Here is a 51,675-nt window from a genome sequence, read left to right as displayed (position 1 = left end):
TTGTGTGAGGGTTATTTTCTATGGCTACGTTGACTGTTCTTTAGATAAAAATAAAAGCAGTTTAAATCGTACTACAAATGCTACAGTGTGATATTTTAGGTATCCTTTGAATAAATGCTATTTTATATAATTTTACAAAATGCACAAACTTACTAAAAATTGAAACAAAGTAGATTAAAATAATTATGAAACAAATATGTTAATTAAAATTAAAATAATTTAAACTAAAATTGATTAACCAACTACACATGATGAGGTTCAAAAATGAAGACATATAAGTTTGAGTTTCATTATATGTGTAATTGTCAATTTGTCATTTGTGGGTTTCTCCATGCACATTTTATCATAGGTGAATTTTGTCTAGTTATATTTTAGTTTTCTATCCGTTTGTTTTTATATATTGATATGAGATCTATTTGATAGTTGCTTGGATATGTTTTTTTTTTTGGTACTTTTCACATTCGTTTTATGATTTATATTCGAAATTTGTGGTTGGTCCTTTTAACATTATTATCTTTAAAGTTTAAACTCCATTCTATTTTTAAGATTACACCCAACACTTATTAATCTATATATGTATTTATAATTATATTATAATTGTAATTATGATGGTAAAGAAAATTGTGAGGTGAGAGTGGCTTCAAGATATTAATTATTCTAAGGTAGATTATAAAAGCGGAAACTTGAAAAACAATAGAAAGAAGACAGGCGCTGAAAAGGCATACATGGAAACCATGCTCTTTTCATAACAAACCATGCATCAATCTGCATCAATCAATTATATAATTTATTACTGGGTTACATATTTATTATTCATGTTAAATAAATTATATAATGGTATGCCAACTCTTTTGTTTTGGAATAGCTCCCTTAGTTGCATTTCTCATGTTATTGCTTTAGACGTTTATTAAACCAAGATTGAGATGTACAGAATAAGTTTATTGGTTTAGGGTTTCATATCTAATTTTTGTTTAGTTTGCTTTATTGATTATTGGTTATAATATTTGTTTTTATCTTAAAAAACATGTGGTAAATTTAAAAGAGGAATAATTAATACCATATTAAAAATTGCAAAAATAACCTATGTTTGAATGTTGAATATTTAATATTAATTTCAAATTCGATGCTTACTCTTATCTATCATAAAAATACTTCTATAATATAAAAATAGTATTGTAGGAAAAAAAACACTAGGGGAAAATGAATAGAAATAGTATATTTAGATTTTTTTAATGGACAAAAAAGAAAAATGGAAAATGAAGGACAATAAAGAAGGTAGAAGTGAGTCATGAATGCTACTTTTGCATTGGATTCAAACTCATTTATTTCTTCCACTTGCCAATGCCCACCCATATGCTTCTCATCCACCTGTATATTTATTTATTATCTGAATTTCTATTTCTCACACTGGCCCATGCTTGTGGTATGAGTCTCCATTCACAGGAACTGCATTAATGGTTAGTTGTTTGGTGATCGTTGTTGAAACCCTAACACAATAACATCTCCCAAAGTGCGTTGAATGTTGATGGCTATATTTTCATTCTTTTCTTCTCTTCTCTTGTCTTCTCTCCTTTGTTTTCCCACTTTCTGATGCTATGGAGATAGAGGTAGCAAGCTGCAGTAAGAAAGGTGCCGGTGGCGCTTCTCATGAGGATGAGCTCAGGGGTGTTTACTTGGTTTGGCAGGACCTCACGGTGGTGTTGCCAAACTTTGGTAATAAACCAACCAAAAGATTGCTTCAAGGACTTAGTGGACATGCTGAGCCTGGCAGAATCATGGCCATTATGGGTCCTTCTGGTTCCGGAAAATCTACTCTGCTCGACTCTCTTGCAGGTTTTTCTTCTTTACTTTGCCCCTTCTTCTTTTATTTATGTGAAAATCATATGCAGTAATGTTGTGTAAAGTTTCGGTTTTGAATATGGTGCATAGAGAAAAAAACATACTAAAAGAGTTTTTTTCCTTCAATCTCCGACATAACACCAGATTACTGAATCACATAAGTAGTTTCAGAAAGAAAAAACACATAGGGTTACAAATTAAAACATTTCATTTACTAAACCTCTTATATACACGAATATATAATAAAAATATAAGGTACATATGATTTTCTTTCCGTTGTTAGAAAAATTATGCTTTTTTTTTCTTATAAAATCTATTTTAAGTAATATTTTGTGATCATAAAAATTATATTATTCAAGACTCTTTGATGTTATTTATCATTATAGATTAAATATTTAGATGAATTCATAATATTTACTTAATGGATAATGAGAAACGATTGGGGTGAAAGAATTTATGTTGTACCTACTCTAAGTAACTGGTTGCTCTCTATCTTTTTTTGGTTTAGGACAGCCTCTCTCTGTGAAAACTCCATTTTGACTTTACCCATTGCTCGTCTAATTGCTAAAATTTGGTTTTTAAGTAAATAAATTTTACCAAAATCAAAAGAGGAAAAAAAAAGGACAAATAATTTTAGAACGATAATTTTTGTCAGTATTTTCCCAGGCCGTAGACCGTACCCAGAAAATTGAAGCGGTCTTCTGTCTACTGCCTTTAATAGCCCGACACCAAAAGAGTTAATCCTTCCAATCATATTTAATGCAACATTATTTCTCACTTTAAATTAAATGAGAAAAAAAAAAGTTAAACATACTCTTTTAAATTAAACCATTGAATCTAATGAATATTAATTTTATTTTTATTCATATATTTATTTTAATTTGATTTTTTTTTATAATTAAGGTAAGAGGATGAGATTGATTAAGATTGAATTTAAATTTTTATGTTTAAATAAATCTATTAAATTCTTGTCGCTAATTAAGAGTATCAAATTTTTATTTTTAAAAAAAACTATAATTGTATATAACATATATTTTTTATTTAAGGTTTGTGTATATATTATATTTTCTTTCTCGGGTTTTTTACTAAAATCAAGTATATATACTTAGAAGAAATAAAAATTTGGTCGGGTGAATTGATTGTTTCAATTAAATTAATAATTGATGGTAGTTCAAATTGTGGCATGAAAGCGGAAGATAAACATCAATTGATTGATTTCATCTTTTATCCAATATTTAAATATTAAAATTTATTAATAATAAATTTATAAAAATATTTAAAATATTCAAAAAAATATAAATGAAAATGCATTCTGAATACATTATTGTAATTAAGTAATAAATGCAGCATTGATGATATGGTATGACAGGGCTCCTTGGAATTATGTAATCGCATTTTGACAACAATAGCTAACTACGAACTGCCATCCTCCACCTTCCCCCTTCAATTGCCCTAACTCCTTTCTTTAATAAAGCGGACCCCTCCTATTTTCTCGTGAACTTTTTGCTTACATTTTATTTCGGAATTTTCCTCCCTGAGAATGGGATAACCTTGAATTTGGCAATTTCCTAGTTTAGGTTTAACATGATTAATACTGAAAAGAAAAAAACAGCAAGGAAATATAAATTTTTAACACAATTATTTGATACAAGAAGGAATAGTAATCCCAAACTTTAATATAATATCTCAAAAGATAGCAAAGCATATGCTCTAAATTTATATAAAAGAAATGATCATTTTAGTATATAAATTTATTGTGAGTAAGGAATTTCAATTTTGCTTTTCATTATTTATGAAACCTCTGATCCAAAGCTTTTCATATTAACTTATTAGTATTTTGCTTTAAAGAAAAAAAATAGCAAGCAGAGAAAAGTTTTATAAACATAATAATTTTGTAGTTAGGTGGTAGGTGGTATTAAATTGGTGCCCTTTCAGCAAGAACCCTACGTTTGATGCCGACGATTAAAGAAAATAAAAGGTCGTCGCCCAGTAAAATGATTGTACCGAAAAAATACTTTCATTAATTCCTACTCTCTCTCTCTTTCTCTCGCTTATACCTACTTTTAATCTTTTATTTATTGATACTTCAAGGAATTTTTAAAATTAAAACAGGTAAAGTTGATTAAACTAATTGATACGATATCGTTTCACGTATATAAAGCCCATTTTATTAATTTATACCAGCATTGTTAAGTATTTCTTTGTTAAAAGCTATTTTTCCTAGCTAGTAAATATTATTAAAAGTGGACTGCCTGATATTATTCACAATTGATATTAACATAATTTATGAAATAGCACCTTGATGGATGTTCTTGGTGCAGGTAGACTTGCCAGAAATGTGGTGATGACTGGAAATATCCTTTTAAATGGAAAGAAGAAGAGACTAGAGTATGGTGCTGTTGTAAGTTTTTTTTTTTTTTTTTAAATTTTACAATTTATGAAATTATCACGTCTCAGTTTTTAATTATGTATGCGAAAGGGTATGTGTCAATATACTAATTCTGGTAGTGGAGTCTAACATTGAGTATTTGATAATTTCTCATTAAAGAAGGTATTGGAGAGCAAATAATTTTCAGGCTTGTTTACGCTAACACATAAAGAATTGATTGACATTGTCAGGCTTATGTAACTCAGGAGGATGTGATGTTGGGAACTCTGACAGTAAGAGAAACTTTGACATACTCAGCTCATTTAAGGCTTCCGACCTCGTTGAGCAAAGAAGTGAAAGACATTGTGGAGGGAACAATCATGGAAATGGGTCTTCAAGACTGTGGTGACACAGTGATTGGGAATTGGCATCGAAGAGGAATAAGTGGTGGGGAGAAGAAGAGACTTAGCATTGCACTTGAGATCCTCACGATGCCCAAAATGTTGTTCCTGGATGAACCTACTAGCGGCCTTGACAGTGCCTCTGCTTTCTTTGTCGTTCAGTCTCTCCGGAACATAGCTCGCGATGGGAGGACCGTTGTCTCTTCCATTCACCAGCCCAGTAGTGAAGTTTTTGCACTGTTTGATGACCTTTTCTTGTTATCTGGTGGTGAAACTGTTTATTTTGGGGAGGCAAAAATGGCTGTCCAGGTATAGCAAACTTGGAACAAACAAGCATCGTATGAGTTTGATGTGCTTGTAATCTAATTTCATAGCTTTGATCTTCACAGTTCTTTGCTGAAGCTGGTTTTCCATGCCCAAGTAGAAGAAACCCTTCGGATCACTTCCTCCGATGTATAAATTCGGACTTTGACGCCATTACTGCCACATTGAAGGGTTCTCAAAGACTACGCGTAAGCATTGCTCCACACTGTTCTGCTTTGTTAGGAATTATGATTACAATTAATGTCCAAACAGTTAAAAGTTAATCTTTCGTATCATTTATTTAGGATAAGCCAACATCCTCGGATCCTTTCATGGAGATGGCAACAGCACAGATCAAGGCTGCCCTTGTCGAAAAGTACCGGGACTCAAAGAACGCGAAAATGGCTCGAGCTAGGAGTCAAGAAATATCTAAAATTGTAAGCAATCAAAACCATAGCTTTAATTCAATGTCTAAAAGCTTGAAATATAAAGCAATGACTGGAACAGTTTTTATGTAATTTCAGGAAGGACTTGAGGTAGAAACAAATAGTGGAAGTCAAGCAACATGGTGGAAGCAACTTACAACATTGACAAAACGATCATTTGTCAACATGTGTAGAGATGTAGGATATTACTGGGCAAGGATTGTGATATACATACTTGTATCTATTTGTGTGGGAACCGTCTTCTATGATGTCGGATATGGCAATACTGCAATCCTTGCCCGAGTAGCCTGCGGTGCATTTATCACAGGTTTCATGACCTTCATGTCCATTGGAGGTTTTCCTTCTTTCATCGAAGAATTGAAGGTAAAACGGAAAAATCCCTGTGTTTAGTTCAGTTGAGTTAAAGAAGACAAACATTGGCATTGTCATGTAATATTTTCCGTTGTTTTTTTTTAACAGGTTTTCAATAAAGAAAGGCTTAATGGATATTATGGAGTGGCGGCTTATACACTTTCCAATTTCTTGTCTGCATTTCCGTTCCTAGTTACGATTTCACTTATCACAGGAACCATAACATTTTACCTGGTGAAATTTCGATCCGGATTTTCGCATTATGCCTTCTTCTGTCTCAATATCTTCTTCAGCATCGCTGTGATTGAGAGCCTCATGATGGTGGTAGCTTCGATGGTTCCTAATTACCTTATGGGAATCGTAACCGGTGCAGGAATTATCGTAAGTGAAATCCCAAGTTACTTGATTATCATCTCTCTTTATCTGTTTAAGTTTCTAACTCCCAAGGTTTTTCATTTTCAGGGGATTCTAATGATGACATCAGGCTTCTTCAGGTTGCTGCCTGATCTTCCTAAGATATTCTGGCGTTACCCCATTTCGTATATCAGTTTTAGCTCATGGGCACTTCAGGTATGCTGCAATTCCTTCCTTAATGAAGCTAGTTACTTAACAATCACTAATATTGCATGGAACTGATGTAGGGGGCGTACAAGAATGATTTCATAGGCCTGGAATTCGACCCATTACTACCAGGGGATCGGAAACTAACCGGGGATGAAATCATTACCAAGTACTTTGGGGTGACGGTAGACCGGTCCAAGTGGTGGGATTTAACAGCAGTGGTGGTCATCCTTATATGTTACCGCCTTATCTTCTTCATCATTCTGAAGATGAAGGAAAAGGCTTCACCATTTTTGCAAGAAATTTATGCAAAAAAGACACTAGAGCATCTTGATAAAAGGCCTTCCTTCAGGAAGGTACCATCTCTGGCTTCTTCCAAGCGCCACCAGCCTCTACACTCTCTTTCATCTCAAGAGGGTCTTAACTCTCCATTACACTAAATTCTTTTTTATAATCATAAGGCATCGGAAATATGCCATTGCTATACATATGAATACATGATTATTAATTATTGTGTTGAATGCTGATGTTTGTGTAGCTTACCAAATGCATGCTTATACAAGGGGAAAATATAGAGTGTATGTGTTGAATTTTTATATGATATATTTGAGTACATTACAATGAAATAAGGTGATTTTCAGTTAAACTTGCGGATCGATTTTAAAACAGGCCAACATAATTTGTTGAAATAGCTCATTTTACTGATTAAAAATATATTAGAAATTAGTCTAATATTATAGTTTGGAATGGGTTGGGTTGGGCCAAAGATAAGAAAACCTTGCCCAAACTCACCTATGGAAGGCCGGGCCTACTGGGTCTATTGGACCATTCTACTTTCAATGAGATTTTGCTAAATTAGAAATTCTGACGGACGAGTCTACTTCATATTCAGTTGTGCCTTTGAGTGGTCATACTGGGAGCAATAACTTTTCACTAGAATATTTTGCTCCAATTAAAATAATCTTTTAAATTATGTTTATAATAAATAACAGAATATAGTTATTAGATTGTTATACTAAAATTAAATAATAAAATCTACAACATATTTACTTTGTATAATTTTTTAAAGAAAAACTTGCCTTTATTCAAAGATCAAGTATCCAAGCAAAAAAAAAAAAAAATACCATTAAGAGAAATAGACGATGCACAAGCTTATGAGCCTCAATGTTGTCATTCCTACTTATTTTTATAAAAAATGGTTGCTTATGAAGTTGCTAGGTTTGGTAAGAATAGCCTTGTTGATTTGGTCTAGATCTGGTCTAGATCGAGGAGTATTCCCAATATATCAATTAAATTTTTATAATGGATGGTATCATTTATTCTCAAATATCATAATTAAATTGAATTAATGCAAATGCTGCCCAAATTTTATGGAATGACTAATTAGTGGGGAATAAGGATTTGTATATATATATAGAAGTGGGGAATAAGATTGTTTAATTACTTTGATAAATTGAAAAAATATAAATTATAAAGAGAATTCCGTCAATTAAGCTACTTTTCCAACGAAGCTTATTCTCAGTTTCACCTTGACTCCACCAAACACTTGCACATTCTGATTTCATTTCCCACATGTTTTAGAAAATTGAAACAACACAAATAAAGGTGCCACTTTCCCACTCACTTTATCATTACTAATACTTTTTCCCAGGTCCTCTATGGGAGAACCTCTGCTTCTTCCAATTCTTCACCTTTCCCACCTTTTCCACCAAACATATAATCCCGTATGAAGTCAATTTTTAAGCATTTGAGAAATAGGTTCAACCATTTTTTTTCCCATTAATTTACTTTATAAAATTCACATAAATTATTTAATCTATTAATAATAAGAATAATAAAATTATCTCATTTACTGTTTGTGAACTTTTAAGTGTTAAAATGATCTCACATATTATTTATAGAGTTTCGCCAAACTCTAAATACGCTTATGAAATTAAAAAAAAAAAAACTTCAAAAGATACTTTTATGATATAAAATAAAATTTATCACCTCCACATATTTTGATTTTTAAGTTTAATGACGTCCATAATAGTAATAATAATTATAAATCTTATCACATGAGTATATGTGTGGAAACCATAAATTTAAAAGCATAAATATATGTTAAAAATAATAGACAACAAAAAATAAATTATTTAAAATTAATTAATAATAACACGTGCGCTATTAAAAAGAAAAAATTATAATAAATTATTTATCATGGTGTTGTTATTAATTTTAGTATCAAGTTAATTTGTAAACATTGACTCAATTAACTACATTTTAATACATACAATTATGAAAGTAATAAAATATACAAAATAAAATTACATATATGAAAAACAAAATAAAACATTAACTAGATGGTTAATTAAATGTTTTATTAATGTAAATATTATTTATATATTTTATTAGTTTCTAAGTGAAAAAATTAAAATATTTTCGAATGATATTATTTATTTTAATTATAGAATAATTTTCTTATCATTTTCCTAATCAAGTTATAAACTCAATTGAGAGTCAATAATTTAAATAATTGTATAGATAATAATAATAAATTAATCAGTGAAAATGTCTATTTCTTCAACAACCCACTAAAGTTGAAATCTTCTTGGTTAGCGTTTTTGTGCGGTCAAAGAAAGAAGAAATTTGCTTGGCAACGTTGAATATTATCCAAGTAATCAGGAAAAATACCTAAATAAAAAATCATAATTTTAGCGGATCTCGGACAAATTGCATTAATAATAATTGATATTTGAGTGTTTTATTAAGTTAGTGTGATCCTTATTTGAGTATCAACTAAATTATTTGATTACGGAATTATTTTTTATAATTAAAATTAAATATGTTATTTGAGAGTATTTTAATTTTTAATTTAAAAAATTATAATAATATTTAAATTTAAATCAATTGCATTAGTAAATTATTTAGTTTACTACTCAGCTAAAACCTTTAATTTAATATTGTTTCTATGATATATTATGTGTTCAAATTTTGTTTTACTATAATTTATTATTTTAATATCGTACATATTTCTTGTGTTATTATGATTACTTAATTTCAAACTATACATTTTATTATTTATTGTATGTTAAGAACACGTTTGTGCTCTAAATCCATGGTTACACACGCATATGCATGTGATAGGCTTTTTAGTATTAATTTATGTGTTTATTTTAAAATTTTATCAAATAATATATTTTTAAATTTTTAATAATAAAATGAAAATTAATCTAATTTATAACAATAGACTATTAATTAAAAATTGAAAGCATAAAATAATATTTAAGTAATTAGATAAAAATAACGAGAATATGATAAATGCTTTAGCCACCGCTCAATTTAAGTCAAGATTGCAAAATATTAGTTTTAATTGGTTTATAACTATAATATTAATAATGTGATAAATAATCTAAAATAACTATTACATTGATAATGAAATTATTATTAATTATAATTATTTCATATTAATAATTTATTACAAACATTATTTTATATTCAAAATTTAAGAGAAATATTATTAATAAAAATAAATTGATCTCTTTTGATAATACCTTAATAAACAACTGAAATGCATCTAATATACTTAAATGATTTATTTGCCCATTTAAGTTTTCTTTTAAGTTAAATTATTTTTATTTCAATTTCATACATTTTGCATATGTGTTGTTATTATTAATTTCAAACCTTACATTTCATTATTTATTATATGTTATTTTAAATACACATCTATGTTCTAAGTCTATGATTTTCACACATATACAAATGTGATAGGATTTCTAATATTAATAATTTATATAATGGTTATTTTTCATGTTATGCATTAAGTTTATATCTTTATAATTAATTACCTCACATTTTGAATTTAGAGATAAAATTATTAGAAGTGACAATATGAACCTTGAACATGAATTGTAAAAAAAAAAATCAAATGTTTAAAATTGATAGTTATAAGATAAGGTGTGGTGATTGCTCGCCTCGTCTCTTAATCATGAGGTCAGAGATTCAATCTTCATTTATATATATAAAATTCATTTCATGACCGTTTACCTCTTTAGACGCACTCACGATTAACACTTTAATTTTAACTCAAAAACATATGTTTGACTTTATAATTCATAATTAGCATAGTATGAAACAGTTTGAGTGTTGTTTAACTAAAATTGTGTTTGAAAGTACTACGAAACGACTTTAAATTCGTAGCATAGTTTTTTATTTTGTCCAACAACTCCAAATTAGACGCAGCAGCCATGCGCTTGTTTGTTATTTATTTATTTTTATAAAAATTGAATTATTTGTAAATATTTTTTGAAGATTGTAAAATTGTATTTTAACTCAAGTACTAATATGTAAGGTAATGATACATATTAATTACCCCTCATTACCAATAGAGTCTTGAAAATGTAATTTAAGGATTAAGATATCCCACTTACCGATCTAGGTCTAATTATAAATTTCAACTCTTTATTTGATAAAATTTAAGAAGTTAGTCCTCTACTCTACTCTATTTTATTAAAATTTGTTGAAATAATTAAGAAGCTAATCTCACATTGTTAAATCATTGGTTTTGAAATTAACTTTTAATTTTCAAAAAAAATAAAATATGAAGAACAATTTTTAATAAATTAAGGTGGAGTAATTAACTTTTTAATTTTTGTGAAGTAGAAAGAGAAAATATTAAACTAAACCTACCAACTTATGTTATATTAGAATTAAATGACCTAAATCATTATTTAAATAAAATACAGTAGTAAAATAAAAGCAGTAAAATCCATATAGAATTACAATTCTTTTATTTTAGAATAAGGTTTTTAAACTTTATTAAACTCCATCTATTTTATATTGATTAGAATAGTCTATTCCTCTGCTAATTAAATTCGAATTCGACATAGTAAATTTTCTTCTCCTCTGCTTGTAGTTTTTTTCTAAAAGGGTTTTCACGTATAATCTGTATTCTTTATTTTATTTTATTTTTCACAAGTTATTTATTTACTTTCCTTTATATGAAGGTAGCATTACAATTCTGAGACTAAAACTATTTATAGCCCATTTTTAACGCTTAAATAGAAAAATAATGCGCTTCAACACATTTGAACTCACGTTATCATGTATTAACAACAATACCGATGTCAATTAAACTAAAATTCAATCAACAACTTATGTATTTTTTAATATACCATAGAAGCTTTAATGTGCTTTTAAGTATATTTAAATTCATGTTTTGTAAATTACCGCAACAGTAATACTGTAAGATTGAGTTCATGTTAAAATGTAATTAAATTTTAAATGTTGATATATTAATTTGGTTGTTTTGCATTTTTTTCATTAACCAACCAATTTCAAAAGCTGATATTCACATTAAAATTTTTATATTTTGGTGATATTTTAATTTATTTTAGAAAATAAAATATAACAAATTTCAAGAAAAACATCCTTTACACATTTATAGTTTAATAATTAGCGCATTAGAATAGAAATTTGAAGAAACCGTTGAGTGTCGAATAAATCGGTAAAAATAAGATTACTTTTTATTTTTCAACATTTTTAAATTTATGAAATTTAAACTTTTGATTTGCTAAATTTATATAAAATTGCACTATTTTTGAAAGTAAATCAATATTTAATATTTATTGGATTATTAAATCAAGTACACATATGCTTATTAACCATGAATCATATTTAATACTTATTTAAGGTTACTTTAGAAAGTGTGTAATTTTTTTAAATGTTTAAAATATATATTTATGAAAAAAAACAAAAAACAAAAACTCCAATCATCTTGATTCTTGAATTCTTTGATATGACATATGATCCCCCACGCGGAGAATGAAGATGCGGAAGGGACCCACCATATGCTTATTCGTGATTATTTATTTTTTTAATATTAAAAAATAAGCAGTTCAAGTTTGACTTTGAAGAGAGACAAAAAGGGAATGAAAACCTCTCAACAATCCTATGGAGGGGGGCTTGCTAAATCATAACACATTTTATCTCTCCTTTGTTCTAAACAAGGTAATCTCATTAGTGAAACCAAGCTTTGTATTGTAATTTAAAATATTATATTTTGATATTGATGTCAATAAATAAAATGAGTAATAATTTCTGAATTTATTAAAATAATTACAAATAAATCCCTTAAATTTTAACATTAATGATTAATGATAATATGAAACGTATAATTTTTTTTTATATATATTACTCAAATCGGAAGTAAATTATCTTTTTACCATTTAAATATATATTTTCACCGTATTTATTTACTTCCCCCTAATGTCATGGCACACGTAGAAGATGTGTGATTGACGACAATAGCTGCACTTCTCTCAACTCCTATAAGAAACCTCCTCTGTTCTCCTATTTATCCTTGCTTTCTCATTCTCTCAACTCTCAACTCTCAACTGCCATTGTCTCCCTTCCCTTTCCTCACAACCATGTCTCCCAGCAATCATGATTCCACTGTAATTAATTTTCTCGCTCTCTCTTTCCTTTGTCTTTCTGCTCATTTTCTTTTTTTATAATAATATGCATATGATACATGGCTTCTTTACATGTCTTTGCTGCTTAATTCTTACTTTTTCTTGCTGGGTTATTTGCTTTGTTATCATTATGGCTTCTTTATTAGTCTTTCTGCTATTGGGTTGCTTAGTTGGCTGCTGAATTATATATTCTTTTGATTTTTCTGTATTGGGTGTTTTTTTTTTTTTTTTACCTTCAGAATTCTCAGTTTTTATGTTTTTGGTTGTTGATAGTGTGTTGTAGTTATGAAACTGATAAAACAGTAAAATTTCGTAGCTTTAATTTGATAAAAAATGGAAGGCTTGGTGAAAATCTTGAATTGGGCGTGGCGTAGGACTCCTACGATTTTTGGATATGAGAGTTCTGTGTATTCATGCACGTGTGCTGCATTGTACGATTCAATTACTGGTATAACATTTGTCTCTAATTGTTTATCCAAACCATTTTGGCTTTGGTTGACCTGAACTATGTATCTTCCTGTTAATAAAGACAATAGGATGTTTATATTTTCCCTCTTTTGTTGTCTTTGGTTGACTTGAACTTTCTACGTTCGTATTGGGGATCATCATACTTTTGGAAGAATTAACCTAAGTTTACTTCTGTAACTATTCTAATTTCCATTTAAGAAGCCATGTTGGAGAGGTACCAATGATCTTTGCGCTTCATTTGGTTAAATATGTTAATGGCGGTATTCTTCCCTTAAAAAGGATTTTTGGACATTTATGAGGCAGTCTGTTTTGCATTCCTATATCAAAATCTTTAGGAGCTACTAACTTTATAATGTGTTGCATACGAAACATTATGAAAAGAAAAAAGTGAAAGACGAGGCCAGTGAAACAAAAATAGTTTTCAATCTCTAAAATGCGTTACTTATTCGAGGCTTTGTTTGGTTGTTGCTTTTATACTAGCTTTTTTGCTTCTCTATGTTTCGCTTTAACTAAAAATGAACAAATGGCTAGACTGTAATATGCATTCAAACAGCACGCTTTGCTTTGAATTTAGTAATACATTGTATTAAATGCAAAACCTTGAATAGCATTTTAAGAACCTTTAAATAGTGCCTATAGGCACTGTTAACTGGACTCATCTTAAAAAGGCACATCTTGTTTTCTTGTTGGAATCAATTTCATATATATAAACTCTGAACAGGCTTCCTTTGGACATGGGGATACAAGTGTTTCATGCTTGAAGCCAGAGAACGGTTTCGTTGATTCACTTTCTCTTGTCCATTCTGAGAAGGCAGTGGAAGAACTTCTTCAACAAACTCCTGTTGAAGGAATGGATGAGCATCTTATAGAATTCTCAGAAGCTTTGAGAAGTATGTTCTGTGTCAATTTTTAATGCATTTATGCCTTCCTATTGAACTATCTCTTTTTATTTCATTCTTGGTGCTTATTATTATGAACACGTTATTAGCTGTTGCAAAGGCATTAAGACGAGCTGCTGAAGGAAAGGCTTCTGCTCAAGCTGAAGCTGCTGAATGGAAACGTAGATATGAGCTGGAGAAAACCAGGAATATACAGATGGAGCGTAAAGGTTTTTAAGATTAAACTTCATATCTGTTCTGTTATGTGTTTCATATTTTCGGTATTTCATATATTTTGAAGAACTACTCTAAAAGAGGAAATAAAGAATGCTTGAACTCACTTTTTCTAGTTGTTTGATTTACACCTACAACCTAATCTATTCTGGTAAAAAGAAATTGCTGACATTGTAAAGTGCTTAACTGATGGGCACATTCAACTTCATTTGCCTTGTTTGAATCTTTAATTTGTTTTCCTCTACTACTACAAGGTTGTTTATGGAAAACTTGTTTCTTGATGGCACAGTATTTGATATTTAGCCTTGTAACCTTGTAGTCATTAAGGAGGAGTAAAATAACATTTGAATGTTCTTTGTCACATGAAAATTCATTTCTTATGTATTTATATGTACCGTTTCTGTTTGAAGCTTTCCCTGCGGGTAGATAAATGAGTCACTTTTAAATGCTTTATGCTATTGTTCATGATTTCTATGCTATAAAACTAAATGATATTTATTTTTACTGATATTCTTAGTGTGTAAATTTTGAATACATTAAATGATATTTCCACAAATTCAAGTCTAACAGTAACTGAGCCCATCTTCTAATACCTTATTAGTACTTATTTTCATGCATAATTTGATGTTTGCTAACTTGGTCGCAGAAGTCTCTGTGTTATTTTAGAGAAATTACTTTTTAAGTTGATCTTTTATCAGCAGAAAAGTTCCCCCCTCTTTTATTTTGATGCTAATTCATTTCTATTTTAAACAAACTGAAGAAAGAGTCATGTTGTAGTTTTGGAAGTCCCACAGCATGGAGTTAAACAAAAATTCCATTAATGCTCCTTACCTATTTAGTATCTTGAGGATTCTGCTATGGTACTAGATAGTTGATAGGCTGCGGATGTTCTCCAATTTACGTCTATGCAATTAGATGTTACTAATAATTTAGCTTTGGTAAGCAAGTTAATATTACCAATAACTAGTTCATTGCAAAGTGGAAATCCTTTGACCCAGCCATCAGGAGCAGGCTTCCTATCATGAAAAAGTCAGATTTGGCTGCCAACTGAACACCTTTCTAACATATAGCCTTAATTCATCTTAGATAGCCCGACCTAATACTTTAAGTTGGAGAATGTGGCATTCCGTTTCGATCTTGTGATTTGTAGTATACCTCAAAAGCCTCCAAGCAAATCATCTTTGCCCACATTCCCCCTCGCCCCATCAAAGGTAAGGTCTAGTTCTGCAGCGATTAGTTGCATGTCAGCCCTTAGCAGGCTGCTAATAAGTAACAGTAGTCTTAGGAATGTTGTAGTTGCTAACTGATTTTGTGGCAGTGAAATTCTGAAGTTTTTTTCCACAATAAAGAATGGGTGGTAGGCTGGTTACCTTATAAGAAATAGTTTTTGAAGTTATTATCACTCATCTTTTGAAGCCCTAGCAAGAGAGGAAACATCATATGTTGAAGCCTGTTTGCCTTTGGTCATTTAACCTCACCACCATGTACTGTGTCGGGCTATATGGTTATTCCAAATATTTGCTTGAAGCTTTGTTGTCCAGAATCTTCTTTTTTCCTTGAAGTATTGGAAACATGGATATGGAGATATGACTTCCAAGGATCCTCCAAATACATGAAAAAACTTAGAATTGACCCTTCTATGTGTCAGACCTTTTCTTAAGCGGGTCTTTCTGATGTACTTTATTTCGTTCGATGTTTGACATTTAATTTATATTTCTGGTTTGTCTAACTTCATGAGCATCTTCTCTCACTCCATGATGTTGGGTTTTGGAAAATAGCTCTTAGGTATTTAAAACTTGAAAAATGAGATTTTGGTGACCAGAAGCTGAAACTCCAACTTTAGAAGCTTGTACAAAAATTTAGTACAGTGTTCCTTATAGACAATTTGTTTTAGTTATTGCAATTGATTTAATACATCAGTCAAGAAGTTAATTTCTACAGTTCTTTTTGATGCAACTCCAGCCAAACAGGCTGTTCTTTCAAATATTTTTCATCCTTTAATGCCTAATCTATGATACTGGTTCGAACATGCTTAATCAGCTTTGTTGATTTCTCAAATTTCAATCTATCCTGGTTGTGAACTTATGAATGCATCTTTCAAGTTTCCTTGTTAAATTTAGCAGAGCATGAAGTCTAAATGATATTTTTGATTGATAAAAAGTACATTTTAGAACTTCTTTTGGACCATTGAATTTACTGTATCAAATGGATATTCGAATAGCCTTAATTCTGCAAATCATTATAGAAAGTTTTTTACTGCTTTGCATTTTTGCACATTGTCTTCCTTTCTTACGCTTTCTGCTTTTTAGTGAATAATTTGGCTTTGTTCTTTTTTTTTTTCCTCCTCTCTTTAAACATCTGCTCTTTTCTTGTGTGATTTTCCTTCCTGCTACATAAAAATGTTACTTATCATAGAGGGGGATAAAGTTGGACTTGCTTCATTACATGGGACTACTTTCAGAGCATCGAGTTTTCTTGTTGCACAAGTACTGGAAATTAGACATTATGTTAGCTTTGGAACTTGCTGATCAAATTTGGACTCATTATTATCAGATTCTGGCTATTCCAGTATCAGGCCAAATGCTATGAAGTTGGAGGACTTGCCCTTCTGTAGATAATTCAATGGAAATTGTAAGAATTATGCTTCCATGTCTTGTCTTCTGAGAATTTTGGAAAGTACGAAATAAGAGAGTATCAGAAGGTACTTGCTTAAACTCTTGCGGTACTATCAGTCATTTTGTTGCTTCCATTTAGTATCGTCACAGCCTATCTACAAGAATTTGATTCATTTCATTTGTTGGGATTAGTTATCATGAAAACTTGACAGCATCCTTGGAAACTGCGAAAGAAACAAACCTTGTTAAAGTTAATTAGCTTGCAAGAGCTTGGGATTGTATGGCTAAAGGTTCTATATGATGCATATGCTAGGTTTTTAGTACAATTAACTCCATTAGAGGTATATAAATGGTTAAAAAGCAAATAAGATGGTGAAGAAATCTTTTCTTCGAAATGGAAGCTAAATAAAACGATGATTGATGTACCTTTTACCTATTTGTGGATGGTGATGGGATCTGGAGATACTTGTCAAGTGAACCAATTATTTTAAACTGTGCTCTTAATCCATAAAGTTTTACTCGTATGTTAGTTTGGATACCTTTATACACATGCTGAGTTTTAGTTGTGCATTTTAATTATATTATTCAGTTGGATAGACGTTGTCATCATCCATTTTTTATCTCAAGATTGGTCTATTACACTTTTGCATGAGTTGGCTGCCGTAGTTACTTGAACACACTTAGATGGACTTGTGAGCTCTAGAAGATTTTCTATTGCATGAAGTTCTCTGTCTCTAATGTCCTTATAAATGATGTTATGGAAACATAACAGTGGATGAGGATGGTTATTTATAGACTGACTCAGGGAAAAATGATAAAAAAGGGAGTTCTCCCTATTGTTATATGTATGTATTGCTGATGTAGCAAATTTGTTCAGGGCAGTGCCTATGGGATGTAGGAGATATGTTAAATGAAACGAAGGCAATGTCCTCAATATTCAGAATGATGAAATTAGGACATTGCCCAAAATTCTTACAGGAGAACACCCTTTTTTTTTTAATCATTTTCCAAATATTTGGACATTGTTTCCTTTAGTTTTCCTTTCTGTTTTTTAGTGAATAATTTTTCTTTCTTCTAAATATTTGGACATCTTCTTTTGAATAAAAAGGCAATGTCCAAATATGCCAATGATCAGTTTCTTTAGGTGGTTCTTCTTAAATAGAGTTGGTTTCATTTATCAGAAATCTTCTACAGTTTAGGCAGGAGGAATAAATGTTGGACTTCTCAAAAGAGTTAAAATATGGGGGAGGGGAATTTGCCTTCCATATAATCCTTGATAAAGGATCTTGTTTGTACACTACTGCCATTGAGATGTTAAGAGTCTGCTTCTGAGTGTCTCTAGCTCAAACATTGAGGACGAATTATGACTGTTGGCAAAATTTTAAAGCTGCTTGCTTTGTTTCCCAAGTTCCTTTTTTATGCTTTTTATTTTTCTTCCTTTGAAGAGCTCTAAATTTTATGTTCCTGTACTTCACAGTAATGATCTTTATTACACTGACGCTTTTGTGTGTATTGACCTCTCTATATTGCTTTGAAGTCTGATGTTAATGCATTTTACTCTTTTATGGTAGCTCAAATTGCTGAGCAAAATGGTAATATTGATTGCGGGAAAGTGAAGAACTCAGACAAACAATTGATGCAGCAGAATGAACTGGACAAGATTTTTGATGAATGCTGTATGAAGCATGGGATTTGCTCCCATGAGGTTCTTCGTGACAGAGGATCAGACTCGAGTTCCAATGTAGATCGAAGTAAGATGATGAGAAAGGTCTGGTTTGTTATTATCCTTCTATTTTGAACCAATAACCTTCTAGCTTAGTATACCTTTTCTATTTCCTTGTTCACTTGGCATCTGTCCCTTTTTTTATCTTTTTCTTAAATCTTTCCTCTTTCTGGATGTTTGTTAAGTTATTTGTTTGGTTTGGACAACAACATTATCTAGGCTTTCCTTTAATGTTTTGTATGTTTTAGGATTCAGCTTTTCATATTTCTTCCCATGGGTAAGCAAATACATTATTTCAAGTCTAAGGAGGACAGATTATCCAATTCACCAATGTGAAATCATTTTTAGCATAACTGTTCAGACCGCATAATTCAAAACTATGTTTGGTGCGACAGGCATCATTTAAACTTTCATGGTGGTGCAAGGGTGAGAATGGTGATCAGCACAAACATGACATTGTCTCTTTTGAAAAAGGGAATATTACGACTGCAGAACGCAGCAGTAAACAGGTATTCCTTCACCTATCCAGTTAGGGAGCTTTTTTTGCTGCAAATTTATAAGCAACACACTTTCTATCATGGACTAATATTTTCCCTTTTTTCCCCCTTAGTATCTTCCTTAAAATTTAGTTTGGATATTGTTTGTTTATTATTTGCCTCCTATCTGTCATCTAGTAAACCCTTTTTCTTTCCAGATTTCTCTGAAGTGGGAATCTGACCCGCAGACTGTGCTTATTTTGACAAAACCAAATTCAGTTTCTGTTCGAATTCTTTGTGCACAAATGGTCAGGTGCGGATATTGAGAATGATAATTACCTTTACATTGTGAAATTCTGAGTGCAAGTTTCATGCAAATCGCTTTAAGTCTTTTTGCCTTTGCCGATCTCTGCAAAACTCTTCGAGACATACAAAATAATGCATATTTTAATGTGTTTCACTTGCTTTAAGGCTAATTATCCCAGGGAAAAAAAAAAACAAAGGACTTGCTCCTGCTTTTTGGTCATAATATAAGCGCCTTTTAATGCACTACTTCATTCCTCTTCTCCATGCCTTATCTGTATGATTCATCCATGACCTATGGTTTATCGCTGGGACCTTTCTTTCTTATTTATGTGATGCTGTTTCTTGTGATTTAGGAGCCATTGTTGAATGTTGATGTGGTCTTAGAGGGATTTACTACTTTTAAAGCTAAAACAGTTTTAGTTTCTTTGAAATATTTGTTGTAAGATATAGGATACTTGCTTAAATTTCTATCATCTTTATTCGAGAAATAAATTTATTCAGACTCTCACTTCCATATTCAACAAGAACTTATGAACAAACCTCCTTAATTAGATATAGCTTTATTGTGAACCATTTTTCTTTAAGGTTGCATGCAGGGCAAAGCTAGGATTTCTGTTTTGAGGATTAAATTATAACAGTAAGTGTAAAATATATATTATACTCAAAATAAAACAAAATTATACTATATACTTCTTTAACTAGTAAAAGATAAACAAATTTCAATCTACTTTGTGTGTACATAAAGACCCTGATAAAATTACAAAGTTATTTTAAAAATTCAAGATGAAATTATGAAGATTTATTGAAAAAAAACTAAAAGATGATGAAGAAAAATTAAAAGAAGTTCCATACACAATTAACATTGAAAATTCTTTGAACAGTATTTATTAGTATAGAAAGAAATTATTTGACTAATTAAAAAAAAGGTAAATTCTTAATTTAACTGCAACTATTAAATCTAAAAGTATTAATAAATTACAAAACTTGTCACTTATGCTAAACTTTTGTCCTTTTTTCATTAGCCAATAAAAAGAAACTCTTGTAAGAGGACCAAGTTAAAATTTCATTTGGGTGGGGGATGTGGATTTGAATAATGTATTTTCACCACAAAAAGGTAATATAATTAAATTTCTAAAGGTAAAGTGGGGCTATGGTCCCTGTAACACCCCTGGCTTCGCCCCCTGGTTGTTTGGTACTTATGCTAGATGGCACTGCCCCTTGACTGCCCTGATTGGCTGCAAGGTGGTGTTTAGGTCGGCTGATGTTTAAGATATTTCCAAAATCAGGGTATTGTTCTTATTAATTATTCTGAGGGTGTTCAACTTTTTGTAATTTTTTGGCATTTCTAGTTCTCTGGACTTGCATTAACTTCTTTGACTTTATATTGTATATTGTTTTACAATGTTGCATGTAAATATTCCTTAAAAGGGCAAAAGAAATTTTCTTCTATTGCATATTTTTTTAATCTCACTCCAAACCTTTCATCCAGATGGTTGAAAGAAAAGAAAAAGTTAAACATTTATGTTGAACCACGTGTGAGAGCTGAACTTCTGACAGAATCGTCTGACTTCAACTATGTACAAACATGGAAAGATGGTAAGTAGTTAGTCATTTATTCTGCTTATGGAAGTAGTTATGGTTATACTAATGCCCATTTCACAATGATTTAAATATCTCGGCTTATTATATCTTTGGTGCTGCCTGTCTAGAAGCTTTTAAGTGTTGATGTTCAATTCTCTACTGCTTGGTGGTTCTTTTTATTTGCTTTTATATAATTTTTAAAATACATGTTTCCAGGTTCATGTTGTTAGACAGCCAAGACATTGATTCTCTACTTGTGTTTGCAAACCTCAAATATAGATAATATATCAAAGATGGGGAAAATTGGATTCATTCCAGATTCTTTCTTAACATAGAATTGGATAAATTTGAGTGGGAAAATAACAATGCAATAATTATATATAAAAATAAAATTTTAGAACAAATGAATTTGAGATTAAATATAAGGGACAGAAAATATGAACATTCTTATTTATAAGGTTCTGTTTTTGCCCAAGGCACCTATGTCTTCTCCTTTGCTTCCTTTTGCCAAGAAGTCCTATCCACTAGTATCTTTGAATCTTTGCAAGCAACCTTTTTCTAGGATTAGATATAAGTTTACAATTGCTAGCTTTTGAGAAACCTACCCTTCAATTTAATAAAGAAACCAAGATTCTTTTTCTTTTTTCTAATTTAGTGCTTGTTGGTATTTGTAGCTGATGGTTCTATACTTTCTCTGCAGTCAATTGGCTTGATGTATTTGTCATGTAACTATTTTTTACTTCTAGATTATATTCTGATTTCTTATTTAACCATTTTGTTTTTGCTCTTTAGACCAGGAAATTTTGCTCCTACACACAAAAGTTGATCTTGTCATAACCCTTGGTGGTGATGGAACTGTTCTATGGGTAAGTTATTTAAGTTTGACTGAACCCATATTTTTAAATGAAATGGCCAACCTTTGAGAATATAAAATTATCACTTCGATTGGTGTAATGTTGGAACAAATGGCATTTACATTTAGTTTTATTCTACTATATCTTTATGAAGGATTTTAAATTTCGTTAAAGTGTTTGTGCACTATATCTGGATTTTGAAGCCTGCAGTATGCCATCCTTGCAGTGAATGCCCCTTGGAACCTACAAAAACATGGGAAGGCATAGTTAAAAACCCAAATACATTAGTAAAAGTGGAAGTTAATAAATTTTCTAAAATGATTTTTGTTTTCGTTTTTATGAAATTATTAGATATTTATTTAGTTTGTTTTTTTGTTGTTTTTGTGAAATTAAAAATTTGCCACACTGAACATCAATTCTGAGTCCTTCCCTGGATAGTCTCTCAAAGCTCTGTACCATCAGATTTTATATGGACTCAGTTTCCTTAACATGACTATAATCATTGGAGCAGAACTTACCTGTACAAGTAAATCTGGTGCCATTTGAGTTTCTTCTGAACTAGTTATGTTGGTTTTTTTTTCTTATTTATTTTGGATTTGTTCATGCTTAGCAATCATCCCCTAATTGTTCTTTACAGGCAGCATCAATGTTCAAAGGACCTGTTCCTCCAATTGTTCCATTTTCTTTAGGGTCTTTGGGCTTTATGACTCCGTTTCGTATCCTTCCACTTCATGAAGTACTTCTTTAATGAAAGATTAATTAAATGATTATTAAAAGTGGTTAATTTGAACAATTTTTTTTTTTTTTGTAGTTGAAAATACTTGTTAACTCGCATATCAGAACAAAAGGAAAATTCTTTGACTTTGCTGTAGATAGTGAACATTTTAAGGAATGCCTTGATTCTGTCCTGAGGGGACCTGTCAGTATAACCTTACGACACCGCTTGCTTTGTCGTGTTATTAGAGATGCAGCTAAAAATGAGTACGAAACAGAAGAACCTATTCTTGTTCTGAATGAGGTTACAATAGACCGTGGAATATCATCATACCTCACAAATCTGGAATGCTATTGTGACAATTCCTTTGTCACATGCGTGCAAGGAGATGGTTTAATTTTGTCAACAACATCTGGTAGCACTGCATATTCTCTGGCAGCTGGAGGATCAATGGTCCACCCACAGGTACATTTCTGATAATCATCATAATTACCGTTAAATTTGAAAATATCATGCTTTATGGAAATAATAACAAGTCGGAATTTTGATGACTAAAAATTTGGAAGTATTCCTTGCTCTTTCCTTGAGCTTGGTTTGACTAAAGATAATATTATATTTAAACAAAAGCTAAGTGTTTCCAGTACTTTGCTGTTCTGTTTTGTCTATTTATACAGTAGATATGTAAGGACAATGTGATGAATTTTCTCGGTAGTTAGATATTCATTTCCATAGAATCTTTCTTTACAGGTTGCCAAATACCACTAATAACAACGGTGGTAAGAAAAAGTAAACATCAGCTGTAAAATAACTTCTTTTTCATAATCTCATTGGTATTCCCTTGCCCAATAAATTTTTGGTAGGAAGGGAGTGTAATGGAACTATCCTATGTAAAATAAGACCATGATGTGGTCTGTTTCATATCATGGATGATGCATGTTAAGTATAAGATAGGGTTCAGACGTGCTGTAAATCTCAGTATCCATCATGTTAATTTGAAGAATTCCATATGTTTTCACCGAGATGAAGCAACAAATTGAGGTTTGTGAGGGTGTAACGAATGGTTTAAGGCAGGCAGGGCATCTATGGATAAAATTAGCCTCAAGTTGGAATTTTGTGGAATATTATCTTTTCAGATGGATGGTGTCATTGAGAGGATAAAAGAAATCTGTTGCTACTTAACATTGGAATCTTGATCTTGGTTTATTCATTTTCTTTGACAAATGATACATAATGTTCTTTTTTTCTGCTTAGATCTTCTTAATGCACATTTGGTTACGCAACACTTTGGATTTTGTCCTAGATCTTTGCCTCATTATACTTTTTTAATGCCATTAGTTTCTATGTTTATTTTCAGAATATAATCATGATCATATAACTAAAAATATATGTTGCTGATGTAACATCCTAAAATTGCAGGTCCCCGGTATCTTGTTCACACCCATATGTCCGCATTCATTATCGTTTCGACCCCTGATATTGCCTGAGCATGTCACATTGCGAATAGTGGTGCCATTTAATAGCAGAAGTCCAGCTTGGGCATCATTTGATGGCAAGGACAGAAAACAGTTAGCTGCTGGGGATGCTCTTTTGTGCAGTATGGCACCATGTCCTGTTCCAACAGCATGTCAAGTTGATTCTACAAGTGATTTCTTATCCAGCATCCATGACGGCCTCCACTGGAACCTGAGAAAAACACAGTCGTTCGATGGCCCTTGGGAATTACAGGACATAATCCAAATTTAAGTTCCGCATTTCTAGTTGGAGTCTAACTTATATTATATTATATACATATATATTGCTGTCATATATGTTTCAGAGTTCTCGTAGGAAAGGGGAAAGCAAATTTCAAAAAAAAAATGGCTGTAAAGTTTTTATGATCTTATATTGTTTAGAGGAACATTGTATTAGTCCTCCTACACAGCTGACCATAACGAAAATTGTAGTTAAAACAGTACGTGTTCATGGCTGTTATGAAATAAATAGTGGTATTTTACATGCAAAATTTATCAAAATAGCATTTCATATCACTTGTAAATTTTTATATCGTGATTTATTTACCAAGCTCGATATAGTATTGTAAATGACTGATGATCTTAATTTTCACAATTTAATAATAATATGAACTGAATCTACCTAAATTACCAAAAATTTGTTCTAGAACATGAATAGGTTTTTCTCATCATCATGAACCTTACTATCCTTTGGAAAGGTACCTGCTTGCCAATTGGACAAAGAGGCCATTGGAGAGTGAGTACTTCATAAAATAATTACAGCAGCTGATATTAAAATTAGAAATTAAGTCAAACACAGTTTTCACTATTAAATTCATCATCAGTTTTTCCTAGTCAAATGTCTGAAACAATTATACCCAGAAGCCAACTGCTAGAGGGCCAATAAATTATATATATCCCATTCTCAAGAAAAGTGAGAAAAAATCATAAAAAAATGAAAATTTATTCACCAATTTATTTGTTACGGAGGAAGGAGATGCAGGACTAAGACTCAAAACTGACAAATCCCTTTTCCTTCAAGCTTTCTACTGTTTCCTTGAGACTCACATCCAAAGGAGTGAACTCTATACCCAATGTTTTTGCTTTTTCCTTTGACACCTGATATGTTGGCACATAAGGCTTGTCATCTGCACATCTGCCATTATTTTATCAAAACCGCACTCTGCTTCAGTATTATAATATAATCCCAATCCATTGAGAATTTAATGATAACCTATAATATATATTCTTCATAGAGTGGAAGATTTGATTATAATTTAAATTACTGGAAAAAGAGTTTAGAATAAAAACTTTTGGCTTGAAAACCAAGGGAAGTGCTGTATATAGATAGACTAGAGAAGCACATGGTGGTGAGTCAAAGAACTCACTTTTCTGGAAGCTGGAAAGAAGGATAGAGCTCACTTAACATCTTCACAACTTCCGAGCAATGTGCAACCCTCTCGACTAAACAGTACCTTCCACTAGCTGATGGAATCTCAAATGCCTGGATGTGTGCATTTGCAACGTCTTTTACATTAACCCAACCAAATGTTGCATTTGGAAATGTTTGTGCTCCTGCCCAAACAACACAGGATCGACATGAGATTAATAACCAAGTTTGACGAAAGAAATTCCTAAAACTACTACATTGCTTATCCACTTTGCAAACCACGGACTTCCCCTCTTCTCACCATCTGTTTCTACTTTCTTCTTAGAAGGCATGCAACGCAAAAGCCGCAGTTATGTCAACAAGCTACAATTTTCTTAAAGACAACCTAACATGGTGGACTTACGGGATGTAAGATCTTGCCATTTTTTATTAAGCAGTACTTATACACAAATTGTACGCTTGACGAATTGATTACAAGGCCTTTTAATCGAGTATTTCAATAGAAAGAACAAAACAGATACTTAATAGAAATCTTGATTTATAATATCAGTTCTTCCCTTTAAATCGATAGACATTTATATATTGGAAGGTATTACTAATACCTATAAGAGACGTACAAGGTTAAGTGTAAGTGTATTTTCAGAAGGCCCTTGAAGAATGATTGTATTTAAAAAAAAAATTCTCAACCACCATAGTTAAGAATATATATCACCAAATTAAATGTAATGCAAATAGCTGTGAAGGTAAATGGTAGCGTGGCAAAAATTACCTTTAATTAAGCTTAAAACTGCTGCAGCACTTGTGTTAAGTGTTGGCTGCAAAAGAGGACCGATCACCATCGCTGGGTTTACGACAACCATGTCAAGACCCTTCTCTTTTGCAAATTTCCAGGCAGAATCTTCAGCAATGGTTTTTGAGACTACATACCAGAGCTGAACAAGGAAAAATATGAGATAAACATTGATTAACTTAAAAGATGACATTCAGCAATAATATCCTCTTATAAAATTGAAAAAGAAAAAACCCTGTGCGATATATATTAAAATATTAGGTTGTAGCATGACAAATCGTGTAGTGTGCAAACAAGGAAATTGAATGCAGAGTAATGATTTCAGCAACAAGCCAACAACTAGCCAGTCCATGCAACCATGCAGAATTTGTTCTGAAAACTGTGACCAGTATCCCCAACATACTAAAAGGACAAGATAGTCATGGATTAGCTTGTTACAAGTAAAAAAGACTCACAGTTAAACCGGTTATTCAGCCAATCTACAAGTCAATTTTTAGATCCTAAGATAGAAGTAGCCTATTACTTAGCTTGCAATGTGTTTCCAATATAAATCCTTTTTTTTTTTCTTCTTATTTTTAATTTTTCCTTAGTAATTTCAGTGTAACAGGTTGAAGTTCCATATAAAACACAACACAAATCTCAATATACTAACAGATGTATAGTATATATACTCACCTTCAAATTCTTACAGTACTCAGGATCGGTAAACCAACTTTCATCAACCACAACATCTGGAGTTCGAGGTTTCCCATTGTATGTGACTGCAGCTATAGAAGACGTCAAGACCACTCGTTTGACAGATGGTGTATTAGCACATGAGTTCAGAACATTCAGTGTTCCCTTCACAGCAGGATCAAGTAATTCTGCCTGAGAAGGGCAATGAAGAGCTAAAAATTTACTAACCAATGAGAGATAAGTTATAACACAGCCAAGAAAAAAAAAAGGTTGGGTGGACTAGTGCTCTCAAAAATAAGTTACTATACTCTTAAAATACTATATACAAACTTAAAAACTTGAAAGAGGTCACCACTCATCACTGACCACCATGATCATCTAGTGTGTATGTCATAAGTCTTATAGCAAATCCTCTTAAACCTTTAAATTATGGGGAATGTTTCCCTCCAATAGCATACTACAAGTCACAGAGTAAATATCAGCCTACTTCTCTACTTGTAAGTAATGCAAAAGCCAAATGGTTCAAATTCTTTCCCAGTATTTTTGAAAACAAAGCACCACTTAGTTTTCATATGATTAAGATCCTGGCCACTAATGGATAATGTTATAAGAAATTTAATTGTGAAATGCTCTTCCAAGAGAAATTATTTTGCTACTTAACCTACAAAAACCTCTTCAATAATAGACTCTGCGATCAAAACTGATGACTTGTCATCATCAAAACCATGCAAGAACATTTTAAATGATCCAAAAAGAAAGGAAATGATTTTTTTTTTTTTTTTTGAAAGGAGGAAATGAAATTTTCAAAAACAAAGAAGGCAACTGCTACAATGGAGTTCATTTACCAAAAATAGAGAGCCTCAAGAAAGTAATTAGATTTTATTAATGAAACAATGCTTGACAAAATAGGCAACTTTCATCCTGTTGTATTAGAAAACAATATATTGCATACAGTGGAAACTAAAGGGTTGATCATATAGGTAAAGAATTCAACATCAACCTGTGGATCAGTGACATCATGATAAAAGGGAGATGCTGTGTGAAAAACACCATCACAACCTTCAACACCAGAATCAAAGGAACCTTCTTCCAATAAGTTTGCTTTAAACAACTTGAGCCTTTCCTCAGCACCCTCAAGTGCAAGTAAGTGTTGTGTCTTTCTTGGATCACCTATTCATGAATAATAACTAATTACTATGATTGAAATAATTTAGGAAACGTCTAGGTAACACTTATAAGAACAAAAAAGAGTTAATGCAAAAAATTATGCATCTAAACAAACAATACAATATGCTAGAAACAAGAAGCTGTGTCCCTATAGACAGCAGATGCTCGTATATAATTTTTTTTTTACTATGCATGGTTGGTAGGAGAGAATATTGGAAAAGGGTGGGTTGCCAAAAAAAAAAAAGAGAATTAACATAACAAAAAAATCTTATCCTCATTAAAATATTCAATCAGAGCACATAAGAATGTTACAATGTCAGATATATGGCAGTTTCTTGTTTTGTATGCACGAGTGCAAATCACAAGAATACAAGAATTAACATGAAAAAAAATCAGAAATAAAACAAAATAAAATGAAACAAAGCGATTGAAATCCGAGAAAGAAGATGAACAAAGGATGAAGATGCGAGATCATGAAAAGAAAAAGAACAGACTTGGGTCACGAACAGAGGCTTTGACAGTGTAACCACGAAGGAGAAGGTGCTTAACAAGGCATGAAGCGATGTAACCTGAGGCTCCAGTTACGCACACGGTTTTTCCTTCGCCAGTGCTCATAATTTTTATTGTTTATTTTTGGGGAAGGGGGAATTGTTGTCTGTTTTGAGGGTGGGAATTGCAGATCGTTAATTCTTTCTTTGTCACTGACAGTTGCGTTTTCAATTGCTGTCTTTGCGTTTGCTATATTTAACAAGGAAGGAAGGAACCTCGTAGCCATTACCACTGCAATGGGCCTCACCTTCTAGTTCTAGGCCGACACCATTCATGGTTTCTCTTATAATAAGCTTCATGCAATCAATAAAAAAATTATTACCACGTGTTGTTACAGTGGAAAGTGAAAAGGACTAATCTCTATCGTAACTATTTAAGATTTATTTCCTAAAACTGATTATCTTTTTATATTGATTATTTTTTATGACATGACATTGATTATGTTAATCAGTACTTTATTTAAAGAAAAATATGGTTTTTTATTTTATTTTTTATCTAAGGATATGAAAAGAAGTATCCTTTGAAGCAAGGAATTAAGCATCTCAAATCATTTGTCACTACATGAAGTAGAGATGAATTTAATAATAACCAATTGAGTAATTTTCAGTTCACTTGTAATTTTTAAACAATAATAATAAAGGTTCGTACAATGGCATTTTAGTTTTCCTTTCACGCATCTCAAGATGTGCGTTTGAAATATAAAGGAAACTTGGAGGATTCAAAGTTTTACATATTTCTTTTGCTTTGCATTTTTGTGTTTCAAGAGATATGGGCTAAAACATGTTTCATGTTCCAATTACATGTATAAGAAAAATTGCTCTTAATACTCTAACCAACATTAACTTATACAGAAGTGGTGGTGTTAATGGTGGAAGGAGTGGAGAAACTACTCCAAAACTCTTGGCTCAGTGAAGCTGGTGGTAGGTTGAGGAGGAGGTGAGTCTGGTCCATCTATGGATGGCTTTATCACAAAATAAAACAACACATTGTAGAAGATTGTGAAAATAAGAAGAGCAGTAGTTAAAGATGTTAGGAAAGATCCTGAAATTTCTGGGCTATCTTCTACCATTTCGTCCCTTGTAAGCTTTACATCTGAAGCTGCAAATCAGTTAAAAGGAAACATGTCACTACACTTCCTCAACAGCCTTGGTTAACAAGCTAGTAAATTCTAACATGGGTACAAGTGTATGATCCTTCATGTATATGTTAAATTTAGAATAACTTGATTCTACCTGTGTCACTCACCCGAAGTGTGCTATTTAACAAGCAGAAACGGGTTTATGTCCTAATAGTGCAATCATTTCAAATGAGATTTTTCTTGCTGACAAATCCTACTAGAATATGGGTTGGATCAAGACAGTTTCAAGAAATTAAATTGGCCATTTGCAATAAGAATAGAGGGCTACATGGAATGCCTTTGTATATATGGTTTGGCAGCCTCAGATAGATAAGTACAGCTACTGTTCAGTCAAACAAATTGGACTAAACCCACGTGGATGCCTTTTTAACTGAAGAGACCAGATGCAGCTAGATGCCTTCTTATTATATCATCGCTAAAAAGAGGTTGAATGAATAAATTGAACAAAACCCAAGTGGATGCCACCACTTATTTGCTGCTTAACTCTACTAATCAGACTATTCTCTTGATTTCTTTGGGAGAAATGACTTGTTCCAGGACAGAAACATTTGGTTAAAGAATATTTACTCTAAAGCCCAAACTGCATCCATGATTTTAATTAAAAATTTAAGTGCGGAAAAAACAGAAATCTCCTTAATGTTGCCAAAATAGAAGCAATAGAACAACAGAGTGTTGAAGATTATAAAGATAAAAAGAGAGGGAAATATTAGTTACCTCTGATCTTAGGAGTGCTTACTGGTTTATTAGAGAGAGTTTGCAGCTGCTGGTCAAGCTTTTGGAGGGCTTCTTTGGCCTTCTCTGGGTCTACTTCATACCGCTCTCTATCTTTCTCCACTGCATGAACAGACGATGGTGAGTTTACTTTTTTCTTGGGATTAAAATTAATGTTGAGATTCCCACCATATTGATGTTTAAGTTCAGTCAATTGAGAGATAAGGGAACGTTTCGTTTTGGAAAGGGTGAGCGGAGGAAATGGTGATGGATGCTTGCTGTGAAGCAACAAATAATGGGGAGTAACCATTTTCTTTTTATGTTTGGTGATGAAAGCATTGCCACCGGTATGATTTTTGAGGATAAAAGTTTCTGAGGGTTATTTTGGTCTTTCAATTCAATTCGCTTAGCTTTCTCTAATAATAATTTTTAGCTAAATTGCTGATTAAATTATAAGTTTTTGTTTTCACGGCTTCATAAAAAAATTGTATAATTTAATTAATTGATTATTTAAAATTTTAATTTAAATTGTTGAAATATTAAAAAAATTTTATTTAAGTCCATAAGTTATTAAGTTTTTTTTTTAAATTTTGTCAGCGAGCTCCAAGCAACAATTCAATGATTAGTATGATAGATCGATACTCATTGACGAATAGAAGAATATACTTTAGATCCAAGTTGACCTGACACTTAGTGTCAAAAATCAAAGAAAAAAGTTATTTAAATTTTGATTTACAAATTTGTAACGTCTAAAGTTGTTTCATGAAAAAAAAAAAATTGAAAAAGAGAAGGGAAAAGAGAGCTTTCAATTGGTACAAGAAGTATCACTAATTTTAACAGCTCAATAACTTAAATAAAATTTTTTAAATGATTTAATAATTAAAACGAAAACTTAGTCTAGTTTACTCATTTTAATTAAACACTAATTCGCAATTGCTAACCCAATTACGTCTCAATAAATGCCATTTTTTAGCACTTCCTTAAAAAAACTTAACCGTTAGTTTGGATGAGAAATTTGTAAGAGGAATTTGATTTGTATTAAAGTTTTCTAAAAATAAAATTATTTAGGTAAATATTTTAGGAATTTAAAAATTCGATGTAATTTCAATAGGAATTTTAATAGATCAAATTCCTTTTCTACATCATTCTAACTTTATTTGATTTAATACACATTGTCCCATTAAAAGATAAAATTTAAGTTTTAAAATTTATTTTATTTAATTATAACAAATATTTTTAAAATTTATTTTATTAAAACTATTTATAAATTTTTACAAATATAACAATATCCAATTGAATTTTTTTTATATAATTATTCTTTAATTTGTAAAATTTCTTCCAAATATTTAAACCTTGTAACAAGTTAAATTTATACAACCGGTAAAGTACTAATATTTTATCATTGCAACCTGTTTTGTAAAAGAAAACCAAAGTTTAACAAAAATGAAATGGGTTGAACAAACGGAAAGACTAAAGAAATTGGGGGTTTAGGTGTGAAGTTTGTTGGGCTTTCTAGAACTCAATGGGTCATTGTTTTTTTCATTTCCAAGCTAATGACAAATGTTAGAAATTAACCAGTCCAGTAGGACCACAGCTGAAGGACTGGATATGGATTTATTGGGTTTGGGCCTTCCTCTACTACATCCAGTCCTTACGATGAATGAGGAATTATAGTTTTTATCAAATAATTCTAATACACTCACCAACCATTGTCATATATATTTATAAGACCCACCCTCGTACTTAGGAGCGAAGGCAGTAATTCTAGAGACAGAATTAAAATTTAATTTTTACTAACAATTTTTAAAGTGTTAAATTAAAATTTTATCATTTTTAAGAGGGGTTAAAGTGTAATTTTACTTTTATTAAATTAAAATTTTAAAAATTTAAAAGGCAGACTCTTGCCAGGTGCCAACCCCTCTAGATTCGCCTCTGCTTATACTTGTGATCCAGGCCATAAAAAAAAGAAGTTATTAAATTATTTTTTTATGAAAATTCGATTACTTTATTGAAATTAGAACTTGAAAGATACAATCTACGAAAGCAATCAAAAACTCAAAAAGAAAGTTAAAAAATAGAAAGCAAAATAAACAGAGGCCTCACACAGAAACCCTAACCAACATTAACCATCAAGTGAAAATAGCAAGCACTTGAGGATAAAAGCTGGAGGAATAATGATTAAATAAATTCCCCAAATCAAAATATCCTTACCTTCTTTAAACATATTCGAAACAACAGTATTTATTAAATTAAAATTCAAAACAATTTATATATCGATATTACATTAAATAAATAAAAGCTTCTTATTGAGAGAATAGCAAGCAGGAGATTGAAAATTGAAGTCTTCAGGATTTTTTTTATGGGGAGGTTTTAGAGCAAGAAATGTGGCGAGAAGCATGTTATTTACCGAAAGGATGCAAGCATTTGAGAAATTCTTGTTATTCCCCACACAAAATATATAATAAATATCAACAAATAGAAAGTCCAACAAGGAGAATAAAGGGTGATATAAGTGGACCACAGGGCAGCAACATAAATTTCTGATATAAAAAGAGAGCATTCATTTCTTCTTTCTCTTAGATTGATAAAGATATATATATATATATATATATATATATATATATATATCTATTCATATGAGTTGGAAATGATTCCTCTTCATCAACTAATCACAACAATTCTCTTGCGGACGTGACAAAACAAAGGTAAAATAAATAAAAAAAACTAAAGAAAAAAAGAAAGTAGTGTTAGAGAATGACGAGAATATGCAATGCTAAAGAATTTAGATGTTGACATAATCCAGAATATCATGTAAGAAATGAATCAAGCTTTTGATCAATCAAAATAAATTCCATGGTGGGATATTTCTGGATATACCCACATGAGTTCCTTTAATTAATTCTTCTACCTTTTCATACTAAATCTTTTCATGAAAATGATGCGTCAATATATTTAATATGTAATTTCTTTTTCCTTTCTTACTGTTAAAAAAATTGGGTGATATTTTTTGAAAATTTTATTTAATCTCTTACATTTTTGAAATTTTTTATTAATTTTATTAAAATTTAAAAAAAATTGAACTCTTGAACTTTTGGGAAATTCTCATTAAACCATTAGAATTTTTAAAAATTTTAATTATACCTCCAAAAGTTAATAGTATGTTTCATCACTGTTTTCGAATATAAAATATGTCAATACTTGAGCAATTAATATATATATACTGCTTTATCTCTTATTAAAGAACATTCAACAAAGGGCAATGGTGGACCAAAGGGAACATAAAATTTATGATCTTAATTAAAGAAACTGTGAACATTATTAGAAAGATATCCATCTTTGAATGCATTCCGAAGGCCAGAATATCAGAAAAGAAAAAAAAAATGAAGGAACAAGGAAAAGAAGAGAAAGTAGTTCCTTTAATTTTCCTTATTCAGATAGGGTAGAGGATATAAAAAGAAGACGAAGAAGAGAATATACACATTAGGAGTAAATACTAAAGAGAACATTCATAAACTTTGCTCCTTAAAGATTAAAGGAAAACAATATTTGCAAAGGAATGGATATTATTTAATGTTAGGGAGAGAGAGAGAGAGAAAAAGGCATTGTTAAAGATTATTTTCTACTTTATTCCTTTGATAACTAAAGATGCTGTACACTGTATAGCAGATTTATACATCCAACATTCTATTTGTATTCCACAAAATACGAAGCATGGTTAAAGAAAAGAAAAAAAAGAGGCATACGTAAGTAATGCCTTTTTCATTTTTCTAAAGTGGAACTTAAATATGAGAGTATAATATTTAAAATATTAATAAACTAGGTTAACCTATAAATAAGACCCGAAGAACAGATAATCATAAAAATAACACCAGATGAAGATCAGAAATCACGTAGCTATGGCAAAATTTCCTAATAAGTAAAAATTAAGGAGAACATATTGAGAGTGTTTTATCCTCTTTGCATATTTTTTCTATTTTCTTCTTTGTCATTTCTTTTATGATATCTTTCGACTTTTTCAATTTACAGACAAATTTCTACTTTATTATCTCGCAATAATCTGTTCAACAAAGGGCATCTGTGGCCCAATGTTTTTTTTTTTCTAATAAAAAAAATTGTTGATCACTAAAAGTTCAGCCCTCGTTTTCTTCATTATCTGAAAGATAATGTTGAAGATACTCTAATCGAGAGGTGTGAAGAAGAGTTAATTCTTTTATCAAAGGATGTCTTACGAAAGGAAAAGAAAAATGAAGGAATTTAAGATGAAGGAAAAGAAGAGAAAGTATTTCTTTTCTCTTGATCAGAAGAAGATGGGCATAAAAGAAACAAACAAGAGAATATGCAATATAGAAACTCATGTTAAATACTTTGCTTTCTAAATGTCTTGAGTATTGCGCGCAGGTGCAATTAACAAAATTTCATACTTTTCCGCCATAATGGTACATTCAAACATCACCAAAGCTCAAATATTTTTCTTCGAAACTAGAATTAAATTGTATATTCTTATGAGAACTAAAATGCAATTTCACAATTTTAATGATTTATAATTTTTAAATAATTAAATTAAAATTTTATCATTTTGAAGGGGGCCAAAATATAATTTTACCTTTCACTAAATTAAATTTTTTTAAAAATTAAAGGGTGAAAATGAAATTTACTATTTTTAGGGGGTCGGGGCCCCTTCCTGTTGATCAGGGGTGTGCAAAAAAATTAATCTAAACTGAAGTGAACTGAACTGAAAAAACCAAAATTTTTCTGTTTAATCAGATTTCATGTTCAATTTAATTAGTTTATTTTGTTCAATATAATAAATTTTTGCTTTGGTTTATTCGGTTTTTCTCCTTAAGTTGATTTGATTTATTTGATTTACATGAATAATTCAATTTATTCAATTTTTGGTATAAAAAATCAAACCAACCGAATGCACACTCTTACCTGCTAGACTTTGCTTCTGCATTGCATGAATAAAAAAAGTTTTAGTATTGAATATTAATGGTAATACAAATGGGAGTGTAGTGGTGCTTAATTCTTCTTATATTTGACTTTCTTTGCTATCCAAATATTACTAATGAATTCTCATCCGAGTTAGGTTACGATAGCCAGAGTTATTAATATTCAATCAAGTGTTAGGTGTAATGATAAAGTATATTATATTATTAAAGAAAGATTTAAGCTTGAACTTTAGAGATGATATTGTTAAGAGAAACAATCACAAACTTTAGCCATGTTCTAGATAGGAAATACCCAAGAGAATAAATGTTGAAAAGTCAACAAAGGTAGGAAGCAACTTGTTAAAAAGGTGAAGCAAGTTGCACCGAATGTTGAAAAGTTGAATGGGATAATTGCAATTTTGGTCTCTATTTTTTAGGCCATTTGCAAGTTAGTCCCTGAACTTCAACTATAAATAGCCCTTCTCATTTTTCATTTCAACTATCCCAACCAATCTTTCTCTCTTAGTTTTCTCTCTTCTCCCATTTGAGAATTCTTAAGGAATTCTATTTGTTTGTAATATTTTGGAGATAGTAAAGTTATCATCTGGTGTTAGTGCAGGGGCGTAGGTATAATTTACGAACCTCGTTAAAACTCTTGTGTTCTTTCTTGTCCTATTTTTCTTTCAATATTTGAGGGTATAATAGTAGTATTTAATTGTGCTATTAAATTACTATAGAAGGGATATTCTGACTAAGGAAAGACTTGGTATTTAAGAGATCCTTGTGATCCACCTCTCTTCCCTAGGAATTGAACTTTGTGTGATTTTTTAGTACAATAATTTACACGCTTCCGACCCTATTGGAACTACAAGTGGTATCAGAGCTGAAGGTTAATCGTAGTATGCTCTGTGGTTGCAGTTTAAACTGATCTTCCACATCAAAAAAGATTTCCTTAGGTATATTGAAAGATTATGGAGAAAACGGTCGGTGTAGGAGCTTCAACATCGTCCATGTGGACAAGACCGACAATTGCAAATGCAAGATTGGCCGTGGAGATCTTTGATGGCACGGGCCATTTTGGTATGTGGCAAAGTGAGGTTCTAGATGCCCTTTTTCAGCAGGGTCTAGACATTGCCATTGATGAAGAGAAACCAGATGATGTACAAGAGAAAGATTGGAAGACAATCAATCGGTTGGCATGTGGCACAATTCGATCATGCCTTTCTCGAGAAGCGGTATGCTTTTTCAAAGGAAACTTCGCAAATAAGTTGTGGGGGCACTTGAAGAAAATTTTTGAAGAAAAATAGTCAAAATAAGCTCCACTTGAAGAAAAATGATTCGCTTCACTTACGTCCCGGTACCACAATGAATGATCACATCACCAAATTTAATCGTTAGTCACCGATTTGCTAAATCTGGATGAGACATTCAAAGATGAAGATTTGGCTTTGATCTTTGTTGGGGTCATCTATTGAGGAGTTTGAGTTCCTAGAAACTACTCTACTTCATGGCAGGAGTGATATATCTCGGCGAAGTCATGCGACCTTATCGATTATGAACAAAGAAAGAAGGTCAAACAGAAAAACTTAATCAGAGATACAGAAGCTTTAGCAGTCCGAGGTCGTTCATACACTCGGAAGAAAACTCAGAAAGGCCACTGAAAGAAAAATTGTCCAAAGCTGAAGAATAAGAGAAAAGCTGCTGTAGATGCTTGTGTTGTAAAGCATGATACCAGTGACTCGAACTATCCTTTGGTTGCATCATCATCGTCGTTCCATTCAGATGAGTGGATATTGGATTCGGGTTGTACCTATCATATGTCCCCTAACCGGGAGTGGTTCTCTGATTTAGTTGAGCTAAATGGAGGAGTTGTTTATATGGGCAATGACAATGCCTGTAAAACTATTGGGATAGGATCAATCCAATTAAAAAATCAAGATGGATCAACTAGAGTTCTGACTGATGTTCGGTACGTGCCCAGTTTGAAGAAAAATCTCATCTCATTGGGAGCCTTGGAATCCAATGGTTCAGTTGTTACTATGAGAGATGGGATTTTGAAAGTGACATCTGGCGCACTTGTGATATTGAAGGGCATCAGGAAAAATAACTTGTATTACTACCAAGGTAGTACAGTTATTGGAGCAGTCGCTGCAGCTTCCGGTAACAAAGAATTGGACTCGATGCAGTTGTGGCATATGAAGTTGAGACATGCCAGCGAAAAATCCTTGCAAATTCTGGCAAAGCAAGGATTGTTGAAAGGTGCAAAGGCTTGCAAATTAAAATTTTGTGAGCATTGTGTTCTGGGAAAGCAAAAGAGAGTGAAATTCGGCACTACTATCCATAATACAAAAGGTATTTTGGAATATGTTCACTCAGATGTGTGGAGGCCTTCCAAGATACCTTCATTGGGAGGAAAACACTACTTTGTTACTTTTGTTGATGACTTTTCCAAAAGAGTTTGGGTGTATACCATGAGAACTAAGGATGAAGTGCTTAGAGTTTTTCTTAAATGGAAAACTATGATCGAAAACCAGACTGGCAAGAAAATCAAGCGGCTTAGGACGGGCAATGGAGGGGAATATAAAAGTGATCCGTTCTTCGATGTGTGCCAAGAGTATTGTAACGCCCCCACACCCGAGACCGTCGCCGGAGTCGAGTATGAGGTGTTACTAAGCTTAGTTTAACATTTTTAGAACTTTGAATTATTTGTTTCTACATTCACAGCTTTTAAGCTACTTGCATCACAGTCACAAGAAAAATCATATCTCGAGTTACGAAACTCGAAATTAAGATCCGTAAATTTTCCCTGAATCTAGACTCATAAAACTATCTACTAATTTTTTTCTAGAATTTTTGGTTGGGCCAATTAGTACAGTTTATTAGTTAAAGTTACCCCTGTTTCAAGACTCGACTGGTCTGACCTCTATTTACTACGAACCACATTTCTCTCTGTACAAAATTCATATGACTATGAGGTTTGTTTATGCTAAAACTAGACTCAATAAGGATTCTGAGGATATAAAATACACCACCACATTATATCTTTACAATTTATGGTGAATTTATAAAGTAGGAACAGGGGATTCAGAAACTGCTATGACTCTGTTTCACTAAGATTAAAATATCTTCTAACATATACTTCCTTTACTTGTTTCATTTCTTTCATGTGAAACTAGACATAATAAGCTTCAATTTGATATGTATTTCACCACCAAATTCAATTTCTATGATTTTTAGTAAATTTTCAAACTCGCGTTAGTGTTGCTGCGGTATTCTGTTTATGGTAAATTTCATCCTTTTTATGAGTTTTTATGCACTAAGTATCTTAATAGTTTTCCTTAACATCAAACATAATCTAAACTAACCATTTTCATAATTTATCATTATCAAGCATTTCCTCAACCATTTCACAACCATACCATAAGATCATTTACACAAAATGGGTATATTGCTATACATGCCATACTTAAATTTACAAGCCATTTACCAAAAATCTTACGGATAGTGTGGTGAGCCTTCGACCTATCCCGACTCTGAAGTGGCTTGTCCAAAACTACAATGAGTAAGAAGGAGGGAGTAAGCATAAATGCTTAGTAAGTTCATATGCAAATAATAAGTAACATAACAAACAGTTATACCGGTCAACATTAGCATACATCACTAAAACACATATCACATTTTTAATCATTCTTCATCATCTTATTACCTTATCGTGGTTGTATCAATACTCAACCCGAGGGTTAAATACATACCTGTCCAAAATATCCATTTCGTATCACTTACCAATACGTCTCTTTACATCTCGAAATTTTCCTCCATTTGAGTAGAACTTTACCACGTTGAACACATCGGAATATAATTCGGATACATGGATAACTTGCACATAAGTGCCACATATTCAATCAAGCAATCATGTAACCGCCCATAGCGAACTTGGACTCAACTCAACGAGCTCGGGCGTTCGCATCCATAAGTGAACTCGGACTCAACTCAACGAGTTCGGATGCCTAGTTACATCTCACGAACTCGGACTCGACTCAACGAGTTCGGACATTCGCATCCATAAGTGAACTCGGACTCAACTCAACGAGTTCGGATGCTCAACCATCCTAGTGACATGTCACTTGTATCCTAATCTATTCCTAAGGTTCAAACGGGCTTTGTCCTCGAACACTTATCCTTGCCGTCTTCGTAGAATGCGAAATCAATACTCGGTAACAATTATATTTAACGGTAGTTCACATAATTTACATATTATTTGAAATTAACCACAAAGCATACATTTCATAATAAAATTCAGCATAACACATAATTAATATCAATAACTTAAAAATAACAATTATGCTACATTATTTACACATGAACTTACCTTGGTACCAAAATACAAAGATTTTGCAATTTAGTCCACAATCTTTTCTTTTCCTCGATTGAGGTCGATTCCACGTCTTTCTTGATCTAAAATAACACATTTAGCTTATTTAATACTCACATTATCAAATTAATCCTTAACTCAAATTTTGGCAAAATTACAATTTTACCCTAAACTTTTGCATATTTACATTTTTGCCCCTAGGCTCGGGATTAAACTTTATTCCTTATTCTTATGTTTTACAACATGCTGATCACTTTTCTCTTCTATGGCAACATCAAATTCTCACTCTAACATGTACTTGTGACTATTAGGTATTTTTGGATTAAGCCCTTTTACTCGTTTTTGCTTAAAATCGAGTAGTACAAGTTGTCTAACATAATTTAAAACCCCATATTCTATCATAAAACATCAAAATACACAAATTTCACCTATGGGTATTTTTCCAAATATAAACCCTAGGTTGAATTATTGCTAACATAAGCTTAATCGAGCTACAGAGATCTCAAAACGTAAAATCATTAAAAGCGGGCTTGGAATCACTTACTATGGAGCTTGGAAGCTTGAAACAAACCCTAGCTATGGAGAACCCTTGAAATTTCGGCCTAATGAAGAAGATGGACAAAAATTGGCTTTTAATTTTGTTTTTAATTCATTTTAATAACTAAATGACTAAAATACCCTTACTACTAAACTTTCCAAAAATTCCTTCCATGTCCTAATTTTGTCCATGAACTTAAAATTGGTAAAATTGCTATTTAAGACCTCCTCATTAATATTCCAAAACAATTTCATACTAAAAACTTCTAGAATGCAAGTTTTGCAACTTATTCGATTTAGTCCCTACTTTCAATTTAAGCACTTTAGGCATAGAATTTCATCACGAAATTTTCACACAATCATGCAATCATATCATAAACCTCAAAATAATTATAAAATAATTATTTCTATCTCGGATTTATGGTCACGAAACCACTATTCCTATTAGGCCCTAATTCGGGATATTACAACTCTCCCCCCTTTAAGGATTTTCGTCCTCGAAAATCTTACCGGTAAACAGATGTGGGTATTGATTTCTCATAGTTTCTTCGGATTCCCATGTAGCTTCTTCTACTCCATGCCTTTGCCACTACACCTTCACAAGTGCAACATTTTTATTCCTTAGTTGTTTGACCTCTCGAGCTAAAATCTTAATCGGTTCTTCTTCGTAGGTCATATCTGGTTGTAGTTCAATTTCTGTCGGTGAAACTACATGTGAAGGATCCTAACGATACCAACGTAACATAGATACGTGGAACACATCATGAATCTTCTCTAATTCAGGTGGTAATGCTAGCCGATATGCTACCGATCCAACTTTTTCAATTACTTCATACGGCCCAATAAAACGCGGACTTAATTTTCCCTTCCGTCCAAATCTAAGGACTTTCTTCCACGGAGACACCTTTAAAAATACTTTATCACCAACTTGAAATTCAATGTCCTTTCGTTTTAGATCTGCATAAGATTTCTGTCTATCTGAAGCAGCTTTCAAACAATCTCAAATTACTTTCACTTTTTCTTTAGTTTCTTTTATTAGATCAACTCCATAAATCTGATTTTCCTTGAGTTCAGTCCAATACAATGGTGTTCGACACTTACGACCATATAATGCTTCATAAGGTGCCATTTTCAAGCTCGTCTGATAACTATTATTGTAAGCAAATTCCTCTTTCCCAACTTCCTTGAAATTCTAATACACAACATCTAAGCATATCTTCAAGAATCTGAATTATTCTTTCTGATTGTCCATCAGTTTATGGATGAAAAGCAGTACTGAAATTTAACTTCGTAGCTAACGCGTCTTGCAACTTTTGCCAAAACCGCGAGGTAAACCTTGGATCTCTATCTGAAATAATCGATAATGGTATTCCGTGTAATCTAACAATTTCTCTAATATACAGTTCAACCAACTTGTTAAGAGAATAATCCGTACGTACCGGGATAAAATGAGCCGACTTAGTTAATTTGTCAACTATTACCCAGATGGCATCTTTCTTTCCCGGAGTCAATGGCAATCCTGAAACAAAATCCATAGTAATCCGATCCCATTTCCATTCAGGAACCATAATAGGCTGGAGTAATCCTGAAGGTACTTGGTGTTCAACTTTCACTGTTGACAAATTAAGCATTTGGACACAAACTCGATATATCTCTTTTCATTCCATTCCACCAATACATTTTCTTCAAGTCATTATACATTTTCGTACTACGGATGAATCGAGAAATAACCACTATGTGCTTCTGTAGGATCTTTTGAATCAATTCCTCATTCTTGATTACACAAATCCGATCTTTAAACATTAAGCACCCATCGAACCAATTCGAAATCGATCCGTGTCGACTTCACCTTTATTTTCTTTTGGCTAGCAAATCTTGATCATTTTTCTGAGTTTCAGAAATCTCTTGTAAAAACATTGGTTTTGCTCTTAACTCTGCTAGAATCGAACCATCATTTGACACTTTCAACTGAGTGTTCATAACTCTCAAAGCAAACAACAACTTTCTGCTCAAAGCATCAGCAACCACATTCGCTTTTCCCGGATGATAATCAATAACAAGCTCGTAATCTTTCAACAACTCCAACCATCTTCGTTGTCTCAAATTCAAGTCTTTTTGTGACATCAAGTACTTAAGACTTTTGTGGTCGGTATATACCGACATTTTCACCATACAAATAATGTCGCCAAATTTTCAAAGCAAACACCACCATGACCAATTCCAAATCGTGAGTAGGATAATTCCTCTCATGAGGTTTTAACGCCTCGAAGCATATGCCACCACTTTTCCTTCTTGCATGAGTACACACCCAAGCCATTTAGAGAAGCATCACTATACACCACAAATTCTTTACCTAATTCGGGTTGTACCAACACTAGTGCTTGATTAATAACTTTTCAATTCTTCAAAACTCGTTGACATTCTTACGTCCATTCAAATTTAACATCCTTTCGGAGTAGTCTAGTCATAGGAGCAGCAATTATAGAAAATCCATTTACAAACCACCGATAATACCCAGCTAGCCCCAAGAAACTTCTAACTTGATTCGTTTTTCGGTGGTTTCCAATCAACAATGGCTGAAATTTTACTAGGATCAACCCGTATACCATCACCTGAAACAATATGACCCAAAAATCCAACTTCTCGAAGCCAAAATTCACTTTTACTAAACTTAGCATACAACTGCTTATTTCTCAAAGTTTGCAAAACTATCCTCAAATGCTCAGCATGCTCTGTATCATCTTTTGAATAAATTAAAATATCATCTATAAACACCACAACAAATTTGTCCAAGTCTGGCTGAAATATGCGATTCATTAAATCCATAAACACAACAGGAGCATTTTTCAATCCGAATGGCATAACTAAAATTCATAATGACCATACCTTGTTCTAAAAAGCGGTTTAGGCACATCCGACTCTTTTACCCATGAGTTGGTAATACCGGATCTCAAGTCAATCTTTGAAAACCATGTCGCTCCTTTTAGTGATCAAACAAATCATCAATTCTAACAGCGGATACTTGTTTTTGATTGTCACCTTGTTTAACTGCCGATAATCAACACATAATCTCATAGAACCATCCTTCTTTTCACAAATAACACGGAGCACCCAAGGTGAAAAACTTCGGTCTCACAAAACCTTTATCAGTCAACTCTTGCAAGCTGCGACTTTAATTCCTTCAACTCTGCTGGTGCCATTCTATACGGAACAATCGAAATCGGAGTGTTCCGGTATCAAATCAATACCAAATTCTACTTCCACACCGAGGCAAACCGGTAATTCTTCCGAAATCGTCCGCAAATTCACACACAACCCAGTCTTGATTCAACTTTCTTTTCAACTTCTTTTGTATTAATTACATACGCCAAATAAGCTTCATAACCCTTTCTCGAGATATCTTTGAGCCGACATTGAAGAAATCACACTAGGCAATGCCTCGATTTATCGATTCAACCCGCAGAGTTTCATCATTTCCACACTTTAATTCTATAACCTTTTCTTTGCAATTTACTATAGCATCATGCAATGTCAACCAATCCATACCCAAAATAACATCAAATTCATCAAGCGGCAACAACATCAAGTCGGTAGGAAAGTAATGATCCCGAATCATTAAAGGACATTTCTTACATACTTTATCAACAGTCACACATTTGCCTAACGGATTCGACACTCTAATCATAAATTATGTATTCTCAACAGGTATATTCATACTAGACACCAATTTCATGCACACATATGAATGAGTAGAACCGGGATCAATCAAAGCAATAACATTAACATTATAGAGAGAAAATGTACCGGTAATCACATCAGGTGAGGAAGCATCTTCACGCGCTTTAATAGCATAAGTTCTAGCCGAGCCCTTCCTTCAGTCTAACCAAGTGCGTCACGGCTACATTCTTCTTGCTTGTTTCACTTCCAACTTTTCTCGGATACCTTCCCTCGAGTCGCACCACTAGCTTTTACATTCGAAATTTTTCTTTCTCGGCTCTCTCTAGGCGGTCTCTAATAAAATGATCAGGAGAACCACATCGAAAACATTCATTTGCTCAGCGGGCCAAAATGATTTCTACACACACCGGCACTCGGGTTTAACAAATCTCGTATTTCCACACTAGCCGCAAGTAGTCCGAGATTTAGGACCCACATTTCGCTTCTTAAAATTTCCATATGATTGCCCAAATGAAACTTGGGAGCGAGGATTCATATTTCTTGACTTTCCGGTTTGCTATGAGGTGCATTACTCATTGGTCTTTTCTTCCAATTTCGTGTTTGATTCTACCTTTTCTTTTCCTTGATGAATTCTTCACCTTGCAAGCTTCGATTCGACAAGTACCACCATTTCTTTTAGTTCAAGGATCCCAACAAATACCTTAATGTCTTCGTTAAGCCCGCCTTCAAATCGTCGGCACATCTTGGCTTCAGAGGAACATATTCCTGCATACTTACTTAATCGAACAAACTCTCTTTCATATTTCGAGATCGTCATATTACCTTGCTTCACTCAAGAAACTCTTTACATTTTGATCAATAAATCTTTCACTAATATATTTCTTCGAAACTCTTCTTGAAAGAATTCCCAGTTACCCTCTCTTTCGGTACCACCAAATCAAAGTCTTCCACCAATTATAGGCTGAATCTCTCAACAAAGATGTAGCACATTTCAAACATTCTTGGTGTACAAGATAATTCATCAAATACCGGATAGAATTTTCAAGCCGAACTCGCTTTCTCGCATCATCATCAATATTTGCTCTAAATTCTTCAGCCCCTTGTTTACGAATTCTATCAACGGGGTTCTGTGAAATTTTATCATATCCACTCCTTGAGGCATTGGAGGCATAGGTTGAGGAATTGGGGAGGTGGGGAGGTCGTACATTTGGGTTCGTCTGAACGAACTCGGTGTACCATGCACTCATCATTTGGAGAAAGGCTTCCGATCCCTTTCCCTCCTCCACGACCAACAGTGGGGTGGGTTTTCAGTCGCGCTGCTCCATCAGCGGAGTGGCGCATTACTCAGACTTCATCGCCACAACTGGATCGGGATCCATTTACTATATAAAAAAATTCATTTAAAAGGTCAAGTCGTCACACTATCACAATTCATACATATGGCATGTATAGCAAAATCCGTACATACAACACGTAGTCCGAGAACCGACTAAACCTGCTCTGATACCACTAAATGTAACGCCCCCACACCCGAGACCGTCGCCGGAGTCGAGTATGAGGTGTTACTAAGCTTAGTTTAACATTTTTAGAACTTTGAATTATTTGTTTCTACATTCACAGCTTTTAAGCTACTTGCGTCACAGTCACAAGAAAAATCATATCTCGAGTTACGAAACTCAAAATTAAGATCCGTAAATTTTACCTGAATCTAGACTCATAAAACTATCTACTAATTTTTTCTAGAATTTTGGTTGGGCCAATTAGTACAGTTTATTAGTTAAAGTTACCCTGTTTCAAGACTCGACTGGTCTGACCTCTGTTTACTACGAACCACATTTCTCTCTGTACAAAATTCATATGACTATGAGGTTTGTTTATGCTAAAACTAGACTCAATAAGGATTCTGAGGATATAAAATACACCACCACATTATATCTTTACAATTTATGGTGAATTTCTAAAGTAGGAACAGGGGATTCAGAAACTGCTATGACTCTGTTTCACTAAGATTAAAATATCTTCTAACATATACTTCCTTTACTTGTTTCATTTGTTTCATGTGAAACTAGACATAATAAGCTTCAATTTGATATGTATTTCACCACCAAATTCAATTTCTATGATTTTAGTAAATTTTCAAACTCGCGTTAGTGTTGCTGCGGTATTCTGTTTATGGTAAATTTCATCCTTTTATGAGTTTTATGCACTAAGTATCTTAATAGTTTTCCTTAACATCAAACATAATCTAAACTAACCATTTTCATAATTTATCATTATCAAGCATTTCCTCGACCATTTCACAACCATACCATAAGATCATTTACACAAAATGGGTATATTGCTATACATGCCATACTTAAATTTACAAGCCATTTACCAAAAATCTTCTGGATAGTGTGACTGAGCCTTCGACCTATCCCGACTCCTGAGCTGGCTTGTCCAAAACTACAATGAGTAAGAAGGAGGGAGTAAGCATAAATGCTTAGTAAGTTCATATGCAAATAATAAGTAACATAACAAACAGTTATACCAGTCAACATTAGCATACATCACTAAAACACATATCACATTTTTAATCATTCTTCATCATCTTATTACCTTATCGTGGTTGTATCAATACTCAACCCGAGGGTTAAATACATACCTGTCCAAAATATCCATTTCGTATCACTTACCAATACGTCTCTTTACATCTCGAAATTTTCCTCCATTTGAGTAGAACTTTACCCGTTGAACACATCGGAATATAATTTGGATACATGGATAACTTGCACATAAGTGCCACATATTCAATCAAGCAATCATGTAACCCGCCCATAAGCGAACTTGGACTCAACTCAACGAGCTCGGGCGTTCGCATCCATAAGTGAACTCGGACTAAACTCAACGAGTTCGGATGCCTAGTTACATCTCATGAACTCGGACTCGACTCAACGAGTTCGGACATTCGCATCCATAAGTGAACTCGGACTCAACTCAACGAGTTCGGATGCTCAACCATCCTAGTGACATGTCACTTGTATCCTAATCTATTCCTAAGGTTCAAACGGGCTTTGTCCTCGAACACTTATCCTTGCCGTCTTCCGTAGAATGCCGAAATCAATACTCGGTAACAATTATATTTAACAGGTAGTTCACATAATTTACATATTATTTGAAATTAACCACAAAGCATACATTTCATAATAAAATTCAGCATAACACATAATTAATATCAATAACTTAAAAATAACAATTATGCTACATTATTTACACATGAACTTACCTTGGTACCAAAATACAAAGATTTTGCAATTTAGTCCACAATCTTTTCTTTTCCTCGATTGAGGTCGATTCCACGTCTTTCTTGATCTAAAATAACACATTTAGCTTATTTAATACTCAAATTATCAAATTAATCCTTAACTCAAATTTTGGCAAAATTACAATTTTACCCCTAAACTTTTGCATATTTACATTTTTGCCCCTAGGCTCTGGATTAAACTTTATTCCTTATTCTTATGTTTTACAACATGCTAATCACTTTTCTCTTCTATGGCAACATCAAATTCTCACTCTAACATGTACTTGTGACTATTAGGTATTTTACCGATTAAGCCCTTTACTGTTTTTGCTTAAAATCGAGTAGTACAAGTTGTCTAACATAATTTAAAACCCCATATTATATCATAAAACATCAAAATACACAAATTTCACCTATGGGTATTTTTCCAAATATAAACCCTAGGTTGAATTGTTGCTAACATAAGCTTAATCGAGCTACCGAGATCTCAAAAACGTAAAAATCATTAAAAACGGGGCTTGGAATCACTTACTATGGAGCTTGGAAGCTTGAAACAAACCCTAGCTATGGAGAACCCTTGAAATTTCGGCCTAATGAAGAAGATGGACAAAAATTGGCTTTTAATTTTGTTTTTAATTCATTTTAATAACTAAATGACTAAAATACCCTTACTACTAAACTTTCCAAAAATTCCTTCCATGTCCTAATTTTGTCCATGAACTTAAAATTGGTAAAATTGCTATTTAAGACCTCCTCATTAATATTCCAAAACAATTTCATACTAAAAACTTCTAGAATGCAAGTTTTGCAACTTATTCGATTTAGTCCCTACTTTCAATTTAAGCACTTTAGGCATAGAATTTCATCACGAAATTTTCACACAATCATGAAATCATATCATAAACCTCAAAATAATTATAAAATAATTATTTCTATCTCGGATTTATGGTCACGAAACCACTATTCCTATTAGGCCCTAATTCGGGATATTACAAGTATGGTATTGTTCGACACTTCACAGTTAGGGATACACCGCAGTAGAATGGAGTGGTAGAGCGTATGAATCGAACATTGCTGGAGAAAGTTCGATGTATGTTGTCCAATGTTGGGTTGGGCAAACAATTTTGGGCTGAGACTGTGACATACGCTGGTCATCTTGTTAATCGTTTGCCATCATCTGCATTAGAAAGAAAAACTCTTATGGAGGTATGGTCTGGAAAACCGGCTACAGATTATGATTCCTTACATGTGTTTGGATCCACTGCATATTACCATGTGAAGGAGTCAAAACTAGATCCGAGGGCAAAGAAAGCTCTCTTTATGGGAATCACTTCTGGAGTGAAGGGATTTCATCTTTGGTGCTTAAGCACAAAGAAAATGATCTGTAGTAGAGATGTTACCTTTGATGAATCTGCCACATTGAAAAAAGGTAGCAGATAAAGATATTCAGACAAGCGATACTCCACAGCAGGTAGAGTGTACTCCAAAACAGGTGGAGTTTGAGCAGATGGGGATTTGCCCAATTAATAAGTCTAATTCTCCAGCCACAATGGAGGAATTAGAGGTTGAAGAGGTTCTGACCCAAGAACCATTAAGTACACCAGAACCAGTTGCAGTTGCAAGGCCACGGAGAGAAATTCGTAAACCTGCTCGATTTACTGATATGGTGGCCTACGCCCTTCCCGTTGTTGATGATGATATTCCTGTCACTTATCAAGATGCAATCCAAAGCTTAGAAAGTGACAAATGGAAAAGCGCCATGGATGAAGAAATGCAGTCTCTCCAGAAGAACAATACTTGGGCGTTGGCGCAATTACTGAAAGGTAAAAGGGCAATCGGATGTTAGTGGGTATTCGCAAAGAAAGATGGATCTCCTAGCAAGAAAGATATTCGCTACAAGGCAAGATTGGTAGCTAAAGGCTACGCTCAGAAGGAGGGAATTGACTACAATGATGTATTTTCCCCTGTTGTGAAGCATTCCTCCATCAGAATTTTGTTGGCCTTGGTAGCACAGTTGAATTTGGAGCTAGCTCAACTTGATGTTAAGATGGCTTTCTTGCATGGTAAGTTAGAAGAGGAGATCTATATGACTCAGCCCGAAGGATACACAGATGCTGGTGGTAGAAATTGGGTTTGTAAGCTGAACAAATCGCTATATGGATTGAAGCAATCCCCAAGGCAGTGGTACAAGTGATTTGATAGCTTTATGAGAAGGCAGAAGTACACAAGAAGCAAATATGACAATTGTGTGTATTTGCAGAAGTTGCATGACGGATCTTTCATTTATCTATTCTTGTATGTTGATGATATGTTAATCGCTTCGAAGAGCCAAAAATAGATAGATAAGCTGAAGGCTCAGTTGAATCAAGAGTTCGAGATGAAAGATCTAGGTGAGGCCACGAAGATTCTCGGCATGGAGATAAGTAGAGATAGACAGAGAGGCAAGCTTTGTTTGAATCAGAAGCAATATCTGAAAAAGGTATTACAATGTTTTGGTGTAAATGAAAACACAAAACATGTAAGTACCCCACTTGCTTCTCATTTGAAACTTAGTGCTCAATTATCTCCAAAAACTGAAGAAGAAAGAGAATATATGGCAAAAGTCGCATATGCAAATGCAGTTGGGAGTTTGATGTATGCGATGGTGTGTCTGTGACCGACATTTCACAAGTTTGTTGGAGTTGTGAGCGGTATATGCATGATTCTGGAAAAGGACATTGGCAAGCTGTGAAATGGATTCTATGGTATCTTCAAAAAACCGTAGATGTTGGTTTAATTTTTGAGCAGGATGAAGCACTTGGTCAGTTTGTAGTTGGATATGTTGATTCCGACTTTGCTGGTGATTTAGATAAACGTCGTTCAATTACGGGTATCTGTTTACTCTTGCTAAAGCCCCAGTGAGTTGAAGTCTACCTTCTGATCTCTGATGGTGTGTCTACTATAGAGGCGAATATATGGCGATTCTGAAGTCATTAAGGAGGCTATTTGGCTTGATGGATTGTTGAAAGACTTGGGAGTTGTTCAAAGTCACATTAGTATATATTGTGACAGTCAGAGCACTATTCATTTAGCGAAAAATCAAGTCTATCATTCAAGAACCAAGCATATCGACGTAGGATATCACTTTGTGCGGGAAGTCTTTGAAAAGGGAAAAATTCTACTTCAGAAGATTCCGACAGCAGATAATCCCGCAGATATGATGACCAAGGTGGTAACAACAATCAAGTTTAATCATTGTTTGAACTTGATTAACATCCTGAGAATTTGAGCACCTTCAAGTGTATGGTGCTCGAGAGCGCATTTGTAGGCACTACAAAAGATAGCTTTATCAAATTTGGGGAGTTGAAGGAAGTGTGTGAAGATGTGATTATCCTAATCAAATCTTCAAGGTGGAGATTGTTGAAAAGTCAACAAAGGTAGGAAGCAACTTGTTAAAAAGGTGAAGCAAGTTGCACCGAGTGTTGAAAAGTTGAATGGGATAATTGCAATTTTTGTCCCTATTTTTTAGGCCATTTGCAAGTTAGTCCCTGAACTTCAACTATAAATAGACCTTCTCATTTTTCATTTCAACTATCCCAACCAATCTTTCTCTCTTAGTTTTCTCTCTTCTCCCATTTGAGAATTCTTAAGGAATTCTATTTGTTTGTAAAATTTTGGAGATAGTAAAATTATCATCTAGTGTTAGTGCCCGAGGACGTAGGTATAATTTACCGAACCTCGTTAAAACTCTTGTGTTCTTTCTTGTCCTATTTTTCTTTCAATATTTAATGGTATAATAGTAGTATTTAATTGTGCTATTAAATTACTATAGAAGGGATATTCTGACTAAGGAATGGTATTTAAGAGATCTTTGTGATCAACCTCTTTTCCCTGGAAATTGAACTTTGTGTGATTTTTTAGTACAATAATTTACACGCTTCCGACCCTATTGGAACTACAATAAACTTATCTTAAGGTAGTATTATTTCCCTAATTTGAAGGTTAGTTCATTATTTAAAAAGATTAAAATAAAAATATTAAGCTCAAAATGGATTTTTACAAACAATGAGTTTAGTTTTAAAGAATGAGAGTTGGTCACTAAATCTCAATTCTTGTTTGTACAAGGACTATTGGAGCACCCATGAGATGAAAATTGTTCTCACAATTTTGTCGTGCATTGTTAGTGAAAGGTGGCCTTTACTATATGTACCCCCATAATCTTTTTTTTAGTTAATTGATGCGAAAACATTTCCCCAACTCATCCCGTCTCCCCTTTGACGGCTAAATGGGTCTAACAGATTCTCATTGACGACACTTCCCCTCTGCCCCCGAGGGATGAATAGATCCATAGCGGAAAGGATTATTGGACTACACTTGCGATAAGTCAATATTGTTTGCTCCGAATGTGAAGATT

General features: G+C 32.8%; 4 protein-coding genes and 1 long non-coding RNA gene across 6 annotated transcripts; 2 read left to right on the top strand and 3 right to left on the bottom strand.

Annotated features, from left to right (window-relative positions):
• The first annotated feature begins 1,380 nt into the window (after window positions 1-1,380).
• On the top strand, window positions 1,381-6,915 carry LOC108474037 (ABC transporter G family member 15-like). The gene is made up of 9 exons (XM_017775915.2): window positions 1,381-1,833; window positions 4,161-4,240; window positions 4,459-4,917; window positions 4,998-5,120; window positions 5,217-5,348; window positions 5,436-5,720; window positions 5,817-6,089; window positions 6,171-6,278; window positions 6,350-6,915. The coding sequence occupies exons 1-9, from the start codon at window positions 1,596-1,598 to the stop codon at window positions 6,707-6,709; spliced, it is 2,058 nt and encodes a 685-aa protein (XP_017631404.1). The 5' UTR covers window positions 1,381-1,595; the 3' UTR covers window positions 6,710-6,915.
• A 5,602-nt stretch (window positions 6,916-12,517) lies between these two features.
• On the top strand, window positions 12,518-24,576 carry LOC108473838 (NAD(H) kinase 1-like). Its single transcript, XM_017775620.2, has 11 exons — window positions 12,518-12,706; window positions 13,914-14,082; window positions 14,181-14,300; window positions 18,491-18,687; window positions 19,038-19,151; window positions 19,337-19,431; window positions 20,914-21,020; window positions 21,798-21,871; window positions 22,497-22,575; window positions 22,732-23,039; window positions 23,991-24,576. Exons 1-11 carry the CDS (start codon window positions 12,680-12,682, stop codon window positions 24,315-24,317), a joined length of 1,617 nt encoding a protein of 538 aa, XP_017631109.1. The 5' UTR covers window positions 12,518-12,679; the 3' UTR covers window positions 24,318-24,576.
• Window positions 24,577-24,829: 253 nt separating this feature from the next.
• LOC108472637 (phenylacetaldehyde reductase-like) lies at window positions 24,830-28,869 on the bottom strand. The gene is made up of 6 exons (XM_017774187.2): window positions 28,581-28,869; window positions 27,920-28,089; window positions 26,920-27,111; window positions 26,224-26,386; window positions 25,453-25,639; window positions 24,830-25,220 (listed from the first exon to the last, which is right to left on the bottom strand). The coding sequence occupies exons 1-6, from the start codon at window positions 28,699-28,701 to the stop codon at window positions 25,070-25,072; spliced, it is 984 nt and encodes a 327-aa protein (XP_017629676.1). The 5' UTR covers window positions 28,702-28,869; the 3' UTR covers window positions 24,830-25,069.
• Window positions 28,870-29,212: 343 nt separating this feature from the next.
• On the bottom strand, window positions 29,213-30,847 carry LOC108472566 (uncharacterized). 2 transcript variants are annotated; one of them, XM_053028928.1, is made up of 3 exons: window positions 30,674-30,847; window positions 30,488-30,607; window positions 29,213-29,733 (listed from the first exon to the last, which is right to left on the bottom strand). In XM_053028928.1, the coding sequence occupies exons 1-3, from the start codon at window positions 30,792-30,794 to the stop codon at window positions 29,522-29,524; spliced, it is 453 nt and encodes a 150-aa protein (XP_052884888.1). In that variant the 5' UTR covers window positions 30,795-30,847; the 3' UTR covers window positions 29,213-29,521. The 2 variants fall into 2 exon arrangements, with proteins under 2 accessions (XP_052884888.1, XP_017629601.1); XM_017774112.2 differs by having other exon boundaries at window positions 30,488-30,841.
• A 15,447-nt stretch (window positions 30,848-46,294) lies between these two features.
• On the bottom strand, window positions 46,295-47,937 carry LOC128292892 (uncharacterized). The gene is made up of 3 exons (XR_008282866.1): window positions 47,815-47,937; window positions 47,265-47,350; window positions 46,295-46,444 (listed from the first exon to the last, which is right to left on the bottom strand). It is a non-coding gene; the product is annotated as an uncharacterized LOC128292892 (long non-coding RNA).
• Window positions 47,938-51,675: the final 3,738 nt, after the last annotated feature.

The sequence above is a fragment of the Gossypium arboreum genome, chromosome 5, assembly GCF_025698485.1.
Source record: "Gossypium arboreum isolate Shixiya-1 chromosome 5, ASM2569848v2, whole genome shotgun sequence".
Lineage (NCBI taxonomy): Eukaryota > Viridiplantae > Streptophyta > Magnoliopsida > Malvales > Malvaceae > Gossypium > Gossypium arboreum.
Note: the sequence above shows the minus strand (reverse complement) of the source record. Positions and strands in the feature narration are given on the sequence as shown.

Excerpts from the sequence above, each read along its gene's own strand:
- LOC108474037 (XM_017775915.2), top strand. The coding sequence starts at position 1,596 with ATGGAGATAGAGGTAGCAAGCTGCAGTAAGAAAGGTGCCGGTGGCGCT. Across the intron at positions 4,918-4,997 it reads AGGCAAAAATGGCTGTCCAG|TTCTTTGCTGAAGCTGGTTT; the intron begins GTATAGCAAACT and ends TGATCTTCACAG. Across the intron at positions 5,121-5,216 it reads AGGGTTCTCAAAGACTACGC|GATAAGCCAACATCCTCGGA; the intron begins GTAAGCATTGCT and ends TCATTTATTTAG.
- LOC108473838 (XM_017775620.2), top strand. The coding sequence starts at position 12,680 with ATGTCTCCCAGCAATCATGATTCCACT. Across the intron at positions 14,301-18,490 it reads TATACAGATGGAGCGTAAAG|CTCAAATTGCTGAGCAAAAT; the intron begins GTTTTTAAGATT and ends CTTTTATGGTAG. Across the intron at positions 18,688-19,037 it reads GAAGTAAGATGATGAGAAAG|GCATCATTTAAACTTTCATG; the intron begins GTCTGGTTTGTT and ends TTGGTGCGACAG.
- LOC108472637 (XM_017774187.2), bottom strand. The coding sequence starts at position 28,701 with ATGAGCACTGGCGAAGGAAAAACCGTGTGCGTAACTGGAGCCTCAGGT. Across the intron at positions 27,112-27,919 it reads ATGATGTCACTGATCCACAG|GCAGAATTACTTGATCCTGC; the intron begins GTTGATGTTGAA and ends TGCCCTTCTCAG. Across the intron at positions 26,387-26,919 it reads AGTACTGTAAGAATTTGAAG|CTCTGGTATGTAGTCTCAAA; the intron begins GTGAGTATATAT and ends TTCCTTGTTCAG.
- LOC108472566 (XM_017774112.2), bottom strand. The coding sequence starts at position 30,794 with ATGGTTACTCCCCATTATTTGTTGCTTCACAGCAAGCATCCATCACCA. Across the intron at positions 29,734-30,487 it reads AAGCACTCCTAAGATCAGAG|CTTCAGATGTAAAGCTTACA; the intron begins GTAACTAATATT and ends ACTGATTTGCAG.